Source organism: Engystomops pustulosus, chromosome 3, assembly GCF_040894005.1.
Source record: "Engystomops pustulosus chromosome 3, aEngPut4.maternal, whole genome shotgun sequence".
NCBI lineage: Eukaryota > Metazoa > Chordata > Amphibia > Anura > Leptodactylidae > Engystomops > Engystomops pustulosus.
In genome coordinates this window covers 89,898,216-89,970,304 of record NC_092413.1, presented here as the reverse complement: position 1 = coordinate 89,970,304, position 72,089 = coordinate 89,898,216, and the positions used below count along the sequence as shown (strand labels likewise).

Below are 72,089 nucleotides of genomic sequence, written 5' to 3'. Positions count from 1 at the left end.
GCCAGCGCATCTCACCCGTCCCGGCTCCTGGCTCGCTCCCCTCCGCTGTGCGCGCGCGTCCCCGACTGCTAGGGCGCGCGCGCGGCACCTTCTCCAAATTTAAAGGGCCAGCGCGCCATTAATTGGCGCTGGCCATATTGCCAAATTCTTCATAAGCCTGCCTCTTCCTGTTACCCTTGCCGGATCTTTGTGCCTCATAGCCTTAGAGAAAGCTTACTAGCGATTATTCCTGCGTTCCTGTGTATTCCTGCGTTCCCATGTATTCCTGTGTTCCCGTGTATTCCTGTGTGTTCCCGCTCCTGTGTTACCCGAGTTCCTCCGTGTTGCTGTGTTCCGTGTGCCTGTGTTCCCGTTCCCACCTGCCTGGACCTCCTGTTGCTGACCCCGGACTTGGACCTGACGTTGCATCTCTGCCGCCTGCCCTGACCCTGTGCCTGGACCTGTCTACGAGATTGTCATCCGCTAAGGTACCTCGACCTCGGCTGCCACCGTGGGCTAGTCACACCTGGGAACGACCTAGTGGTATCCTGCCGCAGCAAGTCCACCCCGCTTTGCGGCGGGCTCTGGTGAATACCAGGTGCCGCTAGGCTCCGGTTCCGGGTGTTGGCTAGTTACATCTCCCGCGGTGGTCCAGAGGATCCACTGATCCTGACAGTAAGATCCGGCCATGGATCCCGCCGAGGCTCCTTCTCCCAGTCAGCCTGATCTCGCCAACATCGTGATCCACCAGTCCCGGCAGATTGCTGCACAACGGAATCAACTGGAGCAAGTCACCGCCATGCTGCAACAGCTGCTAGCTACCCAGCATCAGCAACAGTCTCCTGAGGTGGCCGCTGCAACTCCTGCAACCCCGGCTTATCTCCCTGCTGCTGAACCCAGGCTACGTCTCTCTTTGCCCGGCAAGTATGACGGGGATCCCAAGATGTGCAGGGGCTTCATCACCCAGTGCTCCCTGCACATAGAACTTATGCCGTCGCAATTTTCCACAGAGCGGTCCAAGGTGGCATTTGTCCTCAGCCTCCTTTCCGGGAAGGCCCTGGCCTGGGCTACTCCTCTTTGGGACAGGGATGACCCGGTTGTCACTACCCTCTCGGAATTTCTGGCAGAGTTCCGGTCAGTCTTCGAGGAACCGGCCCGAGCTTCCTCTGCGGAGTCTGCATTATTGAACCTGCGCCAGGGTAATTCATCTGTAGGAGAGAACGCGGTTCAGTACCGCACCCTGGCTTCTGAACTTGCCTGGAACGATGCGGCCTTCATTGCTACCTTCAAGAAAGGACTTTCTGCGCAGGTCAAGGACGCGCTGGCAGCACGGGACCTGCCGTCAACTCTGAGTGGTCTGATCACCTTGGCCACTCGAATTGATGTGCGGTTTAAGGAGCGCGCTGAGGAACTACGCTCCGAGTACCCCCAAGGCCGTGTTAGACGTCTTCCTCGCCTGGCACCTGTATTCCAAAAGCCGCTTCAGCCCCCGGCTGAATCTTCTGCTGATGAACCTATGCAGGTGGACCGAGTCCGGCTTTCTCTACAAGAGCGTTCCAGGCGACGTCAGGAGAACCTGTGCATGTATTGTGCCAGCCCAGGGCACTTCGTCGGGGCTTGTCCTGTCCGCCCCCAACGTCCGGGAAACGCCAGCACCTAGGCTTCTCAGGAGAAGCGTCCCTAGGTGAGAATAAAGCTTCTCCACGCTTGACTCTCCCCGTACTCCTCAGCGTTGGCACTGGCACCCAGATCCAAGTTTCCGCCTTCCTGGATTCGGGCTCTACAGCGAACTTTATGGATGCTGCCCTGGTCTCCCAGCATCACTTCCCGGTGGTTCGTCTCAGGAAGCCATTGTCCATTGCCTCGGTTAGTGGCCAAATTCTCTCCGTGCCCATCCGGTTTCGCACAGAACCCCTGCTCCTGCAAGTTGGAGCATTACATAGAGAAAGACTGTCCTTTTTTGTGCTGCCCCAGTGCACTTCCACTCTCCTGCTGGGCCTTCCCTGGTTGCAACATCATGCCCCTGTTCTGGACTGGTCTTCTGGGGAGATTCTCCGCTGGGGTCCGGATTGTTCATCACACTGTATGAAGGTTCTACATCCGCTCCCTGTCGGGACTTCTACCTTGTCTCCTAAGCCTTTGGGGGGGCTTCCCGCTCCATACCAGGACTTCGCGGATGTGTTCTCCAAGAAACAAGCTGAGACCCTTCCTCCACATCGTCCCTACGATTGCCCCATCGACCTGCTGCCTGGATCTTCTCCTCCTCGGGGTCGGGTGTACCCGCTCTCGGTACCTGAAACAGCCGCCATGTCCGAGTATGTCCAGGAGAATCTACAAAGAGGCTTCATTCGTAAATCCTCCTCTCCGGCAGGCGCCGGCTTCTTCTTTGTCACCAAGAAAGATGGCTCTCTCCGCCCCTGTATTGACTATCGCGGTCTTAACAAGGTCACCGTTAAGAATCGCTATCCTCTGCCGCTGATCACGGAGCTGTTTGATCGCCTACGGGGTGCGAGAGTCTTTACCAAGCTGGATCTTCGTGGGGCCTACAATCTTATCCGCATCAGGAGGGGCGACGAGTGGAAGACCGCCTTTAACACCCGTGATGGGCATTTTGAATATTTAGTTATGCCTTTCGGACTCTGTAATGCGCCAGCCGTTTTCCAAGAGTTTGTCAACGATATCTTCAGGGACTTATTGTACCGCTGTGTTGTGGTTTACCTGGATGACATCCTTGTGTATTCTGCTGACCTCGAGTCCCACCATTCCCATGTACGGCAAATGCTCAGCCGCCTCAGGGCCAACCATCTCTACGCCAAACTGGAGAAGTGCCTGTTTCATCAAAAAAGCCTTCCATTCCTCGGCTACATTATTTCCGATAAAGGATTGCAAATGGATCCTGATAAGTTATCTGCGGTTCTTCAGTGGCCACGCCCAGTGGGACTACGGGCTATTCAAAGATTCCTGGGCTTCGCAAATTATTATAGACAATTCATTCCCCACTTCTCGACTCTGGTAGCTCCTATGGTGGCGCTAACGAAGAAAGGTGTCAATTCTCGTGCCTGGCCCCCAGCGGCTGACCAGGCCTTCACGAGACTAAAGTCTGCTTTTTCTTCTGCATCTGTCCTTACCAGACCAGATACCGAGAAGCCATTTTTTGTGGAGGTTGATGCCTCCTCCGTAGGAGCTGGAGCGGTCCTTACTCAGAAGGGGCCTAGGGGTCGTACTCTATCTTGCGGCTTCTTCTCCAAAATTTTCTCCCCTGCAGAGAGGAATTATTCTATTGGAGATCGTGAGCTTCTGGCCATCAAGCTTGCCTTGGAGGAGTGGCGTCATCTGTTGGAGGGAGCCAGATTTCCAGTCAGCATCTACACTGACCACAAGAACCTCCAATACCTACAGTCGGCTCAGCGGTTGAACCCACGTCAAGCCCGGTGGTCTCTCTTCTTTTCCCGTTTTGACTTCCAAATCCATTTTCGCCCTGCCGAGAAAAACATCAAGGCTGGCGCCTTGTCCCGTGCTTCGGATGTTATGGGGGAGGACTGTGCCCCGAGATACATAGTTCCTCCTGAGAGACTTGTGCTGGCAGCGCCGATGGACCTCCGGCAATTACCTCCCGGCAAGACTTATGTGCGACCTGGTCTTCGAAAGAGGATTCTGACCTGGGGACATTCCTCTCGTGTGGCTGGGCACCCTGGGGTGCAGCGCTCTGTGGCCCTAATTTCCCGATTCTATTGGTGGCCTGATTTGGTCAAGGACGTTCGGGATTTTGTGCGGTCCTGTACCTCTTGTGCTCGTAATAAGCCCTCACGACAAAAACCAGCTGGTCTTCTGTTGCCGTTACCCGTGCCTACTTGCCCGTGGTCTCACGTGGCTATGGATTTTATTACAGATCTGCCACCATCATCTGGCAATACCGTTATCTGGGTGGTAACCGACCGCTTTTCCAAAATGTCTCATTTTGTTCCTCTGCCAGGCCTGCCGTCTGCTCCACACCTTGCCAGCCAGTTCTTCACCCACATCTTTCGCCTACATGGACTTCCGTTGCACATCGTCTCGGACCGAGGGGTCCAGTTTGTCTCCCGCTTCTGGCGAGCCCTGTGTAATCAACTGCAGATAAAACTGGACTTCTCTTCTGCGTACCATCCTCAATCTAATGGACAGGTTGAAAGAGTTAACCAGACTTTGGGCTGTTACCTGCGTCACTTTGTCTCTGCCCGTCAGGATAACTGGTCCACTTTGCTACCTTGGGCAGAGTTCTCTTATAACTCCCTGGATTCGGAGTCTGCTGGTGCATCACCCTTCTTTGTTCTATATGGAAGACATCCACGTCCACCCCTACCTCTCTCCGTGTCTGCTTATGTTCCTGCTGTGGAAGAGTTGGTAACGGACCTTAAAGCTATTTGGGAACAGACTCGTCAGTCCCTGCTTCAGGCCTCTGCCCGCACCAAGACTCAGGCCGATAAAAAACGCAGGTCTCCTCCCATCTTCTCTCCAGGGGATAAAGTGTGGCTGTCTTCAAAATATGTCCGGTTGAAGATTCCCAGCTACAAGCTTGGCCCTCGCTATCTGGGTCCATTTGAGGTGCTGAAGCGTATTAACCCTGTGGCCTATAAGCTGCGCCTTCCTCCCACCATGCGCATCCCGAACTCCTTTCATGTCTCCCTGCTCAAGCCTGTCATCTTGAATCGCTTCTCCCAGCAAGATCCTCCTCCTACTCCAGTGGCGGACTCTACCAACACCTATGAGGTAAAAGAGATCTTGGACATGAAGACGGTGAGGGGGAAGCGGTTCTTCTTGGTTGACTGGTGGGGGTTCGGTCCTGAAGAAAGGTCGTGGGAGCCAGAGGACAACATATTGGATCGTAGTCTTCTGCAGAGGTTCCTCCAGCCTAGGAGGAGGGGGAGGCCGAAGGGGGGGGGTACTGTCACGGGTGGTCCCGCGACCCACATCGCGGGTCGCGGGCTCACCCGTGCCGCCCTGCCCCCGCCAGCGCGCCGCCAGCGCATCTCACCCGTCCCGGCTCCTTGCTCGCTCCCCTCCGCTGTGCGCGCGCGTCCCCGACTGCTAGGGCGCGCGCGGCACCTTCTCCAAATTTAAAGGGCCAGCGCGCCATCAATTGGCGCTGGCCATATTGCCAAATTCTTCATAAGCCTGCCTCTTCCTGTTACCCTTGCCGGATCTTTGTGCCTCATAGCCTTAGAGAAAGCTTACTAGCGATTATTCCTGCGTTCCTGTGTATTCCTGCGTTCCCGTGTATTCCTGTGTTCCCGTGTATTCCTGTGTGTTCCCGCTCCTGTGTTACCCGAGTTCCTCCGTGTTGCTGTGTTCCGTGTGCCTGTGTTCCCGTTCCCACCTGCCTGGACCTCCTGTTGCTGACCCCGGACTTGGACCTGACGTTGCATCTCTGCCGCCTGCCCTGACCCTGTGCCTGGACCTGTCTACGAGATTGTCATCCGCTAAGGTACCTCGACCTCGGCTGCCACCGTGGGCTAGTCACACCTGGGAACGACCTAGTGGTATCCTGCCGCAGCAAGTCCAACCCGCTTTGCGGCGGGCTCTGGTGAATACCAGGTGCCGCTAGGCTCCGGTTCCGGGTGTTGGCTAGTTACATCTCCCGCGGTGGTCCAGAGGATCCACTGATCCTGACATATATATATATATATATATATATATATATATATATATATATATCTATATATATATATAAAAATGTAAGAAAGGGTGTGGAAAAATCCCTTATATAATATAACCACCATAAGATCATCTAGGATTGGCTGCAGAATAGCAGAACACTCGGAGATCAGATAGCAACTGAGGAAGAGTCCAGCAAAGGACTTGAAACGCATATTGCTCCCATTTTTTATTATCTTTTTTTTTTATGTCATGTACTGACTTCTTATCACCTATCAATTTTGTGTTAACTTAATCCTATAAGAAAGCAATTTTATTGAAAAAACAAAGAAGAGTGTCTAGCGCTTATATCCTTTGGGGATACTTTGGAGGCCATATAACCTCCACAAGAATCGATTACACAGGAACCAACCTCAGAGTCCAGAGTTTGGAGAACCACCCCTCGCCTAACAAAAGCCTTCTCATGTGTTGTGCCATCTCATGTGCCATCTGCACAACCAAAAAAGGTGAGAGCACACCTATTTGCTAATAACGTATACCTTGAATTAATAGTCTGCACATGATAGCGCTCGATCTTTCTCTCCTCTCTTGCATTATTCTGCAAGACATGAACACCACTTCCCAAAACTTTACCAGTATCTGTTCAAAAAGTCGCACGTAAGAAGTAAAAGAAAAACAAATAAAGTTTTACTTTACACCGTACCTCTATTATTCATACCAAAGTTATAGCTGCTAACACCGATCGCGGGTGTTTTCCCTCCAATGGCCGCCGGCTTCAAAAATATGGCGGCGCCCATGAACGTCGCCATGACAGCCTCGTCTCCTGGTGTCCAAAAATGCCTGATCTATCAATATATAATAACGGTTTTTCACTGCGTTAAACCCCATAACGGAAAATAGCGCCCAAAATCTTTAAAATGAGAGCAATGAAAATGTCATCAAAAGCCGCAAAAAATGACAACACCCAAAGCGCTGTACACTAAAGTATAAAAAAAGTATAAAAATGTTATTAGCGTCAGAAGATGGGAAAATACATTTTTTTTGTACAGGAGGTTTTCATTTTTGTAACTGTCTGATAACATTATAAAACCTGTACAAATTTGGTATCCCTATCACCGTACAGTGAGGAACACTACCCCCATACAGTGAGGAACACTACCACCATACATTGAGGCACATTATCACCATATAGTGAGGAACACTACCGCCATACAGTAAGGAATAATACCCCCCCATACAGTGAGGGACACTACCGCCATACAGTGAGGAACACTACCACCATACAGTAAGGAACACTACCGCCATACATTGAGGCACACTATCGCCATATAGCGAAGAACACTACCGCCATACAGTAAGGAATACTACCCCCCATACAGTGAGGGACACTGACAGCATATAGTTAGGAACACTACCGCCATACAGTGAGGAACACTACCTCCATACAGTGAAGAATACAGCCATACAGTGAGGAACACTACCGCCATACAGTGAGGAATTCTAGCCCAATACAGTGTGGAACACTACCACCATACAGTGAAGAACACTACCCCCATACAGTGAGGAATACCGCCATACAGTGAGGGACACTACCCCCATACTGTGAGGAACACTACTCCCATACACTAAGGAATACTACCTCCATACAATGAAGAATACATCCATACAGTGAGGAACACTACCGCCATATAGTGAGGGACACTACCCCCATAAAGTGAGGGATACTACCGCCATACAGTGAGGAACACTACCGCCATACAGTGAGGAACACTACAGCCATACAGTGAGGTACACTATGGCCATACAGTGAGGGATACTACCGCGATACAGTGAGGGACACTACCGCTACACAGTGAGGGACACTACCGCCACACAGTGAGGAAAAAAGCCATACAGGGAGGAACATTACCATCATACAGTGAGGGACACTACCCCCATACTGTGAGGAACACTACTCCCATACACTAAGGAATACTACCTCCATACAATGAAGAATACATCCATACAGTGAGGAACACTACCGCCATATAGTGAGGGACACTACCCCCATAAAGTGAGGGATACTACCGCCATACAGTGAGGAACACTACCGCCATACAGTGAGGAACACTACAGCCATACAGTGAGGTACACTATGGCCATACAGTGAGGGATACTACCGCGATACAGTGAGGGACACTACCGCTACACAGTGAGGGACACTACCGCCACACAGTGAGGAAAAAAGCCATACAGGGAGGAACATTACCATCATACAGTGAGGGACACTACCCCCATACTGTGAGGAACACTACTCCCATACACTAAGGAATACTACCTCCATACAATGAAGAATACATCCATACAGTGAGGAACACTACCGCCATATAGTGAGGAAAACTACCTCCATACAATGAAGAATACAGACATACAGTGAGGAACACTACCTCCATACTGTGAGGGACACTACCCCCATACAATGAGGTACACTATCCCATAATATTAGGAATTCTACCGCCATACAGTGAGGGGCACTACCGCCTCACAGTGAGGATCACTACCTCCATACAGTAAAGAATACAGTTATCCTGTGAGGAATACTACCCCCATACAGCGAGGAACCATTCCTCCATACAGAAAAGAATACAGCCATGCAGTGAGGAACACTAACCCCATACAGTGAGGAACACAGCCATACAGGGAGGAACATTACCGACATACAGTGAGGGACACTACCCCATACATTGAGGAACACTACTGCCATACAGTGAGGAACACAACCTCCATACAGTGAATAATACAGCCATACAGTGAGGAACACTACCGCCATACAGTGAGGGTCACTACCCCCATACAGTGAGGTACACTACCCCATAATGTTAGAAATTCTAGCGCCATACAGTGAAGAACACTACCGCTATACAGTGAGGGACACTACCGCCATACAGTGAAGGACACTACCGCCACACCGTGAGGAACACATCCTCCATACAGTAAAGAATACAGTTATCCTGTGAGGAACACTAGAGCCATACAGTGAGGAACACTACAGCCATACAGAAAAGAATACAGCCATACGGTGAGGAGCACTACCCCCATACAGTGAGGGACAATACCGCCATACAGTGAGGAGTGCTACCGTCATTCAGTGAAGAATACAGCCATACAGTGAGGAACGCTACCACCATACCGTGAGGAACACTACCACTATACAGTAAGGAATACTATCCCCCATACAGTGAGGGACACTACCGCAATACAGTGAGGAACACTACCGCCATACATGGAGGAACACTATCACCATATAGTGAGGAACACTACCGCCATATAGTTAGGAACACTAATGCCATACAGTGAGGAACACTACCTCCATACAGTGAAGAATACAGCCATACAGTGATGAACACTACCGCCATACAGTGAGGAACACTACCTCCATACAGTAAACAATACAGTTTTACAGTGAGTTACACTACCGCCATATAGTAAGGGACACTTCCACCATACAGGGAGGAATACTACCTCCATACAGAGAAGAATACAGCCATACAGTGAGGAATACTACCTAAATACAGAGAAGAATACAGCCATACAGTGAGGAACACTACCCCTATACAGTGAAGAACAGTACCCCCATGTTCCTTTCTTCTTCCCAGAGTTCTCTGCCCCATGTAACACATTGGGGGTCATTTACCAAGGGCCCGAATCGCATTTTTCCGACGGTTTTCCCCGAATATTACTGATTTGCGCCGATTTTCCCTGAATTGCCCCGGGTTTTTGGTGCACGCGATCGGATTGTGGCGCATCGGCGCCAGCATGCACTCGACGGAAATTGGGGGGGCGTAAGAAAACCCGACGGATTCAGAAAAAACGGCGTATTTTTTTTTTTAAAGTGTCACTTGACACACGCTTACCTGCACGCAGAGAATGCGCCACTGGATCGCGAAAGGACCGGGTAAGTAAATCTGCCCCATTTTACTCATAGCCATTTTGCTAATAAAGAGTAAAAAAAAAAATACATTTAAAAATTCAAAAAATGTTCCCACGAATCACTGTTAACTTCGGATTCGTGACAAATCAAAGTTTTCCTGAAATTCTTAACAAATTTAAAATTGTTAATATCGATTTGGACATCTCTAATCACAGCCACCTTCATTATTTTATTATTTTGATTTAAGGATATAGATTTTTATTTGGGTCAGAGTTACGTGTGATCCTCAGTGTTATTTACTTGAAAAATTGTTTGGCGTACCTGTGAATTTCCTTTGCTGCAAATTGTTGTAAATATGCACACGTGGTGTATGTATAAACGCCTTACTTCTTACTGTTAATAGAAAAGCACCTGTTATTTTTTTTCCAACTTTGGACTGTACATAATTTAGTAGAAAATTTGAATTTTCATGTAATTTTTGCAATTTCTTAAAAATAGAACATGTCATTTAGAACGAAGAATAAATCCCATACAAAGGTCACAAGAAAATGCCACAAAAGTGATATTTTGTCAATTTGACTGCACTTGGAATTTTTTTCCACCTTTCAAGTATATTGGAATATTAAATGGCACCACTAAAAAGTACACTTTGTCCCACAGATAACAAGCCCTAACACATCTGTTAACATAAAAATAAAACAGTTATTGCTTTTGGAATGAGGGCAGTAAAAAACAGAAATGCAAAATCGAAAAAGGGCTGAATCTTATAAGGGTTAATAGAAAAAGATGGTATAAGATTCAAATCACTGTCACGCAAAGAAGGCAATGGGGGACATGGGAACTTTATTTGTGCTTGTTGTTTTCTTTTTCTATTTGCTTTTTTTGCGACTTTTGCTATTGTACACCTTTGTGTGCACCTTGCGCGTTGTGCCTCATTTATACTTTTTTCACTTATGTGTCTTTTTTTTGTTCTTTTTGGGACTTTTTCCAGGGCAGGTGTATTGGAAGGATTTTTTTTCATGGAACCTGTTTTAACATGCAAATTGTAAGTATTTCACAATGCTTTAAATCTTTAAAATTTTGCACATAAACCTGATGGGCACTGAAAGTTTGGGCTGTTTATTTCTATAAATTTATACATTTTTGCATTCATATTTTATTGAAATTCATTGGCTGCTTCTTATGGTGCAGTCACACATGGTGTTTGAGTTGCGTTTTTTAAGCATTGAAGAAGCGCATGTTTTTTACATTTTACCATGCATTTGGCTGGTTAGAAAGCGTTTTTTCTTCATTGCTGGATGTTTAAAATGTAAAATTGCTGTGAAAATGTTAGCACTTCCAACAATGAAGAGAAACGCTTTCAAACCAACCAAAGAATGGCAAAATGTAAAAAGGAATGAGTTCTGCAATGCTTTTAAAAAGCATTACAAACCACCCTCATATGTTGTCATCTGCATGGTGTGTGACTAGAGTGCTTAAAAATGAAGGTCAGGGCCTCAAATCCAAAATTTATACAAGTGTCCACTCGGTTATCCCTTAACGCCACAGCCCTTCTACGTTTTTGCGTTTCCATTTTTTACTCTCAACCTTCATAAATCTATAACAATGTAAAGAGCTATATTAGGGCTTGTTTTCTGCATAACAAATTGCACTTCATAGTGACGTATATAATATTCCATGTTGTGTACTGAGAAGCAAGAAAAAATTCCAAATGAATTCTAAAAAACGCATTTGCACCATTTTCTTGTGGGCTTGGATTTTGCGGCTTTCACTGTGCGCCCCAAATAACTTTATTCTTTGGGTTGATGCCATCAGGAGGATAACAAATTTATTTAGGTTTTATAATGTTTTTAAACATTTACAAAAATGAAAACTTCCTGGACAAAAAAAAATTCATTTGGCCATTTTCTGACGCTAATAACTTTTTCATACTTCAGTGTACAAAGTGGTGTCATTTTTGCGGCTCTTGATGATGTTTTCAATGATATCATACTAAAAACTGTACAGCCTTTTGATTAATTTTCATTGAATTTTTTCAAAATGGCAAAAAAAGTGCTATATAAACCCCAGAAATAACCGGCGTTATAATATTTTGATAGATCGGAAATTCAGAAACATATTTATGTTGTTTGTTGATTTTTACTGTTTATCTATATTTAAATCAGTTCTAGGGAGGGGGGGTGAATTTTTAGTCCCCCCCCAGGGTACTTTAACTAGGTATGATAGTATATCGGGATTTATCACATCATAGTATATTAACCCCTTCCCGACATTTGACGTAATACTACTGCATCGCGGGAGGTGCGTTCCCGCAAAATGCAGTACTATTACGTCATGCTTCTGGCCCCGGCTCCTGAACGGAGCTGGGGCCAGAAGCTGCGGGTGTCGGCTATATGTTATAGCTGACACCCGCCTCTAACACCCGCGATCGGAGATTTCTCCGATCGCGGGTGTTAACCCCTAACACGCCGCGGTCGCGCTGACCGCGGTGTGTTAGAGGCATTTAAAGTCATTTAAATGTGAATCGGACCCCCCCGCGGCGCTTACCGGGGGGGTCCGCTCCTCCGATCGCAGCCCCGGGACTGCCGGTGCCCGGGGCTGCGCGATCCTCCTCTCGGTGCCGGGTCCCTGCCTCCTGGCAGGACCTGGCTGTAAGACACTGGGCATGCGCAGCATGCTCAGTGTCTTACATTACACAGTGCAATACATCTGTATTGCACTGTGTAACCTGTAAAATAGCTTGAACAAGTGATCAGAAGATCACTTGTTCAAGCTTAGATGTCAGTAAATGTAAAAAAAGTAAAAATAAATAAATAAAGGTTTTTTACAGTAAAAATAAATAATAAAAGAAAGTGAAAGTCCCCCCAAACACCACATTTCCCTTTACACAAGTAATAAAGTATAAAAAACACTAAATCACGAAAAAACCCCACTTATTTGGTATCGCCGCGTCCGTAACAATCTGTACAATAAATCCTAATCATAATTGGACCCGCTCGGTGAACGTGGTAAAAAAAAAAACCAAAAACTTGCCAAAAATTAAAACTTTTTATCAAATTGCTTTACAAAAAATGTTCTAAAAAGTGATCCGAAAAAGTTACAAGCACCAAAATGATACCAATAAAAAGAGCAACTTGTCACGCAAAAAATAAGCTTACAACCAGCTCCGTAAACCAAAAAATACTATAATTATGCCACTATAAAAATGGCAATACTAAAACAAATGCAATTTTTTCTATTCTAGTTTTCCTTCAATAAAATTGGACAAATAAAAATAAAACTATATAAATGAGGTATCACCGTAATCGTAGTGATCCGTAGAATAAAGATAATATATTATTGTTATGCTACAGTGAACAACCCCCCAAAAAAATGCTAAAAATCCAAAACAAGAATTGATGATTTTATTTTCCTCCACACGTAAAAAGTTAATAAAATTTCTTCAATAAGCTAAAAACCCACTAAAATTAAGTTTTTTTTACAGTGCATCTCGTCTCGCAAAAAATAAGCCCTTATTTGTCTAAATTGCTTAAAAAATAAATAAAGATTGTATAGCCTATTCCCAACGTGCGTTGTTATAGAACGGTGCGGCGGGTAGTGACTTTCCAACACCGGTCAGGGTAAGACGGCGGCTGTTCACTGATCGGGGTAAGACGGTGGTTGTTCCTGACAGCCATCCATCCTGCCCCATGGACCAGAACGGTTACGTCCCCCCCACACACCCCAGTTTATTATCGCTGCTATTGGCTCATCAATTCAGACGAGCTAATAGCAGCGAATTTACTTATGACGTCAGTAATACCGGTCACCATGTCTGTAGACACGGTGATCGGGGCAGGGTGGCGGCTGTTCCTGACAGCCACCAATTTTGCCTTGCGGTCCAGTGGGGTTTTGTTGCCCCCCTCTGTCCATGTTTGCCGCTATTTGCTGGTCGATTTGGTCCAGCCAAAAGCAGCAATATTCGTCACAATGGGCATCGCTAGGTTGAATAAAAGCAACACTTGGTGATAATTTCCCTACTAAAACGAAGATTTGGTACAAAAGTGCTGGCCGTGTACATTGTACAGATTATGGTGTACAACTCTTACGAGCTGTTCCAATGTGCATGTCCTGCCGTATCATTTCTCCGTTTTCAAGAGGAAGATATTAGGAAACTAATATTGGGACAAGAAGGACGGGCCCCAGTACCTCTGGTTTAGATGTTCCTGTGTTTTGCCAGGACAGCATTTTCCCGGTGAATTCTGCTGCTTCTAAAGGTAGGACTCAATAAAGAGTCTGTTCCAAAACAGGAGTTAGGATGGACACTATGTACTAAGAGACCTGCGACAACTCCAGAGTGACAAAAGTTTAGTTGGTCCCCTGGTATATTCTACCTCCTTATACACTAGACATTCACAATTCACGGCCAACCTATTGTGAATTAATTTCGGTAAAATGAATAATTGTAACAACTGTTATGTCCCGTTGCTCCCTATACCCCTCCATTATTTCATAAGGGGCGCCACATAACGAGCACTGAACTTTCCAGAAATAATTACAATTTCCATCTTGGACTCCATTGCACATCATGTTTGGAAACCACCTGTATGTTCAAAATGCTCATTTCACCACGTGTATTACACTACACCACATATTACACCTTGCTATATTCCCCAAGGGGTGTACATTCAACAATTATGGTCACTTTTCGGGTTTTCCTCTGTTTTGGTACCACTACGGCTCTCCAAATGTATCCTGACACATGTGAAGGATTTCTTACAAATTTGGCCTCTAAAAGACAAACATCCCTCTTTTCCTCTACTGTGCGCCCATAAAGTATTTTATATGCACATGTGGGGTACTTCTACACTCGGGAGAAATAGTTTTACACCTTTTTTGGGGTTATTTAATATATTATCCCTTGTGGCTTACATAAATTAGGGGTAAAGTGACATTTATAGGAAAATTTTCACCTTTTTAATGATTCGGGCCTAATTGGATCATTCACCTGTAGGGGCAAATACATATATTACACATTGCAAAATTCTCTAAGGGGTGTGCATTCAAAAATTAGGGTCACTTTTCGGATTCTTATCTGATTTATACCACTAGGGTTCTCCAAATGCATGTCAAACATTTCTGTCAAATTTGGCTTCTAAAAGGCAAACATTCCCCTTTCCTTTTACTGTGCGCCCATACAACATTTTATATACACATGTGGGGTACTTCTACACTCGAGAGAAATAGGTTTACACATTTTGGGGGGTTATTACATTTTTTTATCCCTTGTAGCTATATAAAATTAGGAGTAAAATGACCTTTATAAGAAAATGTTCACCTTTTATCTATTTAAGTCCTAATTAAATCAAACACCTTTACGGACAAATACACATATTACACCTTGCTAAATTCTCTAAGGGGTGTGCTTTCCAAAATGGTGACACTTGTTGGGATTCCCCTCTGTTTTGGTACCACTACGGCTCTCTAAATGCATCCTGACACATGTAAAGGATGTCTGTCAAATTTGGCTTCTAAAAGGGCAACGTCCCTCTTTCCCTTCTGAGCTTCACTGCGTACCCATACAACATTTTATTTGCATGTGTGGGGCAATTTTATACTCGGGAGAAATGCTAGTACACATTTTTTGGGGTTGTTTCATCTTTAATGCCTTATGGGATACAAAAATTAGCCGTAAAAGTGACTTTTTTGGGAAAATGTTCACCTTTTTCCTTTTAGGGACCTAATTGAAACAAACACCTGTAGGGGAAAATACACATATTACACCTTGCTAAATTTTCCAAAGGGTGCACATTCCAAAATGGTGACACTTGTTGGGGTTCCCCTCTGTTTTGGTACCACTAGGGCTCTCCAAATGCATCCTGACACATGTAAAGGATGTCTGTCAAATCTGGCTTCTAAAAGGCCAAAGCCCCTCTTTCCCTTCTGAGCCCTACTGTGTACCCATACAACACTTTATATGCAAAAGTGGTGCAGTTCTGTGCTTAGGAGAAATAGTTTTACACATTTATGGGGTTGTTTCATCTTTTATCCCTTGTGGCTTACAAAAATTTGGGGTAAAAGTGACTTTTTTGAGAAAATTTTCACCTTTTTTCCCTTTTGGGGCCTAATTGAATCAAACACCTATTGGGGAAAATACACAAATTACATGTTGCTAAACTCTCCAAGGGGTGTACTTTCCAAAATGGTGTCTCATGTTGGGGCTTTCCTCTGTTTTGGTACCACTATGGCTCTCCAAATGCATCCTGACACATGTAAACTTTTTCAGCCATATTTGCCCTGCAAAAACGAAACAACGCTCTTTCCATTCCAAGTGCCCCCCTGTGCCCGTACAGCAGGGTACAGTGACAAAATGGGTATTGGCATACTCAAGAGGAATTGCCCTCAACATTGTAAAATGCATTTTCCTTTTTAACCCATTGTGAAGGTGCAAATTTTAGTGTTAAATGAATCTATAGTAAGATAAAATTACATTTCTCTAATTTCACTTTCATTTATCTTTCACGCTCATGAAACGCTCAAAGGGTTAACAAAATTCCCAAAGGTTGTTTTGAATATTTTGAGGGGTGTAGTTTCTAAAATGGTGTCATTTGTGGGGGGTTTCTGTCATGTGGGCCTTATAAAGTCACTTCTAACTAAATTGACCCTCCAAAAGTAGGTTTTGATGATTTTCGTAAAAATCTGAAAAATTGCACCTAAAGTTATAAGCCTCCTAACATCCAAAATAAAGGAAAAGATGTTTGAAAAATGATGCCAAGTTAAAGCAGACATATGGAAAATGTTAGTTATCAAGTTATTTTAGTGATATGACCAACTTTCCAAAAAGTAGAAAATTTTGAATTTGGAAAACATTTTTTTTTTCAAAATTTTTGCCAAATTTCCATTTATTTCATAAATAAATACTAAATATATTTATTAAATTTCTCAACCAGCATGAAGTACAATGTGTCACGAAAAAACAATCTCAAAATCAACTGGATATGTTAAAGCGTTCCAAAGTTATAACCACTTAAATAGACACATGTCAGATTTTAAAAAATGGTCCGTGTCAGGAAGGTGAAAAGTGGCTTCAGCGTTAAAGGGTTAATATATTCTTTTAATATCTAAAGTCATGGCCATAAGTTTTGAGAATGACACAAATATTATATTTTCACATGATCTGTTGCCCTCTGGTTTTTATGTGTGTTTGTCAGATGATTTTATCACATACAGAAATACAAGTGCAATCATATTATGAGTAACAAAAGTTTTAATTGACAGTTAGAATGAGTTAATGCAGCAAGTCATTATTTGCAGTGTTGACCCTTCTTCTTAAGGTCCTCTGCAATTCTTCCTGGCAGCTCTCAATCTACTTCTGGACCAAATCCTGACTGATAGCAGTCCATTTTTGCACAATCAATGCTTGCATTTTGTCACAATTTGTTGGTTTTTGTTTGTCCACCCGTCTCTTGATGATTGACCACAAGTTCTCAATGGGATTAAGATCTGGGGAGTTTTCAGGCCATGGACCCAAAATCTCTATGTCTTGTTCCCTGAGCCATTTAGTTATCAGCTTTGCTTTATGGCAAGGTGCTCCATCATGCTGGAAAAGGCATTGTTGATCACCAAACTGCTCTTGGACGGTTGGGAGAAGTTGCTCTTGGAGGACATTCTGGTACCATTCTTTATTCATGGATGTGTTTTTAGGCAAGACTGTGAGAGAGCCGATTCCCTTGGCTGAGAAGCAACCCCACACATGAATGGTTGCAGGATGCTTTACAGTTGGCATGAGACAAGACTGGTAATACTGCTCACCTGGTCTTCTCTGAACAAGCTGTTTTCCAGATGTTCCAAACAATTGGAAAGGGGATTGATTCATCAGAGAAAATGACTTTACCCCAGTCCTCAGCAGTCCACTCCCTGTACCTTTTGCAGAATATCAGTCTGTCCCTGATGTTTTTTTTCTGGAGAGAAGTGGCTTCTTTGCTGCCCTCCTTGACACCAGGTCTTGCTCCAAGAGTCTCTGCCTCACAGTGCGTGAGGAGCAACAATGGAACCTCTCTCCTTGAATTCCTTGATGATGCGATAGATTGTTGACTGAGGTGCAATCCTTCTAGCTGCGATACTCTTCCCTGTTAGGCCAGTTTTGTGCAGTGCTATGATGACTGCACATGTTTCTTTAGAGATAACCATGGTTAACAGAAGAGAAACAATGATGCCAAGCACCAGCCTCCTTCTAAAGTGTCCAGTGGTGCAATATATAAAATCATTTATAAGCAGTTCAGAAAATGTAATTGATTACTGGGTGCATTACATATAATTTATTCCGGGAGAAAAGTGTATTGTTTTATAGGATAAGTAGTGAATATTGAAATACATATTGAGGGGGAAACCAAGGGCAAAATATGTCTTTATATACATGTAGGGTGCTCAGTGTGGTCCGTGTAATGAAAGGACCATTTCTTATTTAGGAGCACAGTGTGGATATATTTGTTATCCAGGGACTCCAACAATCCACGCACCAAAGGACGCACCAAAAGTAAAGGTGACATGGGGGGAAAAGATTGGTTGACCTCATTCCTAATGGGAGCTGTGATTTTTTTATGGTGGAGACTCTTGGGTGCTCCAATACAACAACTTGAATTACTTGAATGTAATCCACTACCCAGCTGATATTTGCTATGCGATTTGCCCACCTGTTGGCAGTCCATTTGCGGTGGGTGAAGGAGCCAGAGGCTATTCTCTTCCGATTCCTATTTATGCCAGGGAGTGTGGGTAAAGCGGAGGCCACCATTACAGAGCGCAGCAGGGGAAACAGTGTCTGAAGGATTTAGCCATGTTTTCGCCAGGCCCAGGAAAGACAGTTTCCAAGAAATAAAGAGGTCATGAATATCAGTGACTTTGTTGCATGTGGAACGAACATTCCATAATGCTCTACAGAGAGAGGGTGGAGGAGGTGGTGGAGAGCGGGTGCATAGTTTGTAGATTAGAGTGGTTACAAGATTTGGATGAGCTCTATGGCGGAAGGCTGGAGGAACAGTGGGGATATGTTTGAAAGGCCCTGATTTGGTGGAAATATCACCAGCAGCAAGGAGTATCAGAGATAGAGATAGCAGGTGAGAGAAGGATAGAGGATGCGGTGGTTGCTCCTTTTTGCAAAGTAGGTATGTAGCACTCAGGTAAGCAAGCATCAGCAGCAACCATTAAATGAGAGGGCAGAAGAGATGTTGATATAGAGAATTCATTAGTAGGTGGTAGAATATTGGGATAATGGTGGAGATATGAGAATAGGGGGAAGATGATAGTAATTACTATAAACAGCATTATTTGTGGCCAAGATTAGTGATGTGTTACTTACATATAGTATGATCTGTTCAAATCCGGTTCAATGCTGGTTTCATTCTGCTCATTGCAGGAAATGCAAGATGCTACACTACCTGTTTGCAGTCCATTTAAAATGGGTAAAGGAGCCAGAGGCTACCTTCCGAACGTCTCTGCATTTCTCCTCTTTGCATTATCCTCTATTTCTTGGGTATACCCAGATGCTATATTTATAAAGTTGGACTGGGGACCTGTTTCTCACATGACACCATCCAGCCAACCCCACATTTAACTTCTTTATTTAAAGAAGATGTAAATGTCATATACCTTACTCCTATACAATACATTTGTTTTACATGATACCTTTATATTGAACCCCTCAGCTGCTGAAGAGCAGCTTTGTCTCTTCTAGCCTAGGGTCTATGGACACATATAGCAGTGAATGATCTGTATAATAAATGACAGAAATCATCAATTGTATTTAAAATCATCAAATTTATCTTTTATTTTATGATGGATCTATCTCCTGCTGCTGCTGGTGTTGTGCAGGGACGACCATCATTAATGTTTGGGACAATTTGGAGAGAAGCCAATTAACCTATCAGTATATTTTTGGGATGTGGGAGGAAACCGGAGTGCCCGGAGGAAACCCACGCAAACACAGGGAGAATATACAAACTCCATGCAGAGCTGTCCATGAGCTATCTGGACCCAGATGCTACAAGGCCCCAGTGCAAACCACTAAGCCTCTGTGTTGCCCAAGGAAGGATTAGAAGACGTCTTGGTGGAAAATACCGCAGGTCTTTATGACTTCTTCATCTGCTACCTTCTTGACTGGGTCTATGCTCTCGCTGATGGTAGAGCCTGATGGTCACTGATGGAGGTTTTCATGAATGCTAGGCAAACATACAAGATGATTCCTGATGGCATTCCATTTGCGGTGTGTGAAGGAGCCAGAAGCTACCTTCAGAAGGTCTACGGACACCAGGTAAACATGCAAGATGCTACCTGTTGGCAGTCCATTTGCGGTGGGTGAAGGAGCCAGAGGCTACCTTCAGAAGGTCTATGGACGCTAGGCAAACATGCGAAATGCTACCTAGTGGCAGTCCATTTGCAGTGGGTGAAGGAGCCAGAGGCTACCTTCGAAAGGTCTATGGACGCTAGGCAAACATGCGAGATGCTACCTAGTGACAGTCCATTTGCAGTGGGTGAAGGAGCCTGGGGCTACCTTCAAAAGGTCTATGGACGCCAGGCAAACATGCAAGGTGCTACCTGTTGTCAGTCCATTTGCGGTGGTTGAAGTAGCCAGGGGCTACCTTCAAAATGTCTATGGACGCCAGGCAAACATGCTAGATGCTACCTGTTGGCAGTCCATTTGCGGTAGGTGAAGGAGCCAGAGGCTACCTTCAGTAGGTCTATGGACGCTAGGCAAACATGCAAGATGCTACCTGTTGGCAGTCCATTTGCGGTGGGTGAAGGAGCCAGAGGCTACCTTCAGAGGGTCTATGGACGCTAGGCAAACATGCGAGATGCTACCTAGTGGCAGTCCATTTGCGGTGGTTGAAGGAGCCAGGGGCTACCTTCAAAATGTCTATGGACGCCAGGCAAACATGCGAGATGCTACCTGTTGGCAGTCCATTTGCAGTGGGTGAAGGAGCCAGAGGCTACCTTCAGAAGGTCTATGGACGCTAGGCAAACATGCGAGATGCTACCTCTTGGCAGTCCATTTGTGGTGGGTGAAGGAGCCAGAGGCTACCTTCAGAGGGTCTATGGACGCTAGGCAAACATGCGAGATGCTACCTAGTGGCAGTCCATTTGCGGTGGTTGAAGGAGCCAGGGGCTACCTTCAAAATGTCTATGGACGCCAGGCAAACATGCGAGATGCTACCTGTTGGCAGTCCATTTGCAGTGGGTGAAGGAGCCAGAGGCTACCTTCAGAAGGTCTATGGACGCTAGGCAAACATGCGAGATGCTACCTCTTGGCAGTCCATTTGTGGTGGGTGAAGGAGCCAGAGGCTACCTTCAGAAGGTCTATGGACGCTAGGCAAACATGCGAGATGCTACCTGTTGGCAGTCCATTTGCGGTAGGTGAAGGAGCCAGAGGCTACCTTCAAAATGTCTATGGACGCTAGGCAAACATGCGAGATGCTACCTAGTGGCAGTCCATTTGCGGTGGTTGAAGGAGCCAGGGGCTACCTTCAAAATGTCTATGGACGCCAGGCAAACATGCGAGATGCTACCTGTTGGCAGTCCATTTGCGGTAGGTGAAGGAGCCAGAGGCTACCTTCAGAAGGTCTATGGACGCTAGGCAAACATGCGAGATGCTACCTCTTGGCAGTCCATTTGCAGTGGGTGAAGGAGCCAGAGGCTACCTTCAGAAGGTCTATGGACGCCAGGCAAACATGCGAGATGCTGCCTCTTGGCAGTCCATTTGTGGTGGGTGAAGGAGCCAGAGGCTACCTTCAGAGGGTCTATGGACGCTAGGAAAACATGCGAGATTCTACCTAGTATCAGTCCATTTGCGGTGGGTGAAGGAGCCAGGGGCTACCTTCAAGAGGTCTATGGACACCAGGCAAACATGCAAGATGCTACCTAGTGGCAGTCTATTTGCGGTGGGTGAAGGAGCCAGGGGCTACCTTCAAGAGGTCTATGGACACCAGGCAAACATGCAAGATGCTACCTAGTGGCAGTCCATTTGTGATGGTTGAAGGAGCCAGGGACTACCTTCAAAATGTCTATGGACGCCAGGCAAACATGCTAGATGCTACCTGTTGGCAGTCCATTTGCGGTAGGTGAAGGAGCCAGAGGCTACCTTCAGTAGGTCTATGGATGCTAGGCAAACATTCAAGATGCTACCAGTTGGCAGTCCATTTGCGGTGGGTGAAGGAGCCAGAAGCTACCTTCAGAGGGTCTATGGACGCTAGGCAAACATGCGAGATGCTACCTGTTGGCAGTCCATTTGCGGTGGGTGAAGGAACCAGAGGCTACCTTCAGAAGGTCTATGGACGCTAGGCAAACATGCGAGATGCTACCTCTTGGCAGTCCATTTGCGGTTAATGAAGGAGCCAGAGGCTACCTTCAGAAGGTCTATGGACTCTACCTTTAGGCAGTCCATTTGCGGTGTGTGAAGTAGCAAGTCGCAAACTTCAGGTGGAATCCAGGGGGTGAAGGCGCAAGACGCAACCTGCAGGTCGAGTACGGTAAATGTCATACATTATGTAGGATACAGCGAGGCCTTGATCTGGAGCGGTGATCTACAGAAACAAAAGAAAATGTATGTAAGTGATTATGACTAAACATGGAGCTCAGGATACAAATATTCATAACACATCTTCTGCTACCATACAAATCCGGAGACCTCATAATTGATTAATTGAAGTCTCTGCTCATTCTAGATTTGGGATTACAGTGGAGGATTCTAAATCACTAGTTAATTCTATGCACATTTATATAGCAATGGCCATGGACACCTATCATTTCATATTATACATCATACAGGCAGGAGACTTATCTTATTGAGTGGTTACCCTCTGCCTGTCAGTGTGTTAAAATAAGGCGGCAACAGATTATACACATTAATACACAACCGGAAGAAAAATCATTCATTATATACACATCATTGCCCTGCGCACTACAATGAGAAGAGTAATGGATGTCGTCCTACTACTTACCTGCTCCATTGATTATACTATACTGGTGGTGCAAGCTACATGGGCCTCTACATGGGGTTATGGAGGGATTAGGAGATTGGGATGAAGAATTAGGCTGGGAGCAATGGGCCATCCACCACCATTGTCCTTGGGTTGTTCTTACTATTTGGATGACCATCTGCTAAAGAGTGTGGCCACCCACTTCCTGGTGATGACAGGGTGATACTGTGTTGACCATTCTGGACATACAAAGCTGAACTGGTTGAACATTTTTTGGTACTTAGATTTTATGTAGTGTGGTGGTTCAGCATAGTCCATAGTATCTTCCACATTGAGGTCAATGGCTTCTGACCTCAGGATCTCTGGTGGTGGCATCTTCCTAGCTTCCACATCTTCCCAGTTTATATCAGAGAAGAATTGATGTTCCCTGATGTCTCCTTTGACTCCAAGGCGATGGAACTGGTCTTTGCACAACAGTCCTTGTAAAATGCTGACTGTGTCAGGGGGAAGAGACTCTGGGAAGTGTGGTTCATGATTGAGGACAGATTGCTCCAAATCTCTTGGTCCTTCTCCAGGGAATGGATACCTTGCTGTCACCAGCCCATAGAGGATGACGCCAATGGCAAAATAATCCACGGCTCTCCCATGTGGTAAGCCAAGGATCATTTCTGGGGCTGCAAATCCTGCCGTCCCCCTACAGTCATCTGTAATCCTCTTAGCAACGCCTTTCACAGCCAGGCCAAAATCAGTGATTTTGATATGGCCTTCCGTGGTCAGAAGCAGATTTTCTGGCTTTAGATCTCGATGAAGAATCCCTTTGCTGTGGAGGAATTCTGTGCCACAGACCACTTCTGCTATGATGAATCTTACAGTCGCTGTATCAAGAGGACACATTTCTAGGATAAAATCAAGCAGGTCCCCTCTAGTGGCCACTTCCATCACGTAATACACAAAGTTAACCGTGTGGAAGGCACCCAGCCCATGGATGAGAAATGGGCTGGCATGGGAGAGTTGAAGGATGTCGCGCTCTACAAAGCTGTAGCCAGATTCAGTGTAATCCCTTTTATCGATGACCTTGATGGCGACACGCTCTCTGCGAATCCTATCTGTCGCCAGGTAGACTTGAGCAAAGCCTCCTTGACCCAGTGAGCGGTGGAACGTGAAGGACTCCAGTGATAGGGGCACGGTGGCAGTGGATGCTTGGGCAGAGGTGCCGGCTTCTACCACAGAGGTGTCAGCTGTGGTGTCCTGGTATCCGCTGCTCGAAGATGACTGTGCAGACCTGGGGAGCTCCTCTCTGGTAGTAGGGTCAATAGAGCTGGGGTCACGGCGGACATCCTGCACAGATCTACAAGTATCCATATTCTTTTTGCTATATTGTATGGTGTGCTGTTTCTCTTCATCATCCTTCTGGTCTTCTGTATGTGACATACAGGCTGTAAAAAAGCATATATATATCGTGTCAGTGGAATGAGACATGGCATATTATCACGATTTGTATCCAATACGTGTCACTATGTATAAATGTATATATACTGTCAACCAATCATTGCTTCTTTTAATCAGTGCAGTGGTCACATGGTGTAAACCAGTGATGGCAAACCTTTTGGAGACCGATTGCCCAAACTACAACCAAAATCCACTTATTTACCATGAAGAGCCAACATGGCATTTTAAGCAGTAACTTATTGCTGCCTGTTCTTCCACATCTTTCAATTGTATCGGCTGCCTGAGACCACCAATACAGTTGAAAGAAGGAAGGAAAATTTAGTCTCTCGTTGTAGCTTCCCTCCAGGGTCTCTCTGTAGAGAAAGAATGGTGGGTCCAGCAGGATGAGCTTCAAAGATAATGCAGTTCTGTAAACACCTTCTCACTTTTCCCGCATTTCCAAACAGCCAATGAAGTGTGGCCTGGGAATGCAGGAAGATTTGGTCCTATTTAGTGAACTCTGTCCTGGGACGATTGTCAGAGTGCCCACAGAAATGGCTCTGAGTGCCACCTCTGGCACCCGTGCCATATGTTTGCCACCACTGGTCTAAACATTTCAGCCAACAGATTAAATATCCATATGTACTACATACACCGATCGTGCTATGTGCAATAAACCCTTCTTTTACATAGAAATGATCCTTAGTAATTTCCTACCTTTGCTGTTGGCCATACTATCCTCCATGTTGATATGACTGGGTCCAGGGATCACATTAGAAGGTTCCTCATTGACGATATAGGTCCTTCTGTGTTTGAGACCAGCAATCCACCTCTGTGGTCTCCGGAACAGGGCTAAAAAGCGGCTTCCTGCCTCTATTTCTTCATCCTCTGAGATTTTATTCTCCAGTTGTTCACCATTTTTGCTGTCCTCATTCTGTTTGCTGCAGTATTTGATGTACTCTTCATCCAGGCTGTGGAGCTGCTCCTGGATCTGGTTATATTCTTTCAGGATGACTTGCTCCACCATGTTGCCTGTCTGACGATCCATGTTGTTTCTGACCACCTGGCCGACCCTTAGTAAATTCCTACCTTTGGTGTCGGCCATACTGTCCTCCAAGTTGATATGACTGGGTCCAGGGATCTCATTAGAAGGTTCCTCATTGACGATATAGGTTCCTCTGTGTTTGAGACCAGCAATCCACCTCCGTGGTCTCCGGAGCAGGGCTAAAAAGCGGTTTCTTGGTCTACCCATAGCAATCTCCAGTTTCTTTGGTGCCTGTGGTTGCATTTCTGCCTCTATTTCTTCATCCTCTGAGATTTTATTCTCCAGTTGTTCCCCATTTTTGCTGTCCTCATCCTGTTTGCTGTAGTATTGTATGTACTCTTCATCCAGGCTGTGGAGCTGCTCCTGAATCTGGTTATATCCTTTCAGGATGACCTGCTCCACCATGCTGCCTGTCTGATGATCCATGTTGTCTCTGACCACCTGACTGCGTGTGCTGCCTTTTATACCTTAGCCAGGGGGCGGGACTCCACTATCTTGCTCCGGATTGGTCAATTTTCAATGGGCGTGGCTACTTTCCTGCCTCCTGATTGGACAGTCAGCTGGAATTGATCTGGCATTATGATGTCATCAGCCATTGGGGGAGATTCTCTGTCATTGTGACATCATCATTCATGTCCTTTACAGTATGTTTACTGCATTTGGATTTATGTATGTGTGTACATACTGCATACACTATGTATATGTTACATGGTATATTAATATTGTGTATGTCCTGGTTTGGTTCCATGCACATCACACACACATCACCTTCAGAAGAATACATTGAGAGAATTAACCCTTAAATTTTCTTCCCCTTTGGCAGTAATTTATCTCACTATGTAGCCACTAATTAAAGCTATAATGAGAAAGGGTGTAACATACCGAAACCGTTAAATTAACGCGAAACACCGGCGGCTCGTTCCCGATCGCAGGCGTTTCCATAGAAACGCTGATGCGATCGGGCCGAGGCCCGCCCCGGTGGGCGCGACTTTGTCTGCGTTTGCAAGTGCAGACAAAGCGCCCTGTGTGGCGCCGGCCTTTGCCAGTTTTGGAATAAACTCTTCTTCTTTTTTTCCTGTTTGGATCTGGAGTGCTGCTTCTTTTTTGGATTTTATGGATAGATTAAAGTCAGTAGGTACATGGGAATTTTATACTGTATATTACAAACGCCATTATGTTTATTAAACATCCAGCAAGTGAACACAGCCTAATATGGCGCTCATACTTATCACCACATTCTTTCACTATATTTACATCAAACTGACCTTCTATAAATACATTTGGGCTCATTTACTAAGGGTCCGCGGACCTCATTTTTGTCGGGTTTTCCGTCGATTTCCGAGTTAAATGGCACCACTAAAAAGTACAATTTGTCCCACAGATAACAAGCCCTAACACATCTCTGTTAATGTAAGAATGTAAAAGTTATTGCTTTTGGAATGAGGGCAGTAAAAAACAGAAATGCAAAATTGAAAAAGGGCTGAATCCTGTAAGGGTTAATAGAAAAAGATGGTATAAGATCAAATCACTGTCACGCAAAGAAGGCAATGGGGGACATGGGAACTTTATTTGTGCTTGTTGTTTTCTTTTTCTATTTGCTTTTTTTGCGACTTTTGCTATTGTACACCTTTGTGTACACCTTGCGCGTTGTGCCTCACTTATCCTTTTTTCACTTATGTGTCTTTTTTTTGTTCTTTTTGGGACTTTTTCCAGGGCAGGTGTATTGGAAGGATTTTTTTTCATGGAACCTGTTTAAAATGCAAATTGTAAGTATTTTACAATGCTTTAAATCTTTAAAATTTTGCACATAAACCTGATGGCCATTGAAAGTTTGGGCTGTTTATTTCTATAAATTTATACATTTTTGCATATATATTTTATTGAAATTCATTGGCTGCTTCTTATGGTGCAGTCACACATGGTGTTTGAGGTGCGTTTTTTAAGCATTGAAGAAGCGCATGTTTTTTACATTTTACCATGCGTTTGGCTGGTTAGAAAGCGTTTTTTCTTCATTGCTGGATGTTTAAAATGTAAAATTGCTGTGAAAATGTTAGCACTTCCAACAATGAAGAGAAACGCTTTCAAACCAACCAAAAGAATGGCAAAATGTAAAAAGGAATGAGTTCTGCAATGCTTTTAAAAAGCATTACAAACCACCCTCATATGTTGTCATCTGCATGGTGTGTGATTAGAGTGCTTAAAAATGAAGGTCAGGGCCTCAAATCCAAAATTTATACAAGTGTCCACTCGGTTATCCCTTAACGCCACAACCCTTTTACGTTTTTGCGTTTCCATTTTTTACTCTCAACCTTCATAAATCTATAACAATGTAAAGAGCTATATTAGGGCTTGTTTTCTGCATAACAAATTGCACTTCATAGTGACGTATATAATATTCCATGTTGTGTACTGAGAAGCAAGAAAAAATTCCAAATGAATTCTAAAAAACGCATTTGCACCATTTTCTTGTGGGCTTGGATTTCGCGGCTTTCACTGTGCGCCCCAAATAACTTTAATCTTTGGGTTGGTGCCATCAGGAGGATAACAAATTTATTTAGGTTTTATAATGTTTTTAAACATTTACAAAAATGAAAACCTCCTGGACAAAAAAAAATTCATTTCGCCATTTTCTGATGCTAATAACTTTTTCATACTTCAGTGTACAAAGTTGTGAGTGGTGTCATTTTTGCGGCTCTTGATGATGTTTTCAATGATACCATACTGAGAACTGTACAGCCTTTTGATTAATTTTCATTGAATTTTTTCAAAATGGCAAAAAAAGTGCTATTTTCGATTACGGGTTTAAACCCCGGAAATAACCAGCGTTATAATATTTTGATAGATCGGAAATTCAGAAACATATTTATGTTGTTTGTTGATTTTTTATCTATATTTAAACAAGTTCTAGGGAGGGGGTGAATTTTTAGCCCCCCCCCCACCCCCTAGGGTACTTTAACTAGGTATGGTAGTATATCGGGATTTATCACATCATAGTATATTAATATATTCTTTTAATATCTAAAGTCATGGCCATAAGTTTTGAGAATGACACAAATATTATATTTTCACATGATCTGTTGCCCTCTGGATTTTATGTGTGTTTGTCAGATGATTTTATCACATACAGAAATACAAGTGCAATCATATTATGAGTAACAAAAGTTTTTATTGACAGTTAGAATGAGTTAATGCAGCAAGTCATTATTTGCAGTGTTGACCCTTCTTCTTCAGGACCTCTGCAATTCTTCCTGGCAGCTCTCAATCTACTTCTGGACCAAATCCTGACTGATAGCAGTCCATTCTTGCACAATCAATGCTTGCATTTTGTCACAATTTGTTGGTTTTTGTTTGTCCACCCGTCTCTTGATGATTGACCACAAGTTCTCAATGGGATTAAGATCTGGGGAGTTTTCAGGCCATGGACCCAAAATCTCTATGTCTTGTTCCCTGAGCCATTTAGTTATCACTAGAGATGAGCGAACATACTCGAATACTTCGCCCGCTCGAGAAAATGGCATCTCCCGCCGTTTTGCTCTTTGGCGGCCAGAAACAGAGCCAATCACAAGCCAGGAGACTCTGCACTCCACCCAGCATGACGTGGTACCCTTACACGTCGATAGCAGTGGTTGGCTGTCCAGATCAGGTGACCCTGGAATAGACTAGCCCCTGCCTGCGCTGCTCGGATCATTCTGTGTCTGGATGCCGCTAGGGAGAGAGCTGCTGCTGGTCAGGGAAAGCGTTAGGGTGTTCTATTAGAATAGTGTTAGGCAGGAGTGATTCTACAAGAACCCAACAGCCCTTCTTAGGGCTACAATAACGTTATACTTTTTTTTTTTATTTGCTTGTGGCTGGGCTTGCTGGCACTAGTAGTGCAGCTAGTACCATATTGTGAGGAATTTGCAGGGGGACTTGCTACTGTTGTGTTTAGCTCTTAGTGACACACATATCCACCTCAAACACCAAAGTGGGACAATTTATTAGGGCTTTGATTAGAATTAGGCAGAGTCTGCTGATTTTTTTTTTTTTTACCTTTATTTCATTTTATAGCTCAAACTCATCTTGCAAAGCAGTGTGCTCTCATTGTAGGCTACAAAATAGCCATAGGAGAACCCCAACGGCTTACTTAGACCTACAATAGCGTTATATTTTCCTTTTTTTTGTTTGCTTGTGGCTGGGCTTGCTGGCACTAGTAGTGCAGCTAGTACCATACTGTGAGGAATTTGCTGGGAGACCTGCGACCGTTGTGTTTAGCTCTTAGTGACACGCATATCCAGCTCAAACACCGAAGTGGGACAATTTATTAGGGGTTTGAGTAGAATTAGGCAGAGTCTGCTGATTTTTTTTTTTTTAGCTGTATTTCATTTTATAGCTCAAACTCATCTTGCAAAGCACAAAATCCAGTTGTGTGCTGTCAGTGTAGGTTAGAAACTAGCCATAGCAATAGGATAGCATCGTTTTGTTAAAAAAAATAAAAAACTAAAAAAAAATAACCACAAAAAATTTTTTTTTTCAAGTTTACACTTTAATTTGGAAAATGTTTAACCTGAGGGCTAGGGGTAGTGGACGAGGGCGTGGACATGGGCGTCCAACTACTGCAGGGGTCAGAGGCCGTGGTCCTGGGCGGGGTGAGATACCACCTGCTGATGGGGGAGCAGGGGAACGCCGCAGAGGTACACTCCCTAGGTTCATCATGTCTCAAGTTACTGGGACTGGTGGTAGAGCACTGTTGAGGCCAGAACAGTGCGAAGAAGTGATGTCGTGGATTGCGGACAATGCTCCTAGCCATTTGTCCACCAGTCAGTCTTCCACGCAGTCCACCCATGTCACCGAAATCGGCACTTCTCCAGCTCCTCCACCTCAGCCTCCTTCCCCCCAGTCTGCCCCCTCCCACCAAAATTTGGCATTTGAACCGGCATACTCTGAGGAACTGTTTTCTGGACCCTTCCCACAGTCACAAACCACTTGTCCTGCTGCTGCTGAGCTATTTTCCGATGCCCAGGTTTTCCACCAGTTGCAGTCTGTGGGTGATGATGACATTATTCACGTAGTGGAAGAAGTGTGTAAAGAGGTGTCGGACGATGAGGAGACACAGTTGTCAGACAGTGGTGAAGTTGTTGTCAGGGCAGGAAGTTTGAGGGGGGAGCAGACTGAGGGATCGGAGGATGATGAGGTGACAGACCCAAGCTGGGTTGATAGGCCGGGTGAACACAGTGCTTCTGAGACGGAGGCGAGTCCTATAGCAGAACAGGTTGGAAGAGGCAGTGGTGGGGCCAGACGGAGAGGCAGGGCCAGAGCTGGTGCATCAGCGCCAAATGTTGCCCGTAGTCAAGCTCCCGTGGCGAGGGCTAGATTTTCAGAAGTCTGGAGGTTCTTTAAAGAAACACCGGATGACCGACGGACTGTGGTGTGCAACCTTTGCCAAACCAGGATCAGCAGGGGTTCCACCACTACTAGCTTAACTACCACCAGTATGCGCAGGCATCTGAATGCTAAACACCCCACTCAATGGCACCAAGCCCGTTCACCTCCGGCCGGGCACACCATTGCTCCTTCCCCTGTGTCATCTGCTAGTCAGACCCCTGCCCAGGACCCCGGCCCAAACACCTCCCGTGCGAAAACCCCATCTTCGCCTCCACGATCCTCCACAGCATCCACCAGCGTTCAGCTCTCCATACCCCAGACGCTGGAGCGCAAAAGGAGGTATAGCGCAACCCACCCACACGCCCAAGCCCTCAACGTCCACATCTCCAAGTTGCTGGTAGAGACCGAGGCCTTTCGAAACCTCATGGCTGCGGCCGCCCCTCGGTATTCGGTCCCCAGCCGCCACTACTTTTCCCGATGTGCCGTCCCAGCCCTGCACAAGCACGTGTCAGAGAACATCCTCCGTGCCCTGACCAACGCCGTTTCTGACAAGGTCCACCTGACCACGGACACGTGGACGAGTGCTGCCGGGCAGGGCCACTATATATCGCTGACATCACATTGGGTTAACTTGGTGGAGGCTGGGACCGAGTCTGACCCTGGGGATGGTCATATACTGCCGACGCCAAGGATTGCGGGGCCTACCTCGGTCCAAGTCTCAAAGACCTACTATGCCTCCTCCTCCTCCCACCCCTCCTCCACCTCCTCCTCTGAATTACCATCCGTGGGCACGGCGCCATCAGTCGGTAGCTCTAGGCACAGCAGCAGTGCCATCGCTAAGCGACAGCAGGCGGTGCTCAAACTGCTGATCCTAGGCGATAAAAGGCACACCGCCAAAGAGTTATTACAGGGCATCATGGCGCAGACTGATCTGTGGCTGGCACCGCTGAACCTGAAGCCAGGCATGGTTGTGTGTGACAATGGCCGTAACCTGGTGGCAGCTCTGCAACTCGGCAGACTGACACATGTGCCATGCCTGGCCCATGTGTTAAATCTCATAGTTCAGCGTTTCCTCAAGACATACCCCAATCTGTCTGATTTGCTCACGAAGGTGCGCCGCATCTGTGTGCATTTCAGGAAATCCAGCACAGATGCTGCCACTCTCAGGGCAGTGCAGCGCCGCCTCCAACTGTCCGCTCACCGACTGTTGTGCGACGTGCCCACGAGGTGGAATTCAACACTAACCATGTTATCCAGAGTTTACCAGCAGCGCCGAGCGATTGTAGACTGCCAGATGTCAACTTCCACCAGAACTGGTAGTCAGGTCAGTCAGCTTCCTCAAGTCTACAATGAGGAGTGGACGTGGATGTCTGATATCTGTCAGGTGCTGAGTAACTTTGAGGAGTCAACACAGATGGTCAGTGGTGATGCCGCCATCATCAGCCTCACCATCCCGCTGCTTGGCCTGTTGAAAAACTCTCTGGTCAGCATGAAGTCTGAAGCTTTGCGCTCGTCACAAGAGACGGGGGAAGAAGATTCCCTTGTTGATAGCCAAAGCACCCTTAGCTCTGTTTCTCAGTGCATATCGGAGGAGGTGGAGGAGGATGAGGAGGAAGAGGAGGAGAATGTTGGCGAGACAGAAGAGGGGACCATTGTTCGGTCCTTCACTGTTCAGCGTGTATGGGCAGAAGAAGAGGAGTTGGAGGAGTTGGAGGAGGAGGAAATGGACAGTCAGGCCAGTGAGGGGAGTGAATTCTTGCGCGTTGGGACTCTGGCGCATATGGCAGATTTCATGCTAAGCTGCCTATCCCGTGACCCTCGCGTTCAAAGAATTTATTCCAGCACCGATTACTGGGTATTCACTCTCCTGGACCCACGGTACAAGCAAAATCTTTCCACTCTCATCCCTGGAGAGGAAAGGAGTGTGAGAATGCATGAATACCAGCAGGCCCTGGTGCACAAGCTGAAACAGTATTTCCCTTCTGACAGCGCTAGCGGCAGAGGGCGTACTTCTGCGGGACAAGTAGCGAGGGAGAGTAGGCGACCAGGCAGCTTGTCCAGCACTGGCAGGGTTACACTTTACAAGGACTTTGCCAGTTTTATGTCACCCCAGCAAGACACTGTCACCTGTCCCCAGTCTCGGCAGAGTAGGGCTGATCTTTACAGAAAGATGGTGAGGGAGTACGTAGCTGACCATACCATCGTCCTAAATGATCACACAGCTCCCTACAACTACTGGGTTTCAAAGCTGGACATGTGGCACGAACTGGCGCTGTACGCCTTGGAGGTTCTTGCCTGCCCTGCCGCTAGCGTGTTGTCCGAGCGGGTTTTCAGTGCAGCTGGTGGCATCATCACCGATAAGCGTACACGCCTGTCGACTGACAGCGCTGACAGGCTGACACTTATCAAGATTAATAAAGCCTGGATTTCTCCGCATGTCCATTCTCCACCAGGTGAAAGAAGCTGAACCTGAATAATGTATGCACTCCTCCTCCTAATTGTCCTCCTTCTCCTCCTCTTTGTACACTAAAGCAGAGGAAACTGGCTATTTTTTTGCCAGGGCCAACTGGCTCTGGCTATAGTACTCTATGTATTTAATTTTTCTGGAGGGCCAACTACCCTGTCCTCTGTTTTAAACAATTTTTGGGAGTGCCACATACAGGCACTCAATCTATGTAATTTTTCTGGAGGACCAGCTACCTGCTCCTCTGGTTGGAAAACTTTTTTGGACTGCCACATACAGGCACTATCCAAATTAAAATGTCTCCATAGCAGCCTCCACACGTCGTCTTTTTAGCTGCCTTCACACGTTGTCTCCATTGTTACCTCCACACGTCATCGCCATAGCTGCCTCCAAAAGTAGTCCATATAGCTGCCTCCATACATGGTCCCCTTATCAAACGAGCTGTGTCAGGCAGAATTTTGGATTGTTTTCATGGCTTCTATGTTAACTTTGTCGCCACCCTGCTGTGTAATCCACAAAATATACTGGCAAACTTTTATCATTTACCAATATTATTTCAGCGCTTCTTGCGCATCTGTTTACATTCCCCTCACCCGCCCGAACCCAAACTTATAAGAACGCTACTACACTTGATCTTATACAAAAGGTTCTTAGAAGTGCTGTTTGGGGAGTAGCCTAGAGACAGGGGCTTGGATTGGCGAAAGCTCGCCTGGCAGCGGAGCGCCAGCTCCATCCCAAGATCCAACTAACATAGTTTTAACTGCAGCACCTTTAATCTACTACTAGTTCACTGCCTCCATACATGGTCCCCTTATCAAACGAGCTGTGTCAGGCAGAATTTTGGGTTGTTTTCATGGCTTCCACATCAAACTTGTTAAGTTTGTCGCCACCCTGCTGTGTAATCCACAAAATATACTGGCAAACTTTTATCATTTACCGATATTATTTGAGCGCTTCTTGCTCACTTCCTTTGGTTCCTCTCTGCCACCCATTGGTTTGAAGCCTGAGTCCATTTGGGGTATGTTGCCAAGACACTCTCTAGCCTGCCGCTGCTGCCGCTGCCTCTGCATAGTCCCCTATAGTGTCAGGGTCAATTATTGGATGTTTTAGATGCTATCTAGCCTCATTCGGTCACTCTGTCATTGCCATGCTGTTGCCCATAGTTTTGGCATAATGGTGCGATTAAGCAGCCTCAGAGGCATCCATGTATGCTGCCCCTGCTGTTTCCTGTCCATTTCCGTGGTGTTTCCATCCTTTTCTGAGGTTCCCAGGTGCTTAACCAAGCTTCCCTGTGCAGATCCTTGGTCCCCTTGAAAAATGCTCGAGTCTCCCATTGACTTCAATGGGGCTCGTTATTCGAGACGAGCACTCGAGCATCGGGAAAAGTTCGTCTCGAATAACGAGTACCCGAGCATTTTAGTGCTCGCTCATCTCTAGTTATCACCTTTGCTTTATGGCAAGGTGCTCCATCATGCTGGAAAAGGCATTGTTGATCACCAAACTGCTCTTGGACGGTTGGGAGAAGTTGCTCTTGGAGGACATTCTGGTACCATTCTTTATTCATGGATGTGTTTTTAGGTAAGACTGTGAGAGAGCCGATTCCCTTGGCTGAGAAGCAACCCCACACATGAATGGTTGCAGGATGCTTTACAGTTGGCATGAGACAAGACTGGTAATACTGCTCACCTGGTCTTCTCTGAACAAGCTGTTTTCCAGATGTTCCAAACAATTAGAAAGGGGATTCATCAGAGAAAATGACTTTACCCCAGTCCTCAGCAGTCCACTCCCTGTAGCTTTTGCAGAATATCAGTCTGTCCCTGATGTTTTTTTTCTGGAGAGAAGTGGCTTCTTTGCTGCCCTCCTTGACACCAGGCCTTGCCCCAAGAGTCTCTGCCTCACAGTGCGTGAGGAGCAACAATGGAACCTCTCTCCTTGAATTCCTTGATGATGCGATAGATTGTTGACTGAGGTGCAATCTTTCTAGCTGCGATACTCTTCCCTGTTAGGCCAGTTTTGTGCAGTGCAATGATGACTGCACGTGTTTCTTTAGAGATAACCATGGTTAACAGAAGAGAAACAATGATGCCAAGCACCAGCCTCCTTTTAAAGTGTCCAGTGGTGTGATTCTTACTTAATCATGACAGATTGATCTCCAGCCCTGTCCTCATCAACACCCACACCCGTGTTACTGGAGCAATCACTGAAACGATGTCAGCTGCTCCTTTTAAGGCAGGCCTGCAATGAAGTTGAAATGTGTTTTGGTGGAAAAAGTTCATTTTCTAGGCAAATATTGACTTTGCAAAGAATTGCTGTTGACCTCAGTCCTAATGGGAGCTGTGATTTTTTTTATGGTGGAGACTCTTGGGTGCTCCCATACAACAACCTCCATTACTTGAATGTAATCCACTACCCAGCTGATGTTTGCTATGCGATTTGCCCACCTGTTGGCAGTCCATTTGCCATCAGCTGTCAGCTGCTCCTTTTAAGGCAGGACTGCAATGAAGTTGAAATGTGTTTTGGGGGAAAAAGTTCATTTTCTAGGCAAATATTGACTTTGCAATGAATTGCTGTTAAGCTGATCACTCTTTATAACATTCTGGAATATATGCAAATATATGCAAAACCTGATGCAGTAAACTTTGTAAAAATTTAACATTTGTATCATTCTCAAAACTTATGGCCATGACTGTATATTAGCTACTCTATCTATTATAATCTGCCCTTATGAAAACATCTATTCTGCATATAAGAACAACAAGGGCAGCAAGAACTGAATCTACAGTCTCATTGTGTACATAGAAGATGGGCCATTAGCATCAGCTCCTCTGGGGAGCCTGAGACACTGAGAACAATCATATGAATAGGCTATAATGTACTCTATGGATGGACAGTCTGCTTCAAGAGGAGAATGTGGACAAATGCCGCTGTTTCTTCATTTTTCCTCTTGCCACTTACTCTAAAATCTGGGCCTCTATCCCCACAGAGGGCCCCTGCCACTGCTAGTTATAGAAATCCATGTTGGTAGAACAATTGATGTGGGGGCTAAAATAATTCTTTGCATCGGCTTAAGAAAGATATAGATATGAGTGGTGATGGTAGGGGCATGGCAGAGGTCCTTTCTCTACTTGATACAGAAGACATGATGGCATTTAATTTATTATATAATTTTGACCCACACCGTCAAATTATATGTAATATAATATATGAAGGGGATGCAGTGTATAAAAAAGAGGCATTTGATATAAAATAATTCAATGAGGGTATATTAAATATGATATAATTCAAAATGGGGGTTGCAATATATACAATCATTTATAAGCAGTTCAGAAAATGTAATTGATTACTGGGTGCATTACATATAATTTATTCCGGGAGAAAAGTGTATTGTTTTATAGGATAAGTAGTGAATATTGAAATACATATTGAGGGGGAAACCAAGGGCAAAATATGTCTTTATATACATGTAGGGTGCTCAGTGTGGTCCGTGTAATGAAAGGACCATTTCTTATTTAGGAGCACAGTGTGGATATATTTGTTATCCAGGGACTCCAACAATCCACGCACCAAAGGACGCACCAAAAGTAAAAGTGACATGGGGGGAAAAGATTGGTTCATGTTGACCTCATTCCTAATGGGAGCTGTGATTTTTTATGGTGGAGACTCTTGGGTGCTCCAATACAACAACCTCCATTACTTGAATGTAATCCACTACCCAGCTAATATTTGCTATGCGATTTGCCCACCTGTTGGCAGTCCATTTGCGGTGGGTGAAGGAGCCAGAGGCTATTCTCTTCCGATTCCTATTTATGCCGGGGAGTGTGGGTAAAGCGGAGGCCACCATTACAGAGCGCAGCAGGGAAAACAGTGTCTGAAGGATTTAGCCATGTTTCCGCCAGGCCCAGGAAAGACAGTTTCCAAGAAATAAAGAGGTCATGAATATCAGTGACTTTGTTGCATATGGAACGAACATTCCATAATGCTCTACAGAGAGAGGGTGGAGGAGGTGGTGGAGAGCGGGTGCATAGTTTGTAGATTAGAGTGGTTACAAGATTTGGATGAGCTCTATGGCGGAAGGCTGGAGGAACAGTGGGGATATGTTTGAAAGGCCCTGGATTGGTGGAAATATCACCAGCAGCAAGGAGTATCAGAGATAGAGATAGCAGGTGAGAGAAGGATAGAGGATGCGGTGGTTGCTCCTTTTTGCAAAGTAGGTATGTAGCACTCAGGTAAGCAAGCATCAGCAGCAACCATTAAATGAGAGGGCAGAAGAGATGTTGATATAGAGAATTCATTAGTAGGTGGTAGAATATTGGGATAATGGTGGAGATATGAGAATAGGGGGAAGATGATAGTAATTACTATAAACAGCATTATTTGTGGCCAAGATTAATGATGTGTTACTTACATATAGTATGATCTGTTCAAATCTGGTTCAATGCTGGTTTAATTCTGCTCATTGCAGGAAATGCAAGATGCTACACTACCTGTTTGCAGTCCATTTAAGGTGGGTAAAGGAGCCAGAGGCTACCTTCCGAACGTCTCTGCATTTCTCCTCTTTGCATTATCCTCTCTTTCTTGGGTATACCCAGATGCTATATTTATAAAGTTGGGCTGGGGACCTGTTTCTCACATGACACCATCCAGCCAACCCCACATATAACTTCTTTATTTAAAGAAGATGTAAATGTCATATACCTTACTCCTATACAGTACATTTGTTTTACATGATACCTTTATATTGAACCCCTCAGATGCTGAAGAGCAGCTTTGTCTCTTCTAGCCTAAGCTCTATGGACACATATAGCAGTGAATGATCTGTATAATAAATGACAGAAATCATCAATTGTATTTAAAATCATCAAAAGTATCTTTTATTTTATGATGGATCTATCTCCTGCTGCTGCTGGTGTTGTGCAGGGACGACCATCATTAATGTTTGGGAGAATTTGGAGAGAAGCCAATTAACCTATCAGTATATTTTTGGGATGTGGGAGGAAACCGGAGTGCCCGGAGGAAACCCACGCAAACACAGGGAGAATATACAAACTCCATGCAGAGCTGTCCATGAGCTATCTGGACCCAGATGCTGCAAGGCCCCAGTGCAAACCACTGAGCCTCTGTGTTGCCCAAGGAAGGATTAGAAGACGTCTTGGTGGAAAATACCGCAGGTCTTTATGACTTATTCATCTGCTACCTTCTTGACTGGGTCTATGCTCTCGCTGATGGTAGAGCCTGATGGTCACTGATGGAGGTTTTCATGAATGCTAGGAAAACATACAAGATGATTCCTGATGGCATTCCATTTGCGGTGTGTGAAGGAGCCAGAAGCTACCTTCAGAAGGTCTACGGACACCAGGTAAACATGCAAGATGCTACCTGTTGGCAGTCCATTTGCAGTGGGTGAAGGAGCCAGAGGCTACCTTCAGAAGGTCTATGGACGCTAGGCAAACATGCGAAATGCTACCTAGTGGCAGTCCATTTGCAGTGGGTGAAGGAGCCAGGGGCTACCTTCAAAATGTCTATGGACGCCAGGCAAACATGCTAGATGCTACCTGTTGGCAGTCCATTTGCGGTGGTTGAAGGAGCCAGAGGCTACCTTCAAAATGTCTATGGACGCCAGGCGAACATGCAAAATGCTACCTGTTGGCAGTCCATTTGCAGTAGGTGAAGGAGCCAGAGGCTACCTTCAGAAGGTCTATGGACGCTAGGCAAACATGCGAGATGCTACCTCTTGGCAGTCCATTTGCAGTGGGTGAAGGAGCCAGAGGCTACCTTCAGAAGGTCTATGGATGCTAGACAAACATGCGAGATGCTACCTCTTGGCAGTCCATTTTTGGTGGGTGAAGGAGCCAGAGGCTACCTTCAGAGGGTCTATGGACGCTAGGCAAACATGCGAGATGCTACCTAGTGGCAGTCCATTTGCGGTGGGTGAAGGAGCCAGGGGCTACCTTCAAGAGGTCTATGGACACCAGGCAAACATGCGAGATGCTACCTGTTGGCAGTCCATTTGCGGTGGGTGAAGGAGCCAGAGGCTACCTTCAGAGGGTCTATGGACGCTAGGCAAACATGCGAGATGCTACCTAGTGGCAGTCCTTTTGCGGTGGTTGAAGGAGCCAGAGGCTACCTTCAAAATGTCTATGGACGCCAGGCAAACATGCAAGATGCTACCTGTTGGCAGTCCATTTGCAGTAGGTGAAGGAGCCAGAAGCTACCTTCAGAAGGTCTATGGACGCTAGGCAAACATGCGAGATGCTACCTGTTGGCAGTCCATTTGCGGTGGGTGAAGGAGCCAGAGGCTACCTTCAGAGGGTCTATGGACGCTAGGCAAACATGCGAGATGCTACCTAGTGGCAGTCCTTTTGCGGTGGTTGAAGGAGCCAGAGGCTACCTTCAAAATGTCTATGGACGCCAGGCAAACATGCAAGATGCTACCTGTTGGCAGTCCATTTGCAGTAGGTGAAGGAGCCAGAAGCTACCTTCAGAAGGTCTATGGACGCTAGGCAAACATGCGAGATGCTACCTAGTGGCAGTCCATTTGAAGTGGGTGAAGGAGCCAGAGGCTACCTTCAGAAGGTCTATGGACGCTAGGCAAACATGCGAGATGCTACCTCTTGGCAGTCCATTTGTGATGGGTGAAGGAGCCAGAGGCTACCTTCAGAGGGTCTATGGATGCTAGGAAAACATGCGAGATGCTAACTAGTGGCAGTCCATTTGCGGTGGGTGAAGGAGCCAGGGGCTACCTTCAAGAGGTCTATGGACACCAGGCAAACATGCAAGATGCTACCTAGTGGCAGTCCATTTGCGATGGTTGAAGGAGCCAGGGACTACCTTCAAAATGTCTATGGACGCCAGGCAAACATGCTAGATGCTACCTGTTGGCAGTCCATTTGCAGTAGGTGAAGGAGCCAGAGGCTACCTTCAGTAGGTCTATGGACGCTAGGCAAACATACAAGATGCTACCTAGTGGCAGTCCATTTGCGGTGGGTGAAGGAGCCAGGGGCTACCTTCAAGAGGTCTATGGACACCAGGCAAACATGCAAGATGCTACCTAGTGGCAGTCCATTTGCGATGGTTGAAGGAGCTAGGGACTACCTTCAAAATGTCTATGGACGCCAGGCAAACATGCTAGATGCTACCTGTTGGCAGTCCATTTGCGGTAGGTGAAGGAGCCAGAGGCTACCTTCAGTAGGTCTATGGATGCTAGGCAAACATACAAGATGCTACCAGTTGGCAGTCCATTTGCGGTGGGTGAAGGAGCCAGAGGCTACCTTCAGAGGGTCTATGGACGCTAGGCAAACATGCGAGATGCTACCTGTTGGCAGTCCATTTGCGGTGGGTGAAGGAGCCAGAGGCTACCTTCAGAAGGTCTATGGACGCTAGGCAAACATGCGAGATGCTACCTCTTGGCAGTCCATTTGCGGTTAATGAAGGAGCCAGAGGCTACCTTCAGAAGGTCTATGGACTCTACCTTTAGGCAGTCCATTTGCGGTGTGTGAAGTAGCAAGTCGCAACCTTCAGGTGAAATCCAGGGGGTGAAGGCGCAAGACGCAACCTGCAGGTCGAGTTCGGTAAATGTCATACATTATGTAGGATACAGCGAGGCCTTGATCTGGAGCGGTGATCTACAGAAACAAAAGAAAATGTATGTAAGTGATTATGACTAAACATGGAGCTCAGGATACAAATATTCATGACACATCTTCTGCTACCATACAAATCCGGAGACCTCATAATTGATTAATTGAAGTCTCTGCTCATTCTAGATTTGGGATTACAGTAGAGGATTCTAAATCACTAGTTAATTCTATGCACATTTATATAGCAATGGCTATGGACACCTATCATTTCATATTATACATCTTACAGGCAGGAGACTCTTCTTATTGAGTGGTTACCCTCTGCCTGTCAGTGTGTTAAAATAAGGCGGCAACAGATTATACACATTAATACACAACCGGAAGAAAAATCATTCATTATATACACATCATTGCCCTGCGCACTACAATGAGAAGAGTAATGGATGTCGTCCTACTACTTACCTGCTCCATTGATTATACTATACTGGTGGTCAAACTGCAAGCTACATGGGCCTCTACATGGGGTTATGGAGGAATAAGGAGATTGGATGAAGAATTAGGCTGGGAGCAATGGGCCATCCACCACCATTGTCCTTGGGTTGTTCTTATTATTTGGATGACCATCTGCTAAAGAGTGTGGCCACCCACTTCCTGGTGATGACAGGGTGATACTGTGTTGACCATTCTGGACATACAAAGCTGAACTGGTTGAACATTTTTTGGTACTTAGATTTTATGTAGTGTGGTGGTTCAGCATAGTCCATAGTATCTTCCACATTGAGGTCAATGGCTTCTGACCTCAGGATCTCTGGTGGTGGCATCTTCCTAGCTTCCACATCTTCCCAGTTTATATCAGAGAAGAATTGATGTTCCCTGATGTCTCCTTTGACTCCAAGGCGATGGAACTGGTCTTTGCACAACAGTCCTTGTAAAATGCTGACTGTGTCAGGGGGAAGAGACTCTGGGAAGTGTGGTTCATGATTGAGGACAGATCGCTCCAAATCTCTTGGTCCTTCTCCAGGGAATGGATACCTTGCTGTCACCAGCCCATAGAGGATGACGCCAATGGCAAAATAATCCACGGCTCTCCCATGTGGTAAGCCAAGGATCATTTCTGGGGCTGCAAATCCTGCCGTCCCCCTACAGTCATCTGTAATCCTCTTAGCAACGTCTTTCACAGCCAGGCCAAAATCAGTGATTTTGATATGGCCTTCCGTGGTCAGAAGCAGATTTTCTGGCTTTAGATCTCGATGAAGAATCCCTTTGCTGTGGAGGAATTCTGTGCCACAGACCACTTCTGCTATGATGAATCTTACAGTCGCTGTATCAAGAGGACACATTTCTAGGATAAAATCAAGCAGGTCCCCTCTAGTGGCCACTTCCATCACGTAATACACAAAGTTAACCGTGTGGAAGGCACCCAGCCCATGGATGAGAAATGGGCTGGCATGGGAGAGTTGAAGGATGTCGCGCTCTACAAAGCTGTAGCCAGATTCAGTGTAATCCCTTTTATCGATGACCTTGATGGCGACACGCTCTCTGCGAATCCTATCTGTCGCCAGGTAGACTTGAGCAAAGCCTCCTTGACCCAGTGAGCGGTGGAACGTGAAGGACTCCAGTGATAGGGGCACGGTGGCAGTGGATGCTTGGGCAGAGGTGCCGGCTTCTACCACAGAGGTGTCAGCTGTGGTGTCCTGGTATCCGCTGCTCGAAGATGACTGTGCAGACCTGGGGAGCTCCTCTCTGGTAGTAGGGTCAATAGAGCTGGGGTCACGGCGGACATCCTGCACAGATCTACAAGTATCCATCTTCTTTTTGCTATATTGTATGGTGTGCTGTTTCTCTTCATCATCCTTCTGGTCTTCCGTATGTGACATACAGGCTGTAAAAAAGCATATATATATCGTGTCAGTGGAATGAGACATGGCATATTATCACGATTTGTATCCAATACGTGTCATTATGTATAAATGTATATATACTGTCAACCAATCATTGCTTCTTTTAATCAGTGCAGTGGTCACATGGTGTAAACCAGTGATGGCAAACCTTCTAGAAACCGATTGCCCAAACTACAACCAAAATCCACTTATTTACTGTGAAGAGCCAACATGGCATTTTAAGCAGTAACTTATTGCTGCCTGTTCTTCCACATCTTTCAATTGTATCGGCTGCCTGAGACCACCAATACAGTTGAAAGAAGGAAGGAAAATTTAGTCTCTCGTTGTAGCTTCCCTCCTGGGTCTCTCTGTAGAGAAAGAATGGTGGGTCCAGCAGGATGAGCTTCAAAGATAATGCAGTTCTGTAAACACCTTCTCACTTTTTCCGCATTTCCAAACAGCCAATGAAGTGTGGCCTGGGAATGCAGGAAGATTTGGTCCTATTTAGTGAACTCTGTCCTGGGACGATTATCGGACTGCCCACAGAAACGGCTCTGAGTGCCACCTCTGGCACCCGTGCCATATGTTTGCCACCACTGGTCTAAACATTTCAGCCAACAGATTAAATATCCATATGTACTACATACACCGATCGCGCTATGTGCAATAAACACTTCTTTTACATAGAAATGATCCTTAGTAATTTCCTACCTTTGCTGTTGGCCATACTATCCTCCATGTTGATATGACTGGGTCCAGGGATCACATTAGAAGGTTCCTCATTGACGATATAGGTCCTTCTGTGTTTGAGACCAGCAATCCACCTCTGTGGTCTCCGGAACAGGGCTAAAAAGCGGCTTCCTGCCTCTATTTCTTCATCCTCTGAGATTTTATTCTCCAGTTGTTCACCATTTTTGCTGTCCTCATTCTGTTTGCTGCAGTATTTGATGTACTCTTCATCCAGGCTGTGGAGCTGCTCCTGGATCTGGTTATATTCTTTCAGGATGACTTGCTCCACCATGTTGCCTGTCTGATGATCCATGTTGTTTCTGACCACCTGGCCGACCCTTAGTAAATTCCTACCTTTGGTGTCGGTCATACTGTCCTCCAAGTTGATATGACTGGGTCCAGGGATCTCATTAGAAGGTTCCTCATTGACGATATAGGTTCCTCTGTGTTTGAGACCAGCAATCCACCTCCGTGGTCTCCGGAGCAGGGCTAAAAAGCGGTTTCTTGGTCTACCCATAGCAATCTCCAGTTTCTTTGGTGCCTGTGGTTGTATTTCTGCCTCTATTTCTTCATCCTCTGAGATTTTATTCTCCAGTTGTTCCCCATTTTTGCTGTCCTCATCCTGTTTGCTGTAGTATTGTATGTACTCTTCATCCAGGCTGTGGAGCTGCTCCTGAATCTGGTTATATCCTTTCAGGATGACCTGCTCCACCATGCTGCCTGTCTGATAATCCATGTTGTCTCTGACCACCTGACTGCGTGTGCTGCCTTTTATACCTTAGCCAGGGGGCGGGACTCCACTATCTTGCTCCGGATTGGTCAATTTTCAATGGGCGTGGCTACTTTCCTGCCTCCTGATTGGACAGTCAGTTGGAATTGATCTGGCATTATGATGTCATCAGCCATTGCGGGAGATTCTCTGTCATTGTGACATCATCATTCATGTCCTTTACAGTATGTTTACTGCATTTGGATTTATGTATGTGTGTACATACTGCATACACTATGTATATGTTACATGGTATATTAATATTGTGTATGTCCTGGTTTGGTTCCATGCACATCACACACACATCACCTTCAGAAGAATACATTGAGAGAATTATCCCCAAATTATCTTCCCCTTTAGCTGTAATTTATCTCACTATGTAGCCACTAATTAAAGCTATAATGAGAAAGGGTGTAACATACCGAAACTTTGCCAGTTTTGGAATAAACTCTTCTTCTTTTTTTCCTGTTTGGATCTGGAGTGCTGCTTCTTTTTTGGATTTTATGGATAGATTAAAGTCAGTAGGTACATGGGAATTTTATACTGTATATTACAAACGCCATTATGTTTATTAAACATCCAGCAAGTGAACACAGCCTAATATGGCGCTCATACTTATCACCACATTCTTTCACTATATTTACATCAAACTGACCTTCTATAAATACATTTGGGCTCATTTACTAAGGGTCCGCGGATCTCATTTTTGTCGGGTTTTCCGTCGATTTCCGAGTTAAATGGCACCACTAAAAAGTACAATTTGTCCCACAGATAACAAGCCTTAACACATCTCTGTTAATGTAAGAATGTAAAAGTTATTGCTTTTGGAATGAGGGCAGTAAAAAACAGAAATGCAAAGTCGAAAAAGGGCTGAATCCTGTAAGGGTTAATAGAAAAAGATGGTATAAGATCAAATCACTGTCACGCAAAGAAGGCAATAGGGGACATGGGAACTTTATTTGTGCTTGTTGTTTTCATTTTCTATTTGCTTTTTTTGCGACTTTTGCTATTGTACACCTTTGTGTGCACCTTGCGCGTTGTGCCTCACTTATCCTTTTTTCACTTATGTGTCTTTTTTTTGTTCTTTTTGGGACTTTTTCCAGGGCAGGTGTATTGGAAGGATTTTTTTTCATGGAACCTTTTTTAACATGCAAATTGTAAGTATTTCACAATGCTTTAAATCTTTAAAATTTTGCACATAAACCTGATGGGCACTGAAAGTTTGGGCTGTTTATTTCTATAAATTTATACATTTTTGCATTCATATTTTATTGAAATTCATTGGCTGCTTCTTATGGTGCAGTCACACATGGTGTTTGAGATGCGTTTTTTAAGCATTGAAGAAGCGCATGTTTTTTACATTTTACCATGCGTTTGGCTGGTTAGAAAGCGTTTTTTCTTCATTGCTGGATGTTTAAAATGTAAAATTGCTGTGAAAATGTTAGCACTTCCAACAATGAAGAGAAACGCTTTCAAACCAACCAAAGAATGGCAAAATGTAAAAAGGAATGAGTTCTGCAATGCTTTTAAAAAGCATTACAAACCACCCTCATATGTTGTCATCTGCATGGTGTGTGACTAGAGTGCTTAAAAATGAAGGTCAGGGCCTCAAATCCAAAATTTATACAAGTGTCCACTCGGTTATCCCTTAACGCCACAGCCCTTTTACGTTTTTGCGTTTCCATTTTTTACTCTCAACCTTCATAAATCTATAACAATGTAAAGAGCTATATTAGGGCTTGTTTTCTGCATAACAAATTGCACTTCATAGTGACGTATATAATATTCCATGTTGTGTACTGAGAAGCAAGAAAAAATTCCAAATGAATTCTAAAAAACGCATTTGCACCATTTTCTTGTGGGCTTGGATTTCGCGGCTTTCACTGTGCGCCCCAAATAACTTTAATCTTTGGGTTGGTGCCATCAGGAGGATAACAAATTTATTTAGGTTTTATAATGTTTTTAAACATTTACAAAAATGAAAACCTCCTGGACAAAAAAAAAATCATTTCGCCATTTTCTGACGCTAATAACTTTTTCATACTTCAGAGTACAAAGTTGTGAGTGGTGTCATTTTTGCGGCTCTTGATGATGTTTTCAATGATACCATACTAAGAACTGTACAGCCTTTTGATTAATTTTCATTGAATTTTTTCAAAATGGCAAAAAAAAGTGCTATTTTCGATCACGGGTTTAAACCCCGGAAATAACCAGCGTTATAATATTTTGATAGATCGGAAATTCAGAAACATATTTATGTTGTTTGTTGATTTTTACTGTTTATTTTTAGCCCCCCCCCCCCCCCAGGGTACTTTAACTAGGTATGGTAGTATATCGGGATTTATCACATCATAGTATATTAATATATTCTTTTAATATCTAAAGTCATGGCCATATGTTTTGAGAATGACACAAATATTATATTTTCACATGATCTGTTGCCCTCTGGTTTTTATGTGTGTTTGTCAGATGATTTTATCACATACAGAAATACAAGTGCAATCATATTATGAGTAACAAAAGTTTTTATTGACAGTTAGAATGAGTTAATGCAGCAAGTCATTATTTGCAGTGTTGACCCTTCTTCTTCAGGACCTCTGCAATTCTCCAGCAATTCGGGAGCTCTCAATCTACTTCTGGACCAAATCCTGACTGATAGCAGTCCATTCTTGCACAATCAATGCTTGCATTTTGTCACAATTTGTTGGTTTTTGTTTGTCCACCCGTCTCTTGATGATTGACCACAAGTTCTCAATGGGATTAAGATCTGGGGAGTTTTCAGGCCATGGACCCAAAATCTCTATGTCTTGTTCCCTGAGCCATTTAGTTATCACCTTTGCTTTATTGCAAGGTGCTCCATCATGCTGGAAAAGGCATTGTTGATCACCAAACTGCTCTTGGACGGTTGCGAGAAGTTGCTCTTGGAGGACATTCTGGTACCATTCTTTATTCATGGATGTGTTTTTAGGTAAGACTGTGAGAGAGCCGATTCCCTTGGCTGAGAAGCAACCCCACAAATGAATGGTTGCAGGATGCTTTACAGTTGGCATGAGACAAGACTGGTAATACTGCTCACCTGGTCTTCTCTGAACAAGCTGTTTTCCAGATGTTCCAAACAATTGGAAAGGGGATTCATCAGAGAAAATGACTTTACCCCAGTCCTCAGCAGTCCACTCCCTGTACCTTTTGCAGAATTTCAGTCTGTCCCTGATGTTTTTTTTCTGGAGAGAATTGGCTTCTTTGCTGCCCTCCTTGACACCAGGCCTTGCTCCAAGAGTCTCTGCCTCACAGTGCGTGAGGAGCAACAATGGAACCTCTCTCCTTGAATTCCTTGATGATGCGATAGATTGTTGACTGAGGTGCAATCTTTCTAGCTGCAATACTCTTCCCTGTTAGGCCAGTTTTGTGCAGTGCAATGATGACTGCACGTGTTTCTTTAGAGATAACCATGGTTAACAGAAGAGAAACAATGATGCCAAGCACCAGCCTCCTTTTAAAGTGTCCAGTGGTGTGATTCTTAGTTAATCATGACAGATTGATCTCCAGCCCTGTCCTCATCAACACCCACACCCGTGTTACTGGAGCAATCACTGAAACGATGTCAGCTGCTCCTTTTAAGGCAGGACTGCAATGAAGTTGAAATGTGTTTTTGGGGAAAAAGTTCATTTTCTAGGCAAATATTGACTTTGCAAAGAATTGCTGTTGACCTCATTCCTAATGGGAGCTGTGATTTTTTTATGGTGGAGACTCTTGGGTGCTCCCATACAACAACCTCCATTACTTGAATGTAATCCACTACCCAGCTGATGTTTGCTATGCAATTTGCCCACCTGTTGGCAGTCCATTTGCCATCAGCTGTCAGCTGCTCCTTTTAAGGCAGGACTGCAATGAAGTTGAAATGTGTTTTGGGGGAAAAAGTTCATTTTCTAGGCAAATATTGACTTTGCAATGAATTGCTATTAAGCTGATCACTCTTTATAACATTCTGGAATATATGCAAATTGCCATTGTAAAACCTGATGCAGTAAACTTTGTAAAAATTTAACATTTGTATCATTCTCAAAACTTATGGCCATGACTGTATATTAGCTACTCTATCTATTATAATCTGCCCTTATAAAAACATCTATTCTGCATATAAGAACAACAAGGGCAGCAAAAACTGAATCTACAGTCTCATTGTGTACATATAAGATGGGCCATTAGCATCAGCTCCTATGGGGAGCCTGAGACACTGAGAACAATCATATGAATAGGCTGTAATGTACTCTATGGATGGACAGTCTGCTTCAAGAGGAGAATGTGGACAAATGCCGCTGTTTCTTCATTTTTCCTCTTGCCACTTACTCTAAAATCTGGGCCTCTATCCCCACAGAGGGCCCCTGCCACTGCTAGTTATAGAAATCCATCTTGGTAGAACAATTGATGTGGGGGCTAAAATAATTCTTTGCATCGGCTTAAGAAAGATATAGATATGAGTGGTGATGGTAGGGGCATGGCAGAGGTCCTTTCTCTACTTGATACAGAAGACATGATGGCATTTAATTTATTATATAATTTTGACCCACACCGTCAAATTATATGTAATATAATATATGAAGGGGATGCAGTGTATAAAAAAAGAGGCATTTGATATAAAATAATTCAATGAGGGTATGTTAAATATGATAAAATTCATAATGGGGGTTGCAATATATAAAATCATTTATAAGCAGTTCAGAAAATGTAATTGATTACTGGGTGCATTACATATAATTTATTCCGGGAGAAAAGTGTATTGTTTTATAGGATAAGTAGTGAATATTGAAATACATATTGAGGGGGAAACCAAGGGCAAAATATGTCTTTATATACATGTAGGGTGCTCAGTGTGGTCCGTGTAATGAAAGGACCATTTCTTATTTAGGAGCACAGTGTGGATATATTTGTTATCCAGGGACTCCAACAATCCACGCACCAAAGGACGCACCAAAAGTAAAGGTGACATGGGGGGAAAAGATTGGTTGACCTCATTCCTAATGGGAGCTGTGATTTTTTTATTGTGGAGACTCTTGGGTGCTCCAATACAACAACCTCCATTTCTTGAATGTAATCCACTACCCAGCTGATATTTGCTATGCGATTTGCCCACCTGTTGGCAGTCCATTTGCGGTGGGTGAAGGAGCCAGAGGCTATTCTCTTCCGATTCCTATTTATGCCGGGGAGTGTGGGTAAAGCGGAGGCCACCATTACAGAGCGCAGCAGGGGAAACAGTGTCTGAAGGATTTTGCCATGTTTCCGCCAGGCCCAGGAAAGACAGTTTCCAAGAAATAAAGAGGTCATGAATATCAGTGACTTTTTTGCATATGGAACGAACATTCCATAATGCTCTACAGAGAGAGGGTGGAGGAGGTGGTGGAGAGCGGGTGCATAGTTTGTAGATTAGAGTGGTTACAAGATTTGGATGAGCTCTATGGCGGAAGGCTGGAGGAACAGTGGGGATATGTTTGAAAGGCCCTGGATTGGTGGAAATATCACCAGCAGCAAGGAGTATCAGAGATAGAGATAGCAGGTGAGAGAAGGATAGAGGATGCGGTGGTTGCTCCTTTTTGCAAAGTAGGTATGTAGCACTCAGGTAAGCAAGCATCAGCAGCAACCATTAAATGAGAGGCCAGAAGAGATGTTGATATAGAGAATTCATTAGTAGGTGGTAGAATATTGGGATAATGGTGGAGATATGAGAATAGGGGGAAGATGATAGTAATTACTATAAACAGCATTATTTGTGGCCAAGATTAGTGATGTGTTACTTACATATAGTATGATCTGTTCAAATCCGGTTCAATGCTGGTTTAATTCTGCTCATTGCAGGAAATGCAAGATGCTACACTACCTGTTTGCAGTCCATTTAAGGTGGGTAAAGGAGCCAGAGGCTACCTTCCGAACGTCTCTGCATTTCTGCTCTTTGCATTATCGTCTATTTCTTGGGTATACCCAGATGCTATATTTATAAAGTTGGGCTGGGGACCTGTTTCTCACATGACACCATCCAGCCAACCCCACATTTAACTTCTTTATTTAAAGAAGATGTAAATGTCATATACCTTACTCCTATACAATACATTTGTTTTACATGATACCTTTATATTGAACCCCTCAGCTGCTGAAGAGCAGCTTTGTCTCTTCTAGCCTAGGCTCTATGGACACATATAGCAGTGAATGATCTGTATAATAAATGACAGAAATCATCAATTGTATTTAAAATCATCAAATTTATCTTTTATTTTATGATGGATCTATCTCCTGCTGCTGCTGGTGTTGTGCAGGGACGACCATCATTAATGTTTGGGACAATTTGGAGAGAAGCCAATTAACCTATCAGTATATTTTTGGGATGTGGGAGGAAACCGGAGTGCCCGGAGGAAACCCACGCAAACACAGGGAGAATATACAAACTCCATGCAGAGCTGTCCATGAGCTATCTGGACCCAGATGCTGCAAGGCCCCAGTGCAAACCACTGAGCCTCTGTGTTGCCCAAGGAAGGATTAGAAGACGTCTTGGTGGAAAATACCGCAGGTCTTTATGACTTCTTCATCTGCTACCTTCTTGACTGGGTCTATGCTCTCGCTGATGGTAGAGCCTGATGGTCACTGATGGAGGTTTTCATGAATGCTAGGCAAACATACAAGATGATTCCTGATGGCATTCCATTTGCGGTGTGTGAAGGAGCCAGAAGCTACCTTCAGAAGGTCTACGGACACCAGGTAAACATGCAAGATGCTACCTGTTGGCAGTCCATTTGCGGTGGGTGAAGGAGCCAGAGGCTACCTTCAGAAGGTCTATGGACGCTAGGCAAACATGCGAAATGCTACCTAGTGGCAGTCCATTTGCAGTGGATGAAGGAGCCAGAGGCTACCTTCGAAAGGTCTATGGACGCTAGGCAAACATGCGAGATGCTACCTAGTGACAGTCCATTTGCAGTGGGTGAAGGAGCCAGGGGCTACCTTCAAAATGTCTATGGACGCCAGGCAAACATGCAAGGTGCTACCTGTTGTCAGTCCATTTGCGGTGGTTGAAGTAGCCAGGGGCTACCTTCAAAATGTCTATGGACGCCAGGCAAACATGCTAGATGCTACCTGTTGGCAGTCCATTTGCGGTAGGTGAAGGAGCCAGAGGCTACCTTCAGTAGGTCTATGGACGCTAGGCAAACATGCGAGATGCTACCTGTTGGCAATCCATTTGCGGTGGGTGAAGGAGCCAGAGGCTACCTTCAGAGGGTCTATGGACGCTAGGCAAACATGCGAGATGCTACCTAGTGGCAGTCCATTTGCGGTGGTTGAAGGAGCCAGGGGCTACCTTCAAAATGTCTATGGACGCCAGGCAAACATGCGAGATGCTACCTGTTGGCAGTCCATTTGCGGTAGGTGAAGGAGCCAGAGGCTACCTTCAGTAGGTCTATGGACGCTAGGCAAACATGCGAGATGCTACCTCTTGGCAGTCCATTTGCAGTGGGTGAAGGAGCCAGAGGCTACCTTCAGAAGGTCTATGGACGCTAGGCAAACATGCGAGATGCTACCTAGTGGCAGTCCATTTGCGGTGGGTGAAGGAGCCAGGGGCTACCTTCAAGAGGTCTATGGACACCAGGCAAACATGCAAGATGCTACCTAGTGTGAGTCCATTTGCGATGGTTGAAGGAGCCTGGGACTACCTTCAAAATGTCTATGGACGCTAGGCAAACATGCTAGATGCTACCTGTTGGCAGTCCATTTGCGGTAGGTGAAGGAGCCAGAGGCTACCTTCAGTAGGTCTATGGACGCTAGGCAAACATACAAGATGCTACCTAGTGGCAGTCCATTTGCGGTGGGTGAAGGAGCCAGGGGCTACCTTCAAGAGGTCTATGGACACCAGGCAAACATGCAAGATGCTACCTAGTGGCAGTCCATTTGCGATGGTTGAAGGAGCCAAGGACTACCTTCAAAATGTCTATGGACGCCAGGCAAACATGCTAGATGCTACCTGTTGGCAGTCCATTTGCGGTAGGTGAAGGAGCCAGAGGCTACCTTCAGTAGGTCTATGGATGCTAGGCAAACATACAAGATGCTACCAGTTGGCAGTCCATTTGCGGTGGGTGAAGGAGCCAGAAGCTACCTTCAGAGGGTCTATGGACGCTAGGCAAACATGCGAGATGCTACCTGTTGGCAGTCCATTTGCGGGGGGTGAAGGAGCCAGAGGCTACCTTCAGAAGGTCTATGGACGCTAGGCAAACATGCGAGATGCTACCTCTTGGCAGTCCATTTGCGGTTAATGAAGGAGCCAGAGGCTACCTTCAGAAGGTCTATGGACTCTACCTTTAGGCAGTCCATTTGCGGTGTGTGAAGTAGCAAGTCGCAACCTTCAGGTGAAATCCAGGGGGTGAAGGCGCAAGACGCAACCTGCAGGTCGAGTTCGGTAAATGTCATACATTATGTAGGATACAGCGAGGCCTTGATCTGGAGCGGTGATCTACAGAAACAAAAGAAAATGTATGTAAGTGATTATGACTAAACATGGAGCTCAGGATACAAATATTCATGACACATCTTCTGCTACCATACAAATCCGGAGACCTCATAATTGATTAATTGAAGTCTCTGCTCATTCTAGATTTGGGATTACAGTAGAGGATTCTAAATCACTAGTTAATTCTATGCACATTTATATAGCAATGGCTATGGACACCTATCATTTCATATTATACATCTTACAGGCAGGAGACTCATCTTATTGAGTGGTTACCCTCTGCCTGTCAGTGTGTTAAAATAAGGCGGCAACAGATTATACACATTAATACACAACCAGAAGAAAAATCATTCATTATATACACATCATTGCCCTGCGCACTACAATGAGAAGAGTAATGGATGTCGTCCTACTACTTACCTGCTCCATTGATTATACTATACTGGTGGTGCAAGCTACATGGGCCTCTACATGGGGTTATGGAGGGATTAGGAGATTGGGATGAAGAATTAGGCTGGGAGCAATGGGCCATCCACCACCATTGTCCTTGGGTTGTTCTTACTATTTGGATGACCATCTGCTAAAGAGTGTGGCCACCCACTTCCTGGTGATGACAGGGTGATACTGTGTTGACCATTCTGGACATACAAAGCTGAACTGGTTGAACATTTTTTGGTACTTAGATTTTATGTAGTGTGGTGGTTCAGCATAGTCCATAGTATCTTCCACATTGAGGTCAATGGCTTCTGACCTCAGGATCTCTGGTGGTGGCATCTTCCTAGCTTCCACATCTTCCCAGTTTATATCAGAGAAGAATTGATGTTCCCTGATGTCTCCTTTGACTCCAAGGCGATGGAACTGGTCTTTGCACAACAGTCCTTGTAAAATGCTGACTGTGTCAGGGGGAAGAGACTCTGGGAAGTGTGGTTCATGATTGAGGACAGATTGCTCCAAATTTCTTGGTCCTTCTCCAGGGAATGGATACCTTGCTGTCACCAGCCCATAGAGGATGACGCCAATGGCAAAATAATCCACGGCTCTCCCATGTGGTAAGCCAAGGATCATTTCTGGGGCTGCAAATCCTGCCGTCCCCCTACAGTCATCTGTAATCCTCTTAGCAACGCCTTTCACAGCCAGGCCAAAATCAGTGATTTTGATATGGCCTTCCGTGGTCAGAAGCAGATTTTCTGGCTTTAGATCTCGATGAAGAATCCCTTTGCTGTGGAGGAATTCTGTGCCACAGACCACTTCTGCTATGATGAATCTTACAGTCGCTGTATCAAGAGGACACATTTCTAGGATAAAATCAAGCAGGTCCCCTCTAGTGGCCACTTCCATCACGTAATACACAAAGTTAACCGTGTGGAAGGCACCCAGCCCATGGATGAGAAATGGGCTGGCATGGGAGAGTTGAAGGATGTCACGCTCTACAAAGCTGTAGCCAGATTCAGTGTAATCCCTTTTATCGATGACCTTGATGGCGACACGCTCTCTGCGAATCCTATCTGTCGCCAGGTAGACTTGAGCAAAGCCTCCTTGACCCAGTGAGCGGTGGAACGTGAAGGACTCCAGTGATAGGGGCACGGTGGCAGTGGATGCTTGGGCAGAGGTGCCGGCTTCTACCACAGAGGTGTCAGCTGTGGTGTCCTGGTATCCGCTGCTCGAAGATGACTGTGCAGACCTGGGGAGCTCCTCTCTGGTAGTAGGGTCAATAGAGCTGGGGTCACGGCGGACATCCTGCACAGATCTACAAGTATCCATCTTCTTTTTGCTAGATTGTATGGTGTGCTGTTTCTCTTCATCATCCTTCTGGTCTTCTGTATGTGACATACAGGCTGTAAAAAAGCATATATATATCGTGTCAGTGGAATGAGACATGGCATATTATCACGATTTGTATCCAATACGTGTCACTATGTATAAATGTATATATACTGTCAACCAATCATTGCTTCTTTTAATCAGTGCAGTGGTCACATGGTGTAAACCAGTGATGGCAAACCTTTTGGAGACCGATTGCCCAAACTACAACTAAAATCCACTTATTTACCGTGAAGAGCCAACATGGCATTTTAAGCAGTAACTTATTGCTGCCTGTTCTTCCACATCTTTCAATTGTATCGGCTGCCTGAGACCACCAATACAGTTGAAAGAAGGAAGGAAAATTTAGTCTCTCGTTGTAGCTTCCCTCCAGGGTCTCTCTGTAGAGAAAGAATGGTGGGTCCAGCAGGATGAGCTTCAAAGATAATGCAGTTCTGTAAACACCTTCTCACTTTTCCCGCATATCCAAACAGCCAATGAAGTGTGGCCTGGGAATGCAGGAAGTTTTGGACCTATTTAGTGAACTCTGTCCTGGGACGATTGTCGGAGTGCCCACAGAAACGGCTCTGAGTGCCACCTCTGGCACCCGTGCCATATGTTTGCCACCACTGGTCTAAACATTTCAGCCAACAGATTAAATATCCATATGTACTACATACACCGATCGCGCTATGTGCAATAAACCCCTCTTTTACATAGAAATGATCCTTAGTAATTTCCTACCTTTGCTGTTGGCCATACTATCCTCCATGTTGATATGACTGGGTCCAGGGATCACATTAGAAGGTTCCTCATTGACGATATAGGTCCTTCTGTGTTTGAGACCAGCAATCCACCTCTGTGGTCTTCGGAACAGGGCTAAAAAGCGGCTTCCTGCCTCTATTTCTTCATCCTCTGAGATTTTATTCTCCAGTTGTTCACCATTTTTGCTGTCCTCATTCTGTTTGCTGCAGTATTTGATGTACTCTTCATCCAGGCTGTGGAGCTGCTCCTGGATCTGGTTATATTCTTTCAGGATGACTTGCTCCACCATGTTGCCTGTCTGACGATCCATGTTGTTTCTGACCACCTGGCCGACCCTTAGTAAATTCCTACCTTTGGTGTCGGCCATACTGTCCTCCAAGTTGATATGACTGGGTCCAGGGATCTCATTAGAAGGTTCCTCATTGACGATATAGGTTCCTCTGTGTTTGAGACCAGCAATCCACCTCCGTGGTCTCCGGAGCAGGGCTAAAAAGCGGTTTCTTGGTCTACCCATAGCAATCTCCAGTTTCTTTGGTGCCTGTGGTTGCATTTCTGCCTCTATTTCTTCATCCTCTGAGATTTTATTCTCCAGTTGTTCCCCATTTTTGCTGTCCTCATCCTGTTTGCTGTAGTATTGTATGTACTCTTCATCCAGGCTGTGGAGCTGCTCCTGAATCCGGTTATATCCTTTCAGGATGACCTGCTCCACCATGTTGCCTGTCTGATGATCCATGTTGTCTCTGACCACCTGACTGCGTGTGCTGCCTTTTATACCTTAGCCAGGGGGCGGGACTCCACTATCTTGCTCCGGATTGGTCAATATTCAATGGGCGTGGCTACTTTCCTGCCTCCTGATTGGACAGTCAGCTGGAATTGATCTGGCATTATGATGTCATCAGCCATTGGGGGAGATTCTCTGTCATTGTGACATCATCATTCATGTCCTTTACAGTATGTTTACTGCATTTGGATTTATGTATGTGTGTACATACTGCATACACTATGTATATGTTACATGGTATATTAATATTGTGTATGTCCTGGTTTGGTTCCATGCACATCACACACACATCACCTTCAGAAGAATACATTGAGAGAATTAACCCTTAAATTTTCTTCCCCTTTGGCAGTAATTTATCTCACTATGTAGCCACTAATTAAAGCTATAATGAGAAAGGGTGTAACATACCGAAACTTTGCCAGTTTTGGAATAAACTCTTCTTCTTTTTTTCCTGTTTGGATCTGGAGTGCTGCTTCTTTTTTGGATTTTATGGATAGATTAAAGTCAGTAGGTACATGGGAATTTTATACTGTATATTACAAACGCCATTATGTTTATTAAACATCCAGCAAGTGAACACAGCCTAATATGGCGCTCATACTTATCACCACATTCTTTCACTATATTTACATCAAACTGACCTTCTATAAATACATTTGGGCTCATTTACTAAGGGTCTGCGGACCTCATTTTTGTCGGGTTTTCCGTCGATTTCTGAGTTAAATGGCAGCACTAAAAATTACAATTTGTCCCACTGATAACAAGCCCTAACACATCTCTGTTAACGTAAGAATGTAAAAGTTATTGCTTTTGGAATGAGGGCAGTAAAAAACAGAAATGCAAAATCAAAAAAGGGCTGAATCCTGTAAGGGTTAATAGAAAAAGATGGTATAAGATCAAATCACTGTCACGCAAAGAAGGCAATGGGGGGCATGGGAACTTTATTTGTGCTTGTTGTTTTCTTTTTCTATTTGCTTTTTTTGCCACTTTTGCTATTGTACACCTTTGTGTGCACCTTGCGCATTGTGCCTCACTTATCCTTTTTTCACTTATGTGTCTTTTTTTTGTTCTTTTTGGGACTTTTTCCAGGGCAGGTGTATTGGAAGGATTTTTTTTCATGGAACCTGTTTTAACATGCAAATTGTAAGTATTTCACAATGCTTTAAATCTTTAAAATTTTGCACATAAACCTGATGGGCATTGAGAGTTTGGACTGTTTATTTCTATAAATTTATACATTTTTGCATATATATTTTATTGAAATTCATTGGCTGCTTCTTATGGTGCAGTCACACATAGTGTTTGAGATGCGTTTTTTAAGAATTGAAGAAGCGCATGTTTTTTACATTTTACCATGCGTTTGGCTGGTTAGAAAGCGTTTTTTCTTCATTGCTGGATGTTTAAAATGTAAAATTGCTGTGAAAATGTTAGCACTTCCAACAATGAAGAGAAACGCTTTCAAACCAACCAAAAGAAGGCAAAATGTAAAAAGGAATGAGTTCTGCAATGCTTTTAAAAAGCATTACAAACCACCCTCATATGTTGTCATCTGCATGGTGTGTGACTAGAGTGCTTAAAAATGAAGGTCAGGGCCTCAAATCCAAAATTTAGAGTAGTGTCCACTCGGGTATCCCTTAACGCCACAGCCCTTTTACGTTTTTGCGTTTCTATTTTTTACTCCCAATTTTCATTAATCTATAACAATGTAAAGAGCTATATTAGGGCTTGTTTTCTGCATAACAAATTGCACTTCATAGTGACATATATAATATTCCATGTTGTGTACTGAGAAGCTGGAAAAAATTCCAAATGAATTCTAAAAAATGCATTTGCACCAATTTCTTGTGGGCTTGGATTTTTCGGCTTTCACTCTGCGCCCCAAATGACATGTCTACTTTATTCTTTGGGTTGGTGCCATCAGAAGATAACAAATTTATTTAGGTTTTATAATGTTTTTAAACATTTACAAAAACCTCCTGGACAAAAAAAATTTAATTTCAACATTTACTGATGCTAATAACTTTTTCAAACTTCAGTGTACGGAGCTGTGAGTGGTGTCATTTTTTGCGGCTCTTGATGATATTTTCAATGATATCATACTAAGAACTGTACAGCCTTTTGATTAATTTTCATCGATTTTTTTCTAAATTGCAAAAAAGTGCTATTTTCGATTACGGGTTTAAACCCCGGAAATAACTGTTATAATATTTTGATAGATCGGAAATTCAGAAACATATTTTGATGTTTTTTGATTTTTACTGTTTACTTATAATTAAATCAGTTCTATGGAGGAAGGGGTTTGAATTTTTACCCCCCCCCCTAGGATACTTTAACTAGGTATGGTAGTATATAGGGATTTATCACATAATAGCATATTAATATATATACTATATATATATATTATGGTCAAGATGGTCAAGACAAGAAAGAAAGAAAAAAAATATAATATAATAAAAATTTATTTTTAAAAGAAAGCAACCATACCTCAAAAAAACACACACCAATCCCTCTCCCATTTTTCACTAGATCCACCCCTTACTGCAATGAGTTTCTCATAGCTCTTACATTTCTGTACCTCTATCAGGAATTCATCACAGGGCGGAATCTCTGCCCTACCCCACTTTCTAGCAATAATCAATCTAGCCAAAAAGAGGAGTTTATAAACCACCAACCTTTTCCTCCATTCTTCTATACCCAAGTCAACGAGACTAAGGAGCAAGACCTGGAATAAATAATTCATTCTCAGGTTATAGGTAACATCTATATAGTCCAGTATCTTACTCCAATAATCCCTTAACTTGTGGCACCCAAAAGCAACATGAAGGAAATCCGCATTCTCCAGGAGACACCTCCAACATCTACAGTCGGCCCTAAGTTTCATTTTAACGAAGTAATTAAATGTTTATTCAACAGTCACCAACATACACAGCATAGCATATTTAAACATACAGATCTTGCAACTAATTAGATGATTGTACCAGTACATAAAATGTCGTCGGCATTTCGTAAACATGTAGGTGTCAACAGGATACATTAGGAAAGAAAAATCTTCCAATAAGGTACTTCTTTCGCCACTTTTACATGGCATTATAAGTAAATATCAAATAACAGAGGAGGAGGAAAGAAAAAAGAAAAAGAAAATAAATAAATAAATAAATAAATAAATAAATAAATAAATAAAAATAATATAATGTACTAAAAGGGAGGCGGTTGAGTGGATGAAATACTGCAAGCGGGAGAAGGAGGCTACACAGTTCCCAGATTCAAATAGTTGGTTACATCAATTACGTAAACTCCTTATGGTTGTGGTAAAAGGCATGTATTAGTAATTTTAACTTTTTAACTTAACCACGCCTTCCATTATTCCTTAAACATGTTACTTCTTATTAGGCCTTGTTCCCACATATATCTTTCATAATTGTAGCATTCATAAATGTTCCCTATTAGTAGATCTGGGGCAGCATAACTGAGAAATTTCCATTGTTTGGCAACCGTGACTCTTACCACTGCACATAGTCTAATAATTCTATACATGTACCACTCGGTCGCATCACACCACATGTGTAGGGTTGTTGCTATGTCCGTACACCCCCTCCAACAAAATTTTTTGTTCTTCCTGAAAAAGAAAATCCCAGCTCTTTTTCCCATCTCAGCATATATGGGAGTTAACCCCTATAATATTGATAGATGAGATCACTATATGCTGCTGAGGTACCTGCCTTTGTACTAGATGCCTTCATATATGTAATGAATCAAAGCCTGCTATGTGCTGGCTCCTCTGGGAGGTCTTTTAGTAGCTGCAGTAGGGATCTCAGTCTAATTTAAACCAGTCCGATACAGGTAGGTCGTATTCGCGTCTCAGTCATAGGGGATATAGTTTCCATTTTTCTTTTTTAACTCAAGCTTGTATCCACCCTGACAAATCAAGATTTTATACTCGGTCTTGTACAGACATTAAAGGAAACCTACAATTTCAAATGGTAGGTGTAAGCTGTAAACACCGAGCACCAGCTCAGGGTGAGCTGGTGCCGGTGCTTTTTAAACTTTATAGCAGAGGCTGCTTCGGCGCTGCGTGCGGTACGGTCGCGCGCAGTGCCGAAGCAGTTTCTGCTATAAAGTTTAAAAAGTGTTAAAACCGCGATACCGCGGTTTTAACACTAACGAAACTAAGCACCGGCACCAGCTCACCCTGAGCTGGTGCTCGGTGTTTACAGCTTACATCTACCATTTGAAATGGTAGGTTTCCTTTAAGTCTATTTTATATAGGGAAAATTTTATTCTGTTTTTAAAAAGTTTACAATATTTACTCCAGATATATAACATTGCACTTGTCGTTTCTAAGATGTCCCTTTCTATAATTCCTAATCTTTTTCTCCCCTTTAGTTCCAAGAAATGGCCTAGCAACAAAGTCCCGTCTTGGTCCCATCGAGGCGGCACTCCTGCTTCTGGCCGAGGCCGCGCGAGTACCCGCTCACAATGGTGCACGCGCCCGACTCTTCCAGAATTTAAAGGGCCAGCGTCCTCCTTATTGGCGCTGGCATCCCGGTTCTGCTATATAGCTTGGCGACTCCCAGCATCCCCTGCCAGATCTTCAGGTCATTCTGCTGAAGGGAAAGTCTTCCTGAGCATTTCCAGATGCCTCCGTGTTCCTATGGTGTTCCCGTGTTCCTGTGGTGTTCCTGTGTACCAATCCTGTGGCGGTCCTGTAATCCTGTGGCGATCCTGTAATCCTGTGGCGGTCCTGTAATCCTTTGGCGGTCCTGTAATCCTGTGGCGGTCCTGTAATCCTGTGGCGGTCCTGTAATCCTGTGGTGGTCCTGTAATCCTGTGGCGGTCCTGTAATCCTGTGGTGGTCATGTAATCCGTTGGCGATCTTGTAATCCTGTGGCGGTCCGGTTATCCTGTGGCGGTCCGGTTATTCTGTGGCAGTCCGGTTATACTTTGGCGGTCCGGTTATCCTAGTGGTCATCCGAGGTCCTGCCAGCCATCCATCCAAGGTCCTGCCATCCCGAGGTCCTGCCATCCCGAGGTCCTGCCATTCCGAGGTCCTACGATCCCGAGGTCCTGCCTTCCCGTGGTCCTGCCTTCCCATGGTCCTGCCTGCCCTGTGTCCCTACCTTGGATGCACCCGTGGAGTGACCTGGTGGCTCCCCGCCGCAGCAAGACCATCCCACTTTGCGGTGGGCTCTGGCGAAGACCAGGAGTCCACTAAGACTCCACTCCTGGGGTTGCTGCTGGCATATTTATATCCCGCGGTGGTCCAGGGAGTCCACAAGACTTTAGTCCTAAGGAACTATTCCCCGAGATTGTGGTACTGACCACCATTTTCTAATGGGCTTCAGCAGTGCAGCTTCTTGATTGTGTTTTATACTAGGGAATAGGCCGAGATCCATGAACTTATGTACTTCTCTATTTCCTTAATGACTTGTTTAGTTAGAGGGCGGGAATAAATCTAAGGTTGTACAAAATTACCGGTAGTATATTTTGCTTTACATAGAAAATTCTATCTAGGAGCGATGTCACAATCAGAGAACCATTATTTTACTTTATCTAATAAAAGCTGACTATTGACCCAAAATATATTTAAACCTGTCTGTAATTTCTTGTTCTAATGTAGGGCTCCCGTTGAGGACCAATATATGGCTTTTATTTACATTTACTTTGTAATAGGAAACTGTAGAAAACTCCATAAGAGTAGTGCCTAAGGCCTTAATCCTCTAGCGGATTGGAGCATGAGATTACAATGTTATCAGCGTACAGACTAATTTTATACTCCGGTTTTTATACCCCTTATCTCATTGTTATGCCGAATTGAGCATGCCAACGGTTCAATGAATAAGTTGAAGAGCAGGGGTGACAAGGAGCACCCCTGTCTTGTTCTGTTGCTTAGGTCAAATTTGTCACTAGAAAATCCCATACTAGATACAAAGGCAGAGGGTCCGCTATAGAAGCTCATGACCAAAAGAATAAAAGTTTTCGGTAGGCCAACCTTTACCATAACAGCCCTCATGAAATCCCGGTGTACTCCGTCAAAGGCTTTTTCAGCATCAATTGACAGTAGTACACTGGGAGCCACCGATCTGTTTGCAATCTGCATTAAGTTAATAGTACGTCTGATGGAGTCTCTTGTTTGCTCACATGGCATGCAGCCAACCTGGTCAGGATGGATTGTGGATTCAATTACCGTTTTTAGCCTTGCCTCTAAAACCGTTGAGAATATTTTTATGTCTGAATTTAGAAGTGATATAGGGCGATAATTTTAAGTTTTATCCTTACCTACTTTGGGGATTGTAATTATTGTCGCTTCTAACATTTCCTCCAGAAATTTTCATCCCTCCCTGAAATTATTAAAAAGATTGGTCAAAGGATGGGCATGGGTATCTGCATATTCAGTATAGAATTCATCTTAGAGTTTCATTTTAAATAGACCCTTGGGAGTATAATATAACTGATGAATGAAATTAAATTGTACCATCTTACGGTTCCAAGACTAGGAGGTCAGTCCGATAATATTAACACAATTTTCAATCCTGCTCTGATATTTTTCCCCCACTTGCATATGCCATTTATTCCTTGAGGAATGAACCACCCCTTTCACAAACCTGTGAATAATATATTTATACATCTGAGAAATCACCTTATTCCTTAAACTCGTGCTAATCAAAAATTGTATTCCTACATCCATGCATAACGTGAATCTATCTTTAATCAGCACTGCATTATATGCATGATGCAATTGCATAAACCGAAAATAACCCAAATGAAACTCTGTCAAACGGTTCAAAAACACCTTATAAACACATAATTGTGACTTAACCAAAATTTGTAAGAAAAACCTAACCCCCTTTTTAAACCAGTACTCACAAACTGGAATAGATTTAAATTCACCAAAGTGAAAATTCTCCCATATTGGGGAGAACCACAAAATACCCTCAATACCCTTTAACTTTTTATATGCCCCCCAACATTTTTCAAGTAACCCAGCCATGTGAATATTTTTGTAATTATTAAATCTTAATTCACCACTTTCTAACAAAGAAAAAATAGAATCCCTACTACCCACACTAAGCTCTATTAGTCGAGGAAGGCATTGCAGTTCTTCCTCGTAGCTAAAAAGGCCAATTGTGCAGCCAAAAAATAACCAAAAACATAAGGGACCCCCAGCCCCCCTTCCTTTAGCGGGCAATAAAGAGAGGACAGACCAATCCTTGCCCGCCTCTTCCCCCATATCAAATCTCTAACCAGACCCTCCAGAATTCCAAACAGCTTCTTGGAGAGCCAGACCGGGAATACCGCTAAAGGGTAAAGGAGTTGCGGGAGGAGGATCATTTTAACAATACCTACATTTTTATCCAACCCGAGATATTCCTTCTTAGCCTATTAATAAGCGGGTTAATATTCAGTTCCACATACCTTCCAAGATCTCCAGATAACCAGATTCCCAGATATTTAAAGGAGTCACCCCTTTCTAAACAGGCTATTGGTGGATCTTCCTCTCGTCCCACACCATCTATAGGAAGAAGGACTGATTTTCCCCAGTTGATCTTAAGTCCTGAGAAAAATCCAAACCCATCTACCAACTTAATGGTCTCCTGTATAGAGTTATCTGAACTCTGAATGGTCAGCAGGATATCGTCCGCATACAGGGATATCTTGTCCTTCTCTCTCCCACACCCCCAGCACCTAATCTAATAGGATTCATGAATCAGAATAGGCAAAGGCTCAACAAATAGGCAAAAAATGAGGGGGGAGAGAGGGCAACCCTGCCGGGTCCCCCTGGACAATTGAAAGGGCTCAGAGAGCAGTCCATTGACACTCATTCTCGCTATAGAGGAGTGATACATTATCTTAACCCACTTAATAAATACCCCACCTAGCCCGAATCTATCCATAACCTTCCATAAGTAGCGCCACTCCACCCTGTCAAATGCTTTAACTGCGTGTAAAGACAGGATGGAGCGGTCACCTTTGGTCCCCTATTGCATATCTGAAGACAGTCTATGTAGATTATGCCCCGTATTCCTTGACGTGATAAACCCATTTTTATCCGGATGTACAATGACGGAGATTAAGTTTTTCAACCTAAAGGAAAGAAATTTTGCTAGAATCTTTACATTGGAATTCAATAAAGAGATCGGTCTATAGGAGCACATCTCAAATTCATCTTTATCCTTCTTAAGAATCAATACAATAGCGGCCTCCGTCATTGAGCCCCTTATCGCCCCTTCTGTAAATGCTGCCGCAAACATCGCCTCTAGTATTGGGGTCAAAACATTCTGATACTTTCTATAAAAGGCAAAGGGTAAGCCGTCCAGTCTAGGTGCTGAATATGATGATGAAGTCCTAATAGATTCCAAAATCTCATCTGCCCTTATGGGTTAATTCAATGGCTGTCTCTCTTCCTCTGAAAGACTAGGGATAGGGATTGAATTCAGGAAACTATCTAACTGACTGTCCTTGTATCATACTTCTGATGCATAGAGCGCCTCATAAAAAAGCCTAAAACTCTCCAAGATTGCACTCTGTTTTTGTACAAGATTTCCTGTGGGATCTAAGATTGCATGTACCCCTTGATTACTATCTTTTTTAACCGGTTTACCCCTATCCACATAATTTCTATATCCCATAAAGAAAGCTATATGCTGGGATTTCTCTATCGTAAAAGAGCTGTAAGCCGATTGGGCCCCCAGGAACTTATCTCTATCTGCATCCGAGGACGTAGCCGCCCGGGATTCCTGGCTAAGATCTAACTGAGTTTTTAATTTTATATCCCTCTGTCTGAATCGGATTGAGGCGCATCGGCGCTGGCATGCACGCTACGGAAATCGAGGGCGTGGCCGAACAAAAACCCGACAGATTCGGAAAAACCGCCGCATTTAAAAAAAAAATCTTTCGCGGAGCTTGCACTTACCTTCACTAGGAATAGGCCGGTGAACTCCAGCTCGTTCCGATGCTTTTCAGCGCAGCAGCGCCACCTGGTGGACGGCGGAGGAACTACCTTAATGAATCCCGGCCGGACCCGAATCCAGCGCAGAGAACGCGCCACTGGACCGCGAATGGACCAGGTAAGTTAATCTGCCCCACTGTGTTCACTTGGGCTGAATATTTATACTGGGTACCTTGACCAAACTTTACTTCTGCAAGAGTACCTACAGAGCCACTACAAGGGCACGATCTAACCCTGCCAGGAAAGCATAGTACCATAACATCTTTCACATCAACTGGAACAAATTGGTCAGTCCGATGGAAAGACTCCTAATGGAAAAAAGATGAACAGATAAAACGTCCAACCACGTAATACCTAAATGCACCCAGCCAGATAGTGATGATAAATCAATCCAGTAAGGGGATTCCAGGTAAATAGACAGTTAAGTACAGCATCCAGCAAAAGAAAACAAAAGAGAGTCCAGCAATAAGCTGAGTCCTTTTTCCGTTTGGTAGTTTCAATTAATAAACAGAAGTCACTTAACAAAACTTTCATATAGAAGACGTTGATTAGTAGCACAGCCAGATTAGTAAAGTTAGTAAGCAAAAGCAGGGGGGTAGCAATTGTGTGCAGTTAGAGAGGAAGTGAGCGAACATGCGAAACCTCCACACAATAGGCCCAAAAGGGATCACAACTCCTGCGACACGGAGGTACCTCACCACCAGCTGCATGGACGACCCCTGGACCTCCAGCTCCAGATCAGGACTCCAGACAAGCGGAGCGGCAACGGTGGGCACCGTACAGCCCTCAGGGACATCAAGCGCTCACCAGGTGTCCGTTTCAAGACAGGCTCCCTCCAGCTTGGCCACCGTTCCCCTTTGTATATAGCAAGGCACAACATTCCAACTCCAGCTCTCACCCGTCATTCCGGCCCCCGACAGTCATTCCTGGGTTCATCCACAGCTCCAGCTCTCACTTGGAGCGCCCGACAGTCTGATGCTGGGACCAGCCTGAGCTCCAGCTCTCACCTGGAGCCTATTCTGCAGCCCCGCGTGGATCAAGCTGCGCCCTCACAGCTTCAAGAAGGGAAGAGGCTGCCAAACTGCCGGACCGACTCAGCACCACACCGCCCAGGACAGCGGGGACCTGCCTGGAGCCAGCACCCAACTAAGACGGCCGGTGGCCAGAGAGGCAGGGGGAAGCAACCTCCATTGCGTCGGCAGCCTTTAGCATTTAAGTATTATTTTTGGTTACATTTGTTACCCTGTATGAAAAATATGGCCATCACTATGGCATTTTACTCATGAGAGCTGGTACAAACCCCCCCACTTCTGTCAAGCTTCATTGATTAGCCTAATTGAGCTAGATAGAATGCTATCCATCACTCCAGGAGGAAGAGCCTCAAAGGAATTTCTGCAGATGCCCCGGCACCAAGTGTTTCAGGAGCTTTCTTCCATTTTGTTTGACAACAGACGAAGGGTCCAATACGTTGGTTATGGACAGTTATGAAGTTATGGTGCATCTCAGCCCAAGGGCAATTACATTTTTGGAATTGCTATAGCCAGGTGATCGTATAGCTATGACTAAATAGATTCTACCATTTTTGTCCACAGAGATACAAGGATCTCTGAATGGAACCATAGCAAATGGGTCAGGTTTGGTATCAATGCAATCCAAAGATTCACCCAGATCCAATGAGAACAGAACCATGACAATATCCTTTCCCCTTGAGAATCTAGAACCGCTCCAAGGTTCTGGACCTGATACCAGGTAGGAGGGTCCCTAGAGCCCTCCTGTAGGTGTGCAGGGGTGTGTCTGCGCCTAATATAATCCGAGCGTCCCTGAGACCCAGTGTCTTTTCTGGGAAATCGTTTACCATCACAAGCCCACACAAGGTAACTAACATATTGCATATTGATACTTGTAGTCCTACCCGTGTACTTTTTACTCTGTTAAATTGTATATATATATATATATATATATGTATATATATATATATATATATATATATATATATATATATATATATATATATATTATACTGTTTGGTGCCCTTGAGGCAAATAAATATAAAATGTAACCTGTGTTGCTCTTTTATGTCGATCCACAAATCCCCACATCCATGTCTAGGTTAAATACATGCTACTGGGTTGGTTCCTTACCCTATATAATCTCGTTATGGACCAGGCTTATATTAAAGGAGAGCTGGTGGCGGCTTATTTGGTTGGATAAGGTTCGGTTTCACTGAGGCTGGTGAAAGGGGTCTTTGAGCCATTCAGGATTGTAATATATTGCTGTACTCTATCTGTAGGCTGTGTGGACAACTCTAAATCACTTCCTACGCTCAAAACATCAATGGATACATAAATGCATCTTTCTAGTGATCCAGTGATCAGGTGTTTTCCCCAGAAGAAGCCATAGCATGTGAAACTCGAGTAGGGTGCAGCCCCCGTAGAGGGTGATTATCTGTTTTAATGTTTTAACTCTCGTTGGTGCACTAGGGTTGTGCTTTTTCGTTTTGAGTGCACCGTTCAGAGAAGGTTTGCAGTCTGACAGGCGGAACCTCTGAGTGAAGGATCTATTCCTGGAGGGAAAATGGCAAGCGGAACATCGTTGGCGTGGAACAAGCTCCAATCGAGACAGTGAACTCAGTGGCATTTCAACAGTCAGACTCTCTGAAATTTTTTGGTACTGCCTTCCCAAGAACTGTGGTTTTGCTATAAGCGCCTTGGATCACTGGTAAAGTTTTTTCTGGACATTTTAGAAAGATGCATTTATGTATCCGCTGATGTATTTAGTGGAGGATTAAGGCTTTTTTATGTAGTATAAAAACTCTGCTTGTAGATGCTACACAGTGCCTCTGCTATCACTCTCTGGTGGTTTGGAAAGGGGGAAGAAAAGGTGAAGGGTTAGAAGGTAAAGCAGGTGGCAATGATGGGAGGGGATACCTATGTACTGAGGCTAATTTACATGAAGAATAAAAGCTTCTTGTATTGGAATATATGTATAGATTGCCAAGATAAAGACTGTGTTGAAACCCTAGTGCCTTGCTGTGCAAGGTAAATATGTTAAGTTAGACAGTTTGCTGAGGTCTTATACCAAGAGTATAAGGTGCAGGAATGTCTTTTTGGGATAAGTAATTGACATCTGCAGTTCACCCATGAGAACCACATTTAGATGTTCTGCATCTCTTATTTGGATTCCAACTATGTTCAGGTGTTGACAAAGTACCTGAAGCAGTGTATCCAATACCAGGGCAAATTGGAATGGGGTGGGGTACAACATTTCCTGGTTCCATCCTGTATCCCAAAGGGCTGGGATGTTTTGTAATTAACCATAATCTTGGCACTAGGATAACAATAGAGGGGCATAATAGCCACAAATGAAGGAGAGAAACCTTTCCTTAGCCTGGTGGATAGCAAATATTAATGTCCACATTTAGCAGCAAAATAGGGTGATAACTTGCACACTTTGCATGATCTTTACCATCTTTAGGAAATAGATATGGTGACTTCCAGAGCTTGAAGGGATGGGTTGGTTCTTTTCCAAAGGCATTTTACCATTGTGTTGAGTAAGGGAGATGAGTGGACAGGAATGCACTATAATAGCTGGTGGGTAGTCCATCTGAGACCCTGCATTTCTCTAAAGGAAAAACTGTGAGGACTTTGTCTTGTGTGACCAGATGAGATGTGGTTTGAAGGTCCTCAATTTCTATTGTAGGGAAGCTAAGGCAATGCAAAAACTCATTCATCATAGAAACAGGGCAGGGGTTGAGGTAACTGTATGGAGAGGTCTTAAAGGACCTGTAAAACTGCATGAGTTTGTTTTTGACTTCCTTGTTTTGCTCAGCCACATTATCCTTGTGATCAACAATATTTTAATAAATGAAGCATATTTCCTTTTTGCAGCTCTAGGGAACGTATTTTTCCTCCTATGTTCCCACGTGATTAATATTTATAATGGGAGTACTGGTAGTTGCAGGCTGATTTAACATTGAGATGCTAAAGGGATGCCACGGTGGCTGCCAGGGTAGATTGCGCTTTAATGTGTTCGCGTGAGTTTCCTCCGGGTCTTCTGGTTTCCTCCCACACTCTAAAACATACTGGTAGGTTGATTAGATTGTGAGCCCCATGTGGGACAGAGACTGATTTGGCAAGCTCTGTGCAGCACTATGTAAATAAAGGAATTATTATTATTAGGGTTTTTTGGGGTGCGTTCTGAAAAGGCTTTATGAGATAGAAGATCTTCACTTGTTTGTTTCTTTGCTTTTTTTTTTCCACTGAAACCAAAGGCAATAAATTTGACCCTGAAAAAGACTTTATAGGCTTCCCAGTGAGTAGTTATAGATGTGTCATCAAGGGTATTGAGTTTAAAAGACATCTACCACCAGGACCACGGACTGTAAAACAAGCACACTTACAAGCTGGTGTGTGCCCCCTCTGCCAGAATCTGCTCTTATTTTAGCTTCTAATTCCCTGTTTTTACAAAAAAAAGGATTTAGACATTATGCAAATGAGTCTGGGGGGCTCCAGACTTCATATGTTTTAATGCAGTCTGGAGCCCCTCAGGTTCATTTGCATACTTTTTAGAGACTTTTATTCTTAAAAACAAGGACATAAGAAGCTTAAAGAAAAATGTGTCCTGCCAGAGCAGACATAAACCAGTATGTCAGAGTGCTTGGTTTACAATATTTCATCCTGGTGGAAGATGTCCTTTAAAGTATGTAGTGAGTTTGCTTTAGGTCAACAATGATACAGTAGTTTGAAAGTGTTGCAGAGTAACATACTACATTTCTTAAAAGCATCATAAGCACCAAGGTTTACTGCTTTGCCAGGATTCATATATGTTTCATATTTGTGACTTTTTAACCCCTTAACGACCCTGCCCTTTTTTGTATTTTCATTTCCTTTTTTTCACTCCCCACCATTCAAAAATCTATACCTTTTTTATTTTTACACGTAAAGAGCTGTGTGATGGCTTACAGTTCATATTGATGGTATTTAATATTCCATGCCATGTACTGGGAAAAAAATTCCAAATGCAGAGAAAATGGTGAAAAAATGCATTTGTGTCATTTTCTTGTGGGCTTGGATCTTACGGCTTTCACTGTGCACCCCACATGACATGTCTACTTTATTCCTTGGGTTAGTACGATTACGGGAATACCAAATTTGTGTAGGTTTTATAATGTTTTTATACATTTACAAAATTAAAACCTCCTGTACAAAAAACTTTTTTTTTTAGATAACAACTTTTTCATACTTCATTGTACAGAGCTGTAGGTGGTGTCATTTTTTGGAACTTTTGATAAAGCTTTCAATGCTATGATTTTTAAGACTGTACTACCTTTTGATCACTTTTTATAGAATTTTTTATATTTTTCAAAATAGCAAAAAAGTGCCATTTTCGAATTTGGGCACTATTTTCTGTTACAGGATTAAACACCGTGAAAAAACATTATTATATTTTGACAGATCGGGCATTTTTGGACATGGTGAAACCTAATGTGTTTATGATTTTTACTGTTTATTTGTATTTATATGATTTCTAGGGAAAGGGGGTGATTTCAATTTTTAGGTTTTTTTATTATAATTTTTTAAAACTTTTTTTTATTTTTATTTTTACTATTTTTCTGACCTACTAGGGTATTTTAACCCTAAGTTGTCTGATCGATCCTACCAAATTTTCTTTCTCATTCATTACAATGTGCTAATGGGTTAAAAATAGACAGTCTCGGGTCTTTGTAAGACCCCAGGCTGTCATAGCAATGGATCACCGCTCCCCGATGAGGTCACGTTGTTTGGCATAACACCCGCGATTGGTGCTAGCACTGATTGTGGCTGTTACTGGTAAGTCTTTGCTGCAATATGCAGCAAAGACTTACTGGCTATGGAGAGGGCTCAGCCCATGATCCCTCTCCATGTACTGGGAACCGACGTGCCGTACTATTACGGGTTTCGTAGGGAAGGGGTTAAAATGTCCCTTTGCTAAGTGAAAAAGACATTTTTAATCATTTAACAAACTGATTTCAAAACTACAGCTTGCGTTAAATGTGACTGTACATCTAATATCAAATGGTCTGATACCGCAGTCACCTCATGTGAATGTGAAATGGTCTGATACCGTTATCACTGCATGTATAATATAGGACAGTCTCACACCACTGTTACTGCCTGTCTAATTTCAAATGGTCTCATACTACAGTCACTACCTATCAAATCTCAAAAGCTCTCATAGTCAGTGACTGTCTAATGGTCTCGCTCACAGTAACTGACAGTCTAATGTCAAACAGCCTCATATTACAGTCACCACGTCTTCAAGCAGCAGATTCTGGGCCCCTGAGGGCAGTAGATCACCATTGGTATGGACAAACTCTAGCAAGTCTATACTAGCAAAAAAAATCTATTACATCTGCATCTTTAAGACACAGATGAAATTGACAGGCAGAGACCCATCCATTTACTCTGTTCAGCTTGACACATAATGTCATCACACATGCTGGTTTGTGTTCCTGTACAGAAGATGCACACTCTTCTGTAGACTGGAGAAGAGGAAATGAGACAGAAGCATGGAGAGTGCTGGGGCTGGAGGTATTAGTTTTATTATTTTTTACAAGGGTCTGTATCTACTAGCTATGTGGAGTCATTTCTATATATGCTGCTTATTGGGGTGGGCACTTCCTGTATATCTATCTATGGGGGTTTCTGCTTGTATATTCTATCTATGAAGGAAGATCTTGCCTGCATGTATTATTTACAAGGGGTCCTGCTTATATTTACTATATATTGGAGGGATCATACCTGTATCTATCTGTGGGGGATCCTGAATGTATATATTATCTATATGGGGGATCCGTCCTATATAAACTATTTATGGTGGAATCCTCCAAGTATATACTATCTAGGGGGGATCCTGTCTATATATACTAGCTATGCGTAAAATCTGGGGGGCATAGAGCTTGCGGATCCATATGAGGAGGCAGTCATCCCGGAGGAGTTAAATCTCCCAGGCTACAGGCATGGACACCATAGGGCCAAATAGCAACAGTGTAGGGTGCTTTCCTGAGCTACCTGCTTACCTGTGGTCCACAGAGTTCCAGAATCACCCTTCTAGCAGTCCCTTTCAGATTGTCTAAGTCCCTCCCCAGAGGCGTGGCTGTTTAAGTGTTTAATGATTGGTTTTCACTTAAAGGGGTTATCCGGGTTTTAAACATTACAGAGGGCCAGGCTGGAGTGGACTATTTAAACATAATAAACATGTACCGCAGCCGGTCTTCTCTGTGCGCGGTTTCATTACAAGGGCGCACAGGGAGTTTCCGGCCAGCCGGAAGCTCCCATCCGACACCATCTCCCAGCGCTTTCAACACTGAGAGATAGGGACGAATGGGAGGAGTCGGCCACATCGTGGACCGGAAGCTCCCTGTGTGCAGCTTCTGTGCCCCTGTAAACAAAGAGTTCCACGGATCAAAGGGACCACGGCGTGGGACATTGGCGGCGCAGGAGGAGGTAAGTACACCTTTATTATTTTTAAACATCCCTCCCCAGCCCTGCCCTCAGTAAATTTTAAAACCTGGATAACCCCTTTAACAAAGGCGGCCGCAGCTAGGACAGAATCCCAT

General features: G+C 44.2%; 3 protein-coding genes across 4 annotated transcripts; all 3 read right to left on the bottom strand.

Moving 5' to 3' along the window:
• Positions 1–21,589: 21,589 nt before the first annotated feature.
• Positions 21,590–25,359, bottom strand: LOC140120503 (uncharacterized). Of its 2 annotated transcripts, XR_011853829.1 has the most exons (3): positions 24,613–25,359; positions 22,489–23,903; positions 21,590–22,071 (listed from the first exon to the last, which is right to left on the bottom strand). XR_011853829.1 is itself a non-coding variant. In XM_072139522.1 (2 exons), exons 1-2 carry the CDS (start codon positions 25,343–25,345, stop codon positions 22,630–22,632), a joined length of 2,007 nt encoding a protein of 668 aa, XP_071995623.1. In that variant the 5' UTR covers positions 25,346–25,359; the 3' UTR covers positions 22,098–22,629. The 2 variants fall into 2 exon arrangements, 1 of the variants encoding a protein (XP_071995623.1); XM_072139522.1 differs by lacking the exon at positions 21,590–22,071 and having other exon boundaries at positions 22,098–23,903.
• Positions 25,360–39,799: 14,440 nt separating this feature from the next.
• On the bottom strand, positions 39,800–43,674 carry LOC140120502 (uncharacterized). The gene is made up of 3 exons (XM_072139521.1): positions 42,934–43,674; positions 40,805–42,224; positions 39,800–40,387 (listed from the first exon to the last, which is right to left on the bottom strand). The coding sequence occupies exons 1-2, from the start codon at positions 43,664–43,666 to the stop codon at positions 40,951–40,953; spliced, it is 2,007 nt and encodes a 668-aa protein (XP_071995622.1). The 5' UTR covers positions 43,667–43,674; the 3' UTR covers positions 39,800–40,387; positions 40,805–40,950.
• Positions 43,675–51,284: 7,610 nt separating this feature from the next.
• LOC140120501 (uncharacterized) lies at positions 51,285–55,484 on the bottom strand. The gene is made up of 3 exons (XM_072139519.1): positions 54,744–55,484; positions 52,620–54,034; positions 51,285–52,202 (listed from the first exon to the last, which is right to left on the bottom strand). The coding sequence occupies exons 1-2, from the start codon at positions 55,474–55,476 to the stop codon at positions 52,761–52,763; spliced, it is 2,007 nt and encodes a 668-aa protein (XP_071995620.1). The 5' UTR covers positions 55,477–55,484; the 3' UTR covers positions 51,285–52,202; positions 52,620–52,760.
• Positions 55,485–72,089: the final 16,605 nt, after the last annotated feature.

Excerpts from the sequence above, each read along its gene's own strand:
- LOC140120503 (XM_072139522.1), bottom strand. The coding sequence starts at position 25,345 with ATGGTGGAGCAGGTCATCCTGAAAGGATATAACCAGATTCAGGAGCAG. Across the intron at positions 23,904-24,612 it reads TAGTATGGCCAACAGCAAAG|CCTGTATGTCACATACAGAA; the intron begins GTAGGAAATTAC and ends GCTTTTTTACAG.
- LOC140120502 (XM_072139521.1), bottom strand. The coding sequence starts at position 43,666 with ATGGTGGAGCAGGTCATCCTGAAAGGATATAACCAGATTCAGGAGCAG. Across the intron at positions 42,225-42,933 it reads TAGTATGGCCAACAGCAAAG|CCTGTATGTCACATACGGAA; the intron begins GTAGGAAATTAC and ends GCTTTTTTACAG.
- LOC140120501 (XM_072139519.1), bottom strand. The coding sequence starts at position 55,476 with ATGGTGGAGCAGGTCATCCTGAAAGGATATAACCGGATTCAGGAGCAG. Across the intron at positions 54,035-54,743 it reads TAGTATGGCCAACAGCAAAG|CCTGTATGTCACATACAGAA; the intron begins GTAGGAAATTAC and ends GCTTTTTTACAG.